The following is a 72,089-nucleotide window of genomic DNA, read 5'->3' as shown; positions in this document are numbered from 1 at the left end:
TTTGAGACAATTGAAAGATAGAAATTTACGTGGAGAAGTAAAAGGACTGAGCTGTCATAATTGCATTAAGTCTTAGTCACCCATCAGAGTAATCTTGCGAAGGACTAAGACCGAGAAGAGTCTAGTGTCAAAATGGAAAAATATTTTATGAAACTTGAAACCTAAAAAGGATAAACGAGCATTTAAGTCAACAGTTTGAGAAATATAAGAGTAAATGAGAAAAAAATACATAAAAATATAACTACAAATCCCTCAGAGAGATTTGTGACTCACTAGTTTGAATAAATGAAGCTGCACGACATTATCGCCACAAAGAAAAAAATGTAGATTAGTAAGACAAAATAATCTCATTTGTCTGTAAACATTAATGGTGAAAGAATGAAGTCTAGTCGCAGAGCTAAGTGGGATCTGTCTGAAATAAATGACCAAACAATCTGGCAGATGGGAAAGTCATTACGATCCAAACAAAACCTGCTAGTATAAGCTTGTGGCTATGGATATTTTGATATGCAAGACCCGCTAGTATAATAAGTTAGGGGCCATACTTTTTAAGATTGAACCTTACTATAAATATTAAATGAGAAGGGTTAAAAAATCCATAAAGATTTATTATGACGATATATATTGTTTAACATATCATTGTGGCGACAATCTTGAAAATGTATATATGTTGGAATAGCCTTCATATTAATTCTACCAAGGAATATAAGGACTATGTAAGCTGAATTAGATACACTAATAATTATAGTGAAGATATGATTTATGGTGGAATTGAAGAATTTATGGTGATTTTAAGAGCAACAATAATTTTGTAGGTCACCATTACAATTAAGTTTTGAAAAGCATAATGGGAAAGCATATGGGAATATATAAGTGTAAGTGAAATATAGTAAGAAAAACCTTGCCTTAAACTTAAGGTTTTAACTTGTATCCAAGCATTGTAAAAGAATAGTGGGCAATGATTAAGACTATGTCAAAATATTAAAATATAAAAAATGGGGATAATGTGTGAGAATGGTATCTAAATTAATTATATAAAAAAATAAGCAGGTTTAGCTAGGTATGTTACATTTTGATAGAAACAAGGACAATATTGAGGGGGGGTGAATCAGTATTGTAGGAAATTTAAAAAACTTTCTTTTCACTAGTAATAGTACTAGGACACCAATGAATACTTCAAAAATTAATTCGTATTAGCATCACAAGAATCAATCATTAGAAATACAAATGGAACAAATAATTTCTTCAAACTTTCTTCAAATTATTTCAAGAAGGCAAGCTTCTATTTGTTGTTACAAGTTTCTCTGGCTACAACTAAAAGGAAGCTACTACTCCCTAATTTATCAACTATAATTGAAAGGATCTATAACCCCTAAATTTATCAGTTACTACTGAAAGGAACTCCAACCCCTAATAGTTTACTTTAGTCAAATTTAATGCATCCTCGTTGAAGGAAGAATCCTTCTATAATATGGTAGTTTATGTCTAGTCCCCATTCAATCCCAAGGGGGAGGGGTCTATAGCAGCTCAATTTGACGAAAACCTTAAAAAGGTTAAAAAAGAAACTATTGAGTGGTTCACTCTAAAAAGACAAAGGGAAGAGGAAAATCTAAAGGTTGTCGAGGTGGAATTGGAGACCTTGGAGGATCTTAATCAAGGGGAGGGGGTTATGAGTTAGAAGAAACAAAGGAAAGGGTAATGCACCTTGAAATTACCAGAATGAGTATCTTGGATGAAAGGGAGGATATGTGGAGGCTAAAAAGTAATGATATCTGGTTGAAGAGTGGGGATGAAAAATTAAAGTTCTTTTAGCAATTTTCCAAAGGAATACGTGTACAAAATACTATATGGGATCAGAAAATATCGAAGGTAGTCAAGTTTCATCTTTTAAAGAGTTAGCTTCATTGGGTAAGAACCACTTCAGTAAATTGTATAGTGCACCTCCAGTGACAACTATCATTGAGGTCCTTTCTTTGGCTAGAGCTTTCCCTAGCTTCTCTAGTGTTGATGATAAACTTTATTTAATAGAACATGTTTTGGAGGTTGAATTACAAAAGGCTCTTCATAGCCTTCAAAAGGAAAAAATCCCTAGTACAGATGGATGGATGATCGAATGTTTCACAAGTCTTTATGATATTGTTTGATATGACCTCCTAAGAGTGGTGGAGTATTCTCGACATATGGGCAGAATGTATGACTCTTTTAACTCCTCATCCCCAAAACGAATAACCCCCACTCTTTCTATGAATTTATACCTATTTCACTATGTAATTGCATCTATAAGATTATAACCAAAATCATTGCCAACAAGTTGAAACCGGTCCTTTCTAAAATTATATCGAAGGAACAGTTCACTTTTCTGGAAGGTAGGAAGATAAATGAGGCAATTAGGGTTGCTCAAGAAGGGCTTCATAGTTTAAAGACAAAAAAGCTCAAAGCCCTGGTGATTAAGATTGATCTTTCTAAATCATATGATAGATTCAACTAGATATATATCAAATTACCAATGACTCATCTCGGCTTTGAGGTGCCATTTATAAGTTGGGTAATGAGTTGTATTACCACAATATCTTTCATTGTTTTGATAAATGGATCGACTACTACTTTATTTCATGCTCAGCGTGGTCTGTGTCAAGGATGTCCTTTATCTCCATTATTATTTTTGTTGGTTGTAGAAGGCATGTGCAAGTTGTTGGTTAAGGTTAAAATGGGAGGTGATTTAAAGGGTGTTGTGATAACAGAGGAACTTTATATAACAAATATTTTACTTGTGGATGATATATTATTATTATACTATGGGACTAGACAAGATTTCACTACTATCAAAGAGGCCTTATCCCTTTTTAAGAAAGCAACTTGTATGTTGGTAAATCAACAAAAATATACACTTTCCCCTCTTGGATTATCTAGGGATGAATCTATAAATTCCTAAATATTTTTCCCTTTCAATCAAACTTTATTTATGTTGGGATTAAGTACTTGGGATTCCACCTAAAACCCAATGACTACATAAAGGTTGAATGGCACTGAATTATTGCTAAAATTGAAAAAATATTAGAAGTGTGGAGTTTCAGGTGGCTTTCAAGAGCTAGGGAATCAATCCTCATTAAATTTGTCTTAGAAGCTATGCTAGTCTTTTGGATGTCGTTATCTTGGATTCCAAAGGGCATCTTGCATAAGTTTCACAAAATATGTTGTAGGTTTTTATGGTTGGGAAAGAAATATGGAAGGGTTTGTCCCATGGTTAAATGAGACATAATTTTTTTTCCCATGAAGTGGGGAGGTTGGGACCTTAAAAATATTCGACACTTTTTTAAGGCTTTAGCGACAAAGGTTGGGTGGAGGCTAATAACAATTGTTAGTGTGTGGATGGACATTTTCTATTGTAAATACGTCTATCCCTCCACTCTATAAGATTGGATTCACACCCCAAATAAGAGAAAACCAGATGTTTCCATCATATAGAAAGTTGTATTATCCTCATTTAGAGTGATAGAAAATAGATTGGCTTGGAAGGTTGGGAATGGTGAGACGATTGAGATTGGTATTGATCCATGGGTGGGTTGTAATGAGAATTTTTAATTGCCACAAGGTTTTAATTCCTACATGCAAGTGGGATGTACACACTAAATCAAGTGGTTGATGATACTCATACCTCAATCTGGGCACAAGGATGGTGTGATGCAAATAAACTAAACATGCCTATTAGTTTCATTGATCAATGACGACATTACATTACATATATTAACATATCACATGCTTGTCTTAGAGACAAGGATGTTTCATTATGTTGAACACTCTCCCCGTTTGGGAAATATACTCCAAAGGAGGGCTACCGTTATATCAATGAAGATAGAAGTTTGAGAGAACTATACTGGTGGTGGAAGAAGTTATGGAAGTTATCCTACCCAGCCAAAGCTCACCTTTTCCAATCGTGTATTCTGGTTAATAAAGTTCCTATTGGTGATAACTTGAAGAAACATATTATTACTGGGCCATGCTTATGTATCCTATGTAAAAAATCAAGACAAACTATGGATCACCTTTTCCTGTCTTGCCCCTTCATGATGGCAGCCTAGAAATCTATTAAGAATTCCTTGGTTATCAACGTTAATTGGTAGGGAACTTCATATCAAGATGGACAGAAGGATTGGTGGTCACAGGCTAGTCGAAAGAAGAATAGATGCCTTCCTCCTCTTATATGTTGGGGTATCTGGCTCACTTGAGACAATGAAATCTTTCAAGGAAAATACAACACCACTAATAGGATAGCACATGTTTTTGCCATTTTTCTCTCTTATCGTTTACGAAACCTACTCACAATCATTGAACTATCACAACATAGATTATTGATTATTCATATCCTTGGGAATTCTTTGACAAGGCATCCCTTTTTTGGAGCCAATGCAATGGGGGGCCAGTCTTGTATTTGCAGGAAGATCACTTCTTTAAGATCCAGAGTGGGTTGGGTCATGGTACTAATAACTACTTAGAAATAATGAACCTCAAGATCCTTCTACTATTTTCTACTGAAAAAGATGTTCATATGTTGTATATCTTTGGGGACTCTTAGATTATTATAAACTATTTTAATGGGACTCTCATTTAGAACATTTTTTTGATGGCATCTCATGTTGTCATATTTACAAGGAAAGAAACACACTTGCAGACTCCCTCTCTAAGGAAGGTGCTACACATGATATGGGAATTTGGAAGATCATGGAGTAGATACATGGACATGCTTCTAAATATTTTCATGGGCCTTTCATAGAATTCCATCATCTGATTGCATAACTGTTAGAAACATAAAATTTGTATTTATTTTTTGCTATGACTATAGTTATAGATCACTGTGAGTGATGTAAATGAATGGATGTTTTTTTTCCTCATGGATATTAGTCATGGACTGTACTATATGTTGGAAATTGTAAATGCCTTATCAATATATATATATTTTTTTACTCATGGGAAGTACATTAATGCAGTTTTCACTTATTAATGAAAGTTATGATTTTTTCTTTGAAAAAAAAAACTTGACTATTGGATTCATTGGATTTGAGTTTGTACTACAAGTTAAAGAGTGACAACGTCATTTCCTCTATATTACTCATATTTTAATGAAGGTTTGTCTCCACATTGTTAACTTCTATTACCAATCTCGGTGTAATGAAGATCAATTCATCATTTACATCCTTCATAAAAAAATCTTAGGAGGGCCTTATGTTCCCTTGTTATTAGTCTTTATACATACGTGAATAATATGTGAGTCAAATGTTTGAAACATGTTACCTATTATTATCAAGAAGTACAATACTAGTAAAAATTCAAAGAAAAACATCATGTTCATCACCTTTTGTTTGCAATATTCCCATAATGCTTTTATGCTCTTTTCTACTTAGATTACCAATTATCTTATTTATTTTTTCATTTTTTTTTGCTATAAATGGAAAATGTTAACCAATACATATCATTTAACTTAAGTATAATTCAAATATATTATTTTTATTTTAAACCTTCAAATAACTTGTTATGATTCTTCTAGTGGTATGCTTCTCTCGTGCTCATCATTATAAGTTTATTTATCCGATGCTTTACTAGCCATATTTTATGGATAAATGATTTACATAAAGAAACATACAAATTATTTTTTTATAAAGTAAATGGGGAATTGCATCCTCAAATTTATTTTGGATAACCAATGCAAATTATACACCAATATGTGCACCTTATACAATAATACAAACTAGTGTGTTGAATTCTATATGGAGCATTACATAGATCAATAAGAAAATACACATAATTACTGTGCACTAATATAATTATAAGTTTTTGTGCTAATTGGTGCATTCTATAGTAACAAAGCATCAATGTTGAATATTATAAAATGTGCATTGTGAAGCCCAAATTTAAAAATAAATATCCCAAGAACACGTGGCACACGATATAGTAACAATAATATCAAGACATATTACTATTTAATGTACATTACAACCTAAAATACTTTTTATTAAAACCTAATGGGGATAGTCTTTGGGATCTAATGCAATGAGGGGCTTCACTCCCTTAAATATCCTTTACATCAAAATAATCCTTGAGGCCAACAATACCCAAAACTCCCAAAACTTAAATCTCATTGTCAAAATGGTAAAGAAATTAAAACCCTATGATTAGGGTTTGTAGAAACATAAAACAAAATGGAAATAATAGAAGAGCTTACGTTTGTAGCGTTGAAGGTGAACATGAAACCCTTCTATTTTTCTGAAAAGTATTATAAAGGAATAGAAATATATAGAACATTGCTAGCAAATTTTGAGTCAATTAAGAGAAAAATAGTAGAGATGAAGAGAATGAAGTTAGATACCTAAAATGTCCCTTTGGTGAATTTATATATAACCAATAATAGCCCCATACAAATTGCACTATTTGAAAATATGTTCACTCGAATCTCTTCTCTAATAAATTTATCTTGCACAAATCTCCCCTCTAAGTTTTGGTATGACAATGGATTAGTGTTTAGGGTTTTGTTTAACTCACTTCTATAAAATGAAAACCCCACACCTTTTTTTCATTTCATGTTTTAGTGAATTGATGAAAATCCTTTATTTTCATTTTAAAAAGAACTTTTTGTGGGTATGTGGTGTACAATGAGTTATAGTACCTTAGTTCACATCATAGCAACAATTTTTAGGTAAAATTGAAGTGCAAACTTTTGTAATCAGTACATTGTAGAGGTTTTTCGTTGTTGTGATATCTCCTGACTTAGTTTTTATTTGTAAATATTCTATATGTTAAGTGTGTTGAATGGAACTGGTTATCTGTATTTTTTTACTAATATGTTACATTATGTAAATATGTTATATTAATTTTTTCATAAAAAAATATAGAAAATAATTTCGAGGTTACAAATGTCTAAAGAAAAACTATAGATTGCAAGCTACTAGTTGGACTTAATTACCCTTGATGTTGTAAGACCTAGGAATCTAATCCGAGAATTAGATTATTTAATTATGGAGAATTTATTAATGAATAACTCTACCAAGAGGACAAGATGTTGTCTTACGAAACTAGGGAGAGTGGAGCTCATTAATGAGATAGTAACTACTTGCCACCTAATGGATAAGGATGAGGTAGTTAGTAACTACCAATAGAATCTTTGAAAAGGGTATTTTCTTGTCCTATACTGCACTTAAACTCATGTAGTGTGGAGTTGAGGTGAGGAGGTATAGTGGATAAAAAATAGAACATAAGTTTTTGACTAGTTGGCAATCCATTGAGCTCGAGGGGACTCTTCTAGGAGGAAGAGTCAAGGTTGGGTGGAGCATTGCAACTCTAGACTTATTTTCCAGGAAAAACATTTATCAAGTAGATATATTAATAACTTGGTTCTTTTTTATGTTAAGTATTTTAATGATTGAATATATGTGAAATAGTAGTGATACTATAGTGAGAAGTTTATTCATATAAATGAGAAAGAAGACAAAAGTATTTTTCTCAAGTAATTTACATATACATAATATACTATAAAACATGATGTAAACAATTGAGTGGAATGTATTTTCTTATTCACTATAATGATTTAACTGTACAATTCCTAGAAAATCATTTATTGTCTCAATGCAAAAGTTTTAATATAGAGTATTTGAATACATGCAAACTTGAAAGGTTAAAATAAAAAAATGCTCATGGAAATAAAGTTTAATATAGTTGCTCATATTACATTATTAATGTCTCTTATGTGTATGGTATTCTAGTGAAAACAGGACTGTAAGTATCTATAGGGTTAAAACAAATTCACTGATAAAGCCATTCTGACTTAGTATTTAAAAAATATAGAATGGATTTTAGAGCCATCCTTTTGAGGCAAACAATCTAATAATGAAAATATAAAACATACACAGAGAAGACTTTATGAATATTAGAGAATAAAAAGAGTTATAGCTTATATAAAATAAGGAAACAAACCCTTTCGTAGTTAAAATAAAGCTATAACAAATTTATATTATTTATAAAGATAGTGATTGTTAACCATAATGGTTGAGAGATAAATGTTACAAATTGAGTAGTACAGTCCATGGACTAAAGGCATTCCAACCTTAGTCATTTTCAAAGAAATTACAAATAAGGCATATTACCTAAAGTGGTAAAATTTCCCTTAGAACGAAATCTCTGAACATCTTTTAAGATAAACAATTTCAGAATTCTTGTGACTTGGTCTTTGACGAGAGATTCATACGAGCATACACGGAGACCAGGGAGTTCAAGAGCATCCAACCTATAGGGTGGAAGACGAACTTGTTAGGGTTTAGAAGCAAGGAACATTTAAGGATGGAAAATTTTCTTGAAGTTTAAAAACATTGGCAAATCTCACTAATCCATAATATGAAAACTATAAAATGTTTATTGATATATTTCTAAAATTATTCAAATTTATAATGATTTTTGTTGGAAATAATACTGAGAGGGAGGTGAATCAGTATTATCAGATCAATATTTTAATTTCCCAAACAGATTTATATATGCTACTTCAGCTAAGTGAACTAGCATGTACATGCGATTGTACTTAAAGCAACCAACGTATATGCAGAGAACTTTTGATTTAGACAGTTTATCATGTATTCAACTTTAACTACTATATTAGAGATTTATTAGACAGTGCAGTAAAAGCAGAATAAAGCATCACACATAAGCAACACACATGAACACCAAGATATAAGGTGGAAACCCAATGTGGGTAAAAACCACCTGCTGCTGTCGTCTCTGTCTTCTTTTAATAATAAGAAAATCTGTTTACAATCTTGTACTGGTGCAGACTCATACCAATACACAGGCACCCACCTGCAGAAGGCTACAACCTTCTCTTGTTCTCTAGCTACTACTGGAAGGGAGCTACAACCCCCTAGCTCTTGTACTAGCCAATATGTTTACTAGTACGTAGGTGCCAGCCTACAGAAAACTCCACTCTTCTACTAGGGACCACGTTTCATGAATTTTCAGACTGGATACTCCTGGAACACAACACCACAATCTGAAGGCCACATTTCATTCAATTTTCATACTGGACCCATCAACAACATCATAACTGCAATACAATCATCAAGTACATCTGCATCAACCAATCACTGAAACTCAATCACCATAACCTGAATCTGATCATTCAGAACACTGTCACCAGAATACAGTCACCAGAACCCAAAACAGAACCCAGAACTCTGCAACAAAAAACAGAAACAACTGAAACATACTTCATAAGGTATACACTACTTCCATGTGTCGAACCAATGCGTATACGTGCTTTTATCAAAGCCAACCAGCGTACACATATATAAATATTAATTCATAATTTTGCAGCTATTCTAGACTTCAGTTATACCCAGATCATAACATTTACAGAATAACACATGCGTCAGTATTCAGATCTAGAATATACATGATCAAACCACATAATGATAATTCATTTCAAGTCTTAAGATCTCGATCCATCATTAGATCTTATCCCTCATCAACCACTAAGGTTCATCCTTGGTTCAGATCAAGCAAAGCACCATAAGCCAATAACCTGCATACTAGATCTCACACTTCATCAGATATTCGATACTTGCACACCTTGGCCTAATGATCTTCTCCTCCTTATATAGTTTTAGGCCTTTCTCAATACCATGGATAAAAATCACTTAGGACGAATACCTTGGACCAAATACCTAGGGTCAATACCTCGGACCAAATACCTTGGACCAATACCATGGATCAAAATACCTTGGACCAAATACCTCGGACCAAAATCTTAGTTTTCCAACATATACATGCTTTCCTTCTGTGAAAGTGCGTGTATGTATACGCTACTTGTGTTCAGTGAAACTGCGTGTATACGCAGCTTAGTCAAGGTGAACCTACTTATACCTCTCTTTCTTCATTCTTTGTAGTCTGATTTGTAATTCTTTGATGTTGACATGCTGCACCATGATCTTTCATCTCAGTGAGTTACCATCAAGGACAACACCTGTATCATAATGCCAACAATCTCCCCCTTTAGACTTGTTGGCAACAACAACACCAAGTCACTCTCCCCCTTTGACATCAAGGGCAAAGGGTGGACCAAGATAATTTCTCCCTTTGACATACATTATGTTGGTCATGCTCCCCCTAGTACATGCTGAAATCTCTTATTGAGCTTCCCTTTTGTACATGCTGAGATGTACTGAAACCGCCCATGCTCTTCTTGAGTACAAGTAAGGTCTGCAAAAAATATTTTCTAAAAGAATAACATGACTCTATAACTCAACTATGTGAGGATGACCTTCCTAAAACCAATGACTCATACATACATCCATCTCCCAACCGAGTGGGGATATACCAAATTTGACTCATCCACCCAACCAAGTGGGAATATACCAACAGAAACAAGAAATATTACATCATCCACCCAACCAAGTGGGAATATATCAACAGAAACAAGAAATATTACATCATCCATCCCATGTAAAGTGGGGATACAAATTACATCACTTGTCCAAGAGGACTCATATCACTTCCTAGACTTTTACATGACTTGAGTAACAAATGGTATAAATATCTGAAGCCATAGCTGGACTTAGCAACCATAATGCCAACAATGTTGAATGTACATGAAGGCTAATGCTCCCCCTGAACCTGTGCTACCTGTGCATTGTTAACAGGTCAATGATCAAGGCATCTTTGTTAGTCAAATAAAATTAATGAACATAACATATAGACATTAATCATAAATATCAGTTAGAGCACCCATATCAGATCCCGCCCCACTGTTTTCTTGTTTGAAACACATATACACTCCTTTACCCATAGAAACCCGCGTGTGTACATGACTATACTTCATGAAACATGCGTATAATAGCCTTTTTCTAAAAAAGTTGGATTTAACAGCAGGATGATGCAGCAACTACTCCCAACTTTTGTCTGAGATATTCAAATGTCTCTCTGGGCAGTGGTTTAGTGAATATATCAGCAACCTATTCTTTGGAGGGAACATACTCCAATTTGACCTTTTGTTCAAGCACTTGTTCATGTAGAAAATGGTATTTGATGGGTATGTTCTTAGTGTTGGAGTGCATGACTGGATTCTTTGAAATACTGATGGCACTTGTATTATCACATAGAATGGAGATGGGTGGAGTGCATGTGATCTGAATGTCTTGCAAGGTTTGCATCATCCAAAGAAGTTGTGTGCAGCAAGATGCAGCAACCACATATTCTGCTTTAGCTGTAGATAGCGCAATTGAACTTTGTTTCTTGCTGAACCAAGACACTAACCTGGAACCCATATAGAATGCACCACCACTAGTGCTTTTTCTGTCATCAACACTTCCTGCCCAATCTACATCTGTATATGCATGAAGAGTGAGATCTGTATCTCTAGGATACCATAAACCAAAGTTCTGTGTTCCTTGAAGATATTTGAAAATTCTTTTGACTACCTGAAGGTGTGATTCCTTTGGATTTGCTTGGAATCTTCCAACTATTCCTACTGCATGCATGATGTCAGGTTGGGTACTTGTTAGATAAAGCAGTCTGCTAATCATGGATCTGTAAGTTGGTTGATGTACTGCTACTGATTCATCATTTGAGCTAAGACTGCATCCTGTTACCATTGGGGTACATACAGGTTTAGAATCTTCCATGCCGTACCTTTTCAAGATCTGTTTGAGATATTTGGTTTGTGAAAGAAAAATACCATCTTTCTTTTGTTGAACTTGTAGACCAAGAAAATAGGTAAGCTCACCAAGCAAGGACATTTCAAATTCTTGTTGCATTACTGAAGCAAAATTCTGACTCATGGATTCTTCATTGCTACCAAAAATGATATCATCAACATAAACAACAATAATTAGCAATTTATCAGTGTCAATCTTTGTATATAGATTGTTATCTGCTGAACCTTTTGAAAAACCTTGTTGGTGTAGATATTTGTCAAGACGATAATACCAGGCCCTTGGAGCCTGTTTCAGACCATAGAGAGCCTTTTTGAGTCTACATACAAGTTTTGCATCATTTCCAAGAATGAATCCTTCTGGTTGTTCAATATAAACTTCTTCTTCTAAATCTCCATTAAGGAAGGCAGATTTTACATCCATTTGGTATACTTTGAATTTCTGAAAGCTAGAAAGAGAAAGAAACATCCTTATGGCTTCATGTCTAGCAACAAGTGCAAAATTTTCTTCAAAATCTATACCTTCTTGTTGAGCATACCCTTTACAAACAAGGCTAGCCTTGTTTCTAATGACTTCAACATTTTCATTCAACTTGTTTTTGAATATCCATTTAGTTCCTATAATATTTTTATCATGAGGTCTAGGAACTAATTTCCAAGTATTATTCTTTTCAATTTGCTCAAGTTCTTCATTCATGGCCTTGACCCAACATTCATCTTTGCATGCTTCATTTACATTTTGAGGTTCGGTGGAGGATAGTAATGCTAGATAGCTTGAGGTTTCAATAATAGTTCTTGTTGTCTATACACCTGCCTCTTTTTCCCCTAAAATTTGAGTTTCTAGATGATTTTTCTGAACATACCTAGACAAAGTCTTTTCTTCTACCGTTATCTCTTCTTCTGGTGCTTCATTGGTTTCTTCTTCAATATCATCGTGATTTGATGTGGGAAAATACTCCCCATCTTCTTCATTGTCATAATCTTTTGTTTTTGTTTGTTTTGGATTTTTGCATGCTTCATCAACTACAACATCAATACTTTCAACAATTTTCCCAAGTATTTTATTATAACATTTATATCCTTTACTTCAGGAAGAGTAACCAAGAATAATACCTTCATTTTCTCTGGGCTCAAAATTACCAAGTTTTTCATCAATCCTTTTGATATAACATTTGCTTCCAAAAAATTTAAAGTATTTTATAGTAGGAGTCTTACCATACCAAAGTTCATGTGGAGTTTGAGTGCTATTTACCCGAACATTTTCTTGGTTGAGAATAGTTACGGCGGCGAATGCAACTTCACCCCATAAGGTTGCAGGAGTTCCAGATTCATCTAGCATAGCTCGAGCCATTTGTTGAACAGTTCTGTTCATTCTTTCTACCACTCCATTTTGCCGAGGAGTCCTTGCAGTGGAGAATTTCCTTTTTATTCCATGTTGTTCACAAAAGTCAAAGAATTCATCCAAGGTAAATTCCCCTCCTCGATCAGATCTAAGGCATTTGATTTTTTGATCTGATTCATTTTCAAACAAAGCTTTGAAGGATTGGAAATTTTCAAATGCTTCATCTTTATGCTTTAGCATACCTATCCAACACATTTTGGAAAAATCATCAATGAACAAAATAAAGTATTCTTCTCCACGAGGTGACTTTTTCCTTGATGGTCCACATAAATCTGTATGAACAAGTTCAAGAGGCTTACTAGATGACCCTTCTTTTTCAATGAAGTGCGCTATGGTTTTCTTACCGAATTGACATGGTTTGCATATTGTATTTTTAGGGATGCTGATATCTGTAAGATCAGGAACATCCTTGAATCTGCATGCTTTTCTTATTTGAGAAAAGCTTAGATGTCCCAATCTTCTATGCCACAGCCAGTTTTCATCTTTTTTACGTAGATAACACTGTTGTTGTCCTCCCTTGAGTATGTGTAAGTTGTTAGGAGTTCTTGTACCTTTGATAATGGTTTCTCCTGTATGAAGTTCACGAACAACACATCTGTTTGATCAAAACACCACTTCATTTCCTTGATCACACATTTGACTGACACTCAACAGGTTATGCTTTAAACCGTCTACATACATAACATTTCCAGCTTTAACCTTTTCTTTCAAGAAAACAGATCCTTTACCTTTTATGACAGCAGGAGTGTCATTTCCAAATGAGACATTCTTTTCCTTTTCTAAGGCATTATATGAGTGAAGTTTTTCTTTGTCACCTGTCATGTGTTTTGAGAATCCACTGTCGATGTACCACTGATTTTCTTGTCCTTCTGCATACAAGGCTATACCACATCTTTCTATTTAAGATTCTTTCCTTTCCATATTTTGGGATTTAATGGAGTTTGCTCCTTTTGAGATGATTGCCGAAATTTGCTCCTACATTCAGATTCTTCATGACCAAAGTTGTTACAGATTGTGCATTCTATTTCATTTTCAAGAAGAGAAAAGTTATTATAGGAAGTTTTCTTGATCCCTGTTACATTCCTTTGATTTTGTGCTTCTCTAGTCATGACGGTTTTGTAAGAAACACATTGAGCAGCTTTGTGTCCAAAATTATGACATGAAAAACATTGCCCATTAAAGAAGTTCCTGCGACTATCGAATATATTGACCTGGTGATTGTAGTTTCTATTGATATTCATCTTTGGAGCAAATTGAGTATGATTTACCTGAGATTGGTTGTGGCTTATATTCATCCTTGGAATAAATTGAGTCTGATTTACCTGGTGATCTACTTTATGCCTTTGCTGACGATTGTTATACTGTTCACTGGTCTTTGCTGCATCAAGATAACTTTTAATGGAAGTTGACGACTTCTGTGATTGAGATGCTTCTTTAGTATATCCAAGTCCTGTATTTATCAGAGGAGAACGCTGTACTTTGATAATTTCATCTAAGGTTTCTAATCCTTTAGCAAATCTAAGATTGAGAGATTTCGTTTTCTCAAGATCCTTTCTTATACCCACAATTTCACATTCTAGTTTTTCATTGTGTTTTTCTTTTTCAACAAGTTGGTATGTCAAGGTATCTATAATCATATTCTTTGCTTCTAAACAGATTTTGAGTTTAGAAATTTCTTCATGAAGGTCGTCTTCTTCTAAAGCACCCCAAAAATTATCATCGTCCTAAACCATTAGAAGTCTATAGTCATTACTATTTTCATCTTCATCACTATTTGATAAACCATCGCTATCTCCATGAGTATAGTAACTTCTTTTATTTACAACTTGTTTTCTATTCCATTTTGCATGTTCCTTCCCCTTTTCATGTTTATCTTTATGAGGACATTTGGTAGCATAATGACTAACCCTGCCACAGGAAAAGAATTTGAAGGGTAGCTTACCTCTAAATCTTCCAGAACCCCATTGAAGCTTCTTGACAAAGTTTACCTCATCTTCTTCTTCTGAAATATGTCTTGATTCATTGTGTTCTTCCTTTCCTTTTGTTGAAGCTTTAAATGTGGCTTCTCTCATATCTAATGGACCTCCTTTTCTCATCTCAAAGGCAGTTAAGATTCCGTGAAGCTGTGTCATAGTGATAGTCTGCAGATCCTATTTTTCTTCTATGGCAGACACTTTTGATTCAAATTTAGCAGATAAGGATCTCAAAACTTTCTCAACTAAGGTAACTTCCTTTATATCTTCACCTAGATTCTTCATACAATTAACAACCTCATCTATACGTAAGAAGTAACTAGCTATACTTTCATCACTATGCATCTTAAGAGTTTCATACTGAATTCTGAGAGTTTGAAGTTTAGCACGTTTTACCTGAGAGTCTCCTTCATAGCTCAGAACGATTTTGTCCCATATTTCTTTGGTTGATTTGAGTTGCATGACTTTGACAAACTCTGATTGTGACAAACTTCCCAATAAGGTATTGACAGCTCTGGCATTGGTTTCATATTTCTTTTTACCTGCCGTATCTGTAGGAATTGCTGTTGGAAATGTATATCCTCCTTCCACAATTTCCTAGACATCCGTTCCAAGTGATTGTAGATAGGTAGTGGTTCTTATTTTCCAATAAACAAAGTTTCTCCCATCAAAGATTGGTGGTCTGATGGATCCCACGCTTTCTTGATTACTCATGATGATGGATCTCCCTTCAAGTGATCAAGCTTCTTCTGAAGGACCTGCTCTGATACCAATTGTTGGAAATAATACTGAGAGGGGGGTGAATCAGTATTATCAGATCAATATTTTAATTTCCCAAACAGATTTATATATGCTACTTCAGCTAAGTGAACTAGCATGTACACGTGACTGTAATTAAAGCAACCAACATATATGCAAAGGACTTTTGATTTAGATAGTTTATTAGGTATTGAACTTTAACCAGTATATCAGAGATTTATTAGACAGTGTAGCAAAAGCATAATAAAGCATCACACATAAGTAACACACATGAACACCAAGATATAAGGTGAAAACCCAATGTGGGTAAAAACCACCTGCTACTGTCGTCTCTGTCTTCTCTTAATAATAAGAAAAACTATTTACAATCTTGTACCGGTGCAGACTCATACTAGTATGCAGGCACCCACCTGCAGAAGGCTACAACCTTCTCTCGTTCTCCAGCTACTACTGGAAGGGAGCTACAACCCCCTAGCTCTTGTACTAGCCAATATGTTTACTAGTACGTAGGTGCCAGCCTATAGAAAACTCCACTCTTCTACCAGGGACCACGTTTCATGAATTTTTAGACTAGATACTCCTGGAACATAACACCACAATCTGAAGGCCACATTTCATTCAATTTTCATACTGGACCCATCAACAACATCATAACTGTAATACAATAATCAAGTACATCTGCATCAACCAATCACTGAAACTCAATCACCATAACCTGAATCTGATCATTCAGAACACTGTCACCAGAATACAGTCACCAGAACCCAAAACAGAACCTAGAACTCTGCAACAACAAACAGAAACAACTGAAACATACTTCATAAGGTATACGCTACTTCCATGTGTCGAACTAGCGTGTATACATGCTTTTATCAAAGCCAACTAGCGTACACATCTGTAAATATTAATTCATAATTTTGCAGCTATTCCAGACTTCAGTTATACCCAGATCATAACATTTACAGAATAACACATGCGTCAGTATTCAGATCTAGACTATACATGATCAAACCACATAATGATAATTCATTTCAAGTCTTAAGATCCTGATCCATCATTAGATCTTATCCCTCATCAACCACTAAGGTTCATCCTTCGTTTAGATCAAGCAAAGCACCATAAGCCAATAACCTGCATACTAGATCTCGCACTTCATCAGATATTCGATACTTGCACACCTTGGCCTAATGATCTTCTCCTCCTTATATAGTTTTAGGCCTTTCTCAATACCATGGATAAAAACCAGTTATGACCAATACCTTGGACCAAATACCTAGGGTCAATACCTTGGACCAATACCATGGATCGAAATACTTTGGACCAAATACCTCGAACCAAAAACTTAGTTTTCCAACATATACGTGCTTTTCCTTCTGTGAAAGTGCATGTGTACGTATACGCTACTTGTGTTTAGTGAACCTGCGTGTATACACAACTTGGTCAAGTTGAACTTGCGTATACCTCTCTTTCTTCATTCTTTATAGTCTAATTTGTAATTCTTTGGTGTTGACATGCTGCACCGTAATCTTTCATCTGAGTGAGTTGCCATCAAGGACAACACCTATATCATAATGCCAACAGATTTTATATATAGTCTCTATATAATGTTGGCAATTTTTAAGGTAAAACAATTTTATATTCTAAAATTTGGGCAAATTGTCTTTTATAAAATTGGAAATTGGCGAATCTTTTTTGTGGAAAAATCATGGAAAATTAGCCCACTGAGCGAACATTAGCCTTTAAAATTTTCCATGTTTAAAAGGTTTTGTGTTGAATAAGAGTCAAAATATGCATGTGATACCCCAAATAAATAGTATACTTCAAATTGTTAACAAAGAAAAAGTGTGAGTTGCAAGTCAACAAATTCAATAGAAAGGTTAAAAGAAAAACCATACAACGTTTTGGAAATAATTATACCTGAGAAATAGAATCCATTCAAAAACCCATATTCATCACTTGTAAATAGATATAAATCCAGTCAAAATGGTTTCAAAGAAAGGAAAAAATATTATATGTTCAAGGAAAGTAAAAACCTTATATGTTAAATAATTATTATAAAATTTTCCCACTGCATATCCAGTTCATAAGCAACCATGGCTAAATGAATTAAATCTATAAGAAGCCAGGGCATGGCTTGGTTACAAGCGGCCATGGTTAACAATTAAATTATTATTCAAAAAAATACCATACAAACGATATCATCCTAACTAATTGACTGAAAAATGGGAAAAAGAAAATGTAAGTAGAGAAATAAATGAGAGTTTGATCCTCTTCACAATAATATTGTAAATTACCTTCTAGAAACAAAGCTATGGCCGAGAGCAAACTCTTGCCAAGGAAAGCTCGAGAATTTCAGTATAGTTTCACTAGAAGCTTGCAAAAAAAAAATTGGAAGAGTTAGAATCCTTAACTGACCAAAAGAGAAACATATTTGAGACAATCGAAAGATAGAAATTTACGTGGAGAAGTAAAAGGACTGAGCTGTCATCATTGCATTAAGTCTTAGTCACCCATCAGAGTAATCTTGCGAAGGACTAAGATCGAGAAGAGTCTAGCGTCAAAATGGAAAAATATTTTATGAAACTTGAAACCTAAAAAGGATAAACGAGCATTTAAGTTAACAGTTTGAGAAATATAAGAGTAATTGAGAAAAAATACATAAAAATATAACTACAAATCCCTCAGAGAGATTTGAGACTCAATAGTTTGAATAAATGAAGCTGCATGACATTACCGCCACAAAGAAAAAAATGTAGATTAGCAAGAGAAAATAATCTTATTTGTCTCTAAACATTATTGGTGAAAGAATGAAGTCTAGTCGCAGAGTTGAGTGGGATCTGTCTGAAATAAATGACCACACAATCTGGCAAATGGGAAAGTCATTACGATCAAAACAAAACCTGCTAGTATAAGCTTGTGGCTATGGATATTTTGATATGCAAGACCCATTAGTATGATAAGTTAGGGGTCATACTTTTTAAGATTGAACATTAATATAAATATTAAATGAGAAGGGTTAAAAACTCCATAATTTTTTATTATGACGATATAGATTATTTAATATATCATTGTGGGGACAATCTTGAAAATGTATATATGTTGGAATAGCCTTCATATTAATTCTAATAGGGAATATAAGGACCATGTAATCTGAATTAGATACACTTATAATTATAGTGAAGATATGATTTATGGTGGAATTGAAGAATTTATGGTGATTTTAATAGCAACAATAATTTTGCATGTCACCACTTCAATCAATGATTGAAAAGCATAATGGGAAAGCATATGGGTCGTTTGAGTCCTGAATAGCGTTCGAGCTCGTTGTTGCTGCTGTTGGCGTTGGAGAGCGTTGAAGACGTTGGACGAGAATTTGCCGCAATTTCTCCTTCAGAAGAAGACCACAATTCTTCTCATCATTTTCTGCAAGACTTTTGATACGGGTATTTTTCTATTCTAAAATGGATGCTTCTAGACATGCTTCAGCTGAATCTTCTGATTCTATTTTTGGATCTAAGCACTTTAGAACTATGAAAGAGGAAGAAAAATCAAAATCTGCATTAGAAGGGTTATGTAGATCTGAATCCTCTTCTGGAAATTCTGCTATCATAGAACAAGAAGAAACAGATCCCTCTGTTAATTGGAAACTTCCCCCAGTATCTCCACATGATGTATACAGAAATTTATCTTCTTTTAATTTACGTGCCATGAGTCAGATCAAAATCAAAGAAAAATCTATCAAAGCAGATTTAACTTTGAATGCCATGTTAACTATATCTCTCCTGGAAGCTAAACATATCAAATCAGCCCTCAAAGCTGGTTACCAGTATGTCCATCTGGGGATGGTGAGGATAGGACTGAATGCATTACATAGAAAAGGACAAAAAGCTTATGTGTTCTCAGCCCTATTCGACAATCGATGGACCACATTCACCCAGGCTATGATAGGTGGCATTGAAACAAGCCTTGCTGAAGGCCCAGTACAGTATGATGTTTTTCCAGATTTCTCTGTTGCACTTGATGACCCAAATGTCCTGCAATGCCTAACCTTAGGTATCCAAACTGCTGGGTATCAAAATTTCAAAGCAAAATCAAAAAATTTGGCCATATTTTATATTACTTGTGTTAGGTTTTATAACACAACAATCCCTGCTGTTCTGCATACTCCTGATAAAGATGAAGGCCGAGTTACTCTTATCCAGTATGATTCATCTTGCAATCCAGTAGCCCCAGTCTATGTCTCCAGAAATGATTTATGTCCACCTGATGATTGGGTAACCAATTGGGGAAAGCCTACGAAGAAACCTGTTGCTGCTGCACAGTCAATAATAACAGAGATAGATGGGAAAGTTACCACAAGGTTCCCTAGAGTTCACAATGAAGGACCCTCTACTTCTATCTCTGCCATTCCTACTACAATCAGTCAGTTACATCCGGGTCAATCTCCTGCACCCCCACAGTTTGTAATAGACCAAGCAGTGTATGATTCTATCAGAAGAATGTTTTCACAGCCAAGCTCATCTCAGCCTTTTAGCTCAGTCTGTGACCATCCACACTGCTCCAAAACCTTCTGTCAATTTTCTTCAGAACCACCAACTCCACATGGTGAGTCATCAGATCGGCATAGAATAAATATGATCAGATTTACTCCTTCATCTGACTCATCTGAAGAAAATTACAAAAAGGTTGTATTTTTTAATCCACAAGAAGAACTACTTGTACATACTGTATCCAGTTCTTCTACTTATGGTTTAGGTTATATTGATTCTTCACCTATTCCTGAATACAGAAAAAATCCCATTGATAAGATTCCAAGACATGTTGAAATTCCTTCTGATTCAGAGATAATCGCCTTTTTAAAAATCTTTAAAGGAATCAGTCCATATGATCCTGATGATCAATGGAAAAAGAAAATGTTCAATTGGGATATGTTTACACATGAAAAAGAACACTTGTATTTTGAAGAAGTAATGCTTCTTCCAAAAAATGATCGTCCTGCCTTCAACAGACAGAATGTTGAAAAATGGAAAGAATGGATGAAGGTAGAAAATCAATGGATATCATTCTATGAATGGTATTACCCTTCTGCAAATATCATAGAACAATCCTTGATGAAGCAATTCAGGAACCAGGCTAAACAGAAAAAAATCAAGGATCCAGAAAAATTTGTAGAAGAAAAACTGAAAGAAAATCCAGTAGTAATTCCTCCTCCTTTGAAAGCACATGTTTTTCAGCCAAAGATTCAGAGTATGTTAAGCAAGTCAAACATTCCAAGATCTCTGATTGCTGTTCAAATAGAAGGAGAAAAATTACTAAGGAAAATATGTTCTCAGTTCCAAGTAAATATGATGCGGACTGGGACCCCAAATAAACACAAGTGGGAACTCCTTGATGGAAATCTTTTAGAAACAGACACAGAGTTCCCTCCTTGGAAAAATTTTGTGATTAGAAGTCAAGATGGGAAATTGTATAAATTACTCCCATCTCATGTAGATGATCCTAATCTAGTAGCAAGAGATGCTGTTGCTGCTACAAATTGGACAAATTTAGCTCTATCCAGTCTAGAGAAATTTGTCAGTTCTAAGTTTGAAAATATTGAAACTGCCAATTCTGAAATGAAGATTATGCTTGAAAGTATCTTGAGAAAACAAGACTATAATACAGTCTGTTTGAATAACAGTGTTAATACTTTGGCAGAAAATGATAAGGCTCTTGCTAAGAGTCTTGACAGATTATCTTTACAAACAGGGCAGATTGATAAGAAGACCCATGATGCTACCAATGCTCATGGAAAGGAAATAGTAAAGATCAGTAATTCCCTTGATATTGTAAAGAAACAAGTTTGGGAAGTAACTCAAGGGATAGAATCCTTGAAAAAGAAGCCTAAGGTTGAAACCTATAAATGAGCAACTATATTTTCAGAACCTAAGACTTCTGTCCCATATTCTATTACTCCTTCTGTGGAAAGCCTTATTAAAACTCCAAACTCTATAACCTTTCCACCACCCACCTCTTCTCATCCATATTCTCTGTTTGCAAACCCCAGTTTCTTTAGTCCACATCCTGTCATAAAACACTCTAAAGAGACTAGTGAATCCAGCAAACCAGAATCTTCTAATCTGGTGAATGAAGATTCCTATACTAGAGAAGAAGAAGAAAGTTTTGATACAAGTTTTCACAAAACAGAAACATCCTTTGGTGATATGACTCTTCACAAAATAGAGGCAAAACCACAAATGGAAGAGCTTGAAACCTGTGTCAATAACTTATCTTTGACAGATCAAGAACAAGATCAACTTGATAATGAAAATCAAGTCAATGCTACATCATCCAGGTCAAGATGGCAAACTACCTGGAATCCTGCTCCTGATAGAAGAGATCTTATGAAGTCTGAATACCATAAGGATTGGTCTGCAAATGCTACTTACTCATGGAATATTGATAATTGCACAGAGGCTGAGATCATGTCTGTTTTACATTCCATGCTTGTATGTTATAGGACTTATCTTGCAGATGACATAGGACCTATCAATGCTACAAGAAGAATAATAGGAGGGTTTGAAGGAACATTGGATTCTTGGCTAAAAGCTGAGACAGTTAAAGATCCTAATCTCCTTGCAGGATGGGAACAATCAGTTGTTGAAAATGAAGATGGATCTACCCACATAGATCCTGTCACTAGTTTGCCTGTCAATAATATGATAGGAAAACTTCTTTATGCTATCACAGTTAATTTCATTGGATTCCCCCAGATAACCAATGATATTACAACTATCACTCTGCTGGCCATGAGATTGCATAATATGCAACATTTTGATGAATATTTTAATGAATTCCTTCATAGATTGCATACTTTGACTCCAGATCTCATTCTTGAGCCAAAATGGAAGGAAATTTTTGTTGCATCCCTTCCCCAATGGGTCTCTTCAGCAATTGTAAATAAATTACCAGGCAAGATTGGAGACCATAAATTTGGCATAATCAGACAAGCAGTAAAAGCAATCATTGTTGAATTATGTTCACAAATGAAGATTGCAAGAGCTGCCACAAATCCTAAAAAGCCACATGGATATCAACAGCTTTGCAAACAATGGCATCTTGGTAAAGTTGGAAATTCTGAGGGGCATAAGAGGAGAAAACGACAATTCAAGAAGAATACCCAGACCTCCCAAGATAAGCCAAAAGGAAAACATTACAAAGCAAAACCTTACAAGCATACAAAGATGTTTTCTAAGGATAGAGAAATAATTTGTTACAACTGTAACAAAAAAGGTCACACAGCTCCAAATTGTCCAAATAAAAAGAAAGACTCTTCTAAAAAGAAAGTCCAGTATAGAAATAAGAAAGGAAAGATAAATTCATTCGATCTTCCTAGTAGCTGTGATGAATTGGTATCTTCTGATTCAGAATCTGAAAATGAACTTAATTTTGTTGATTCAGATGAATCATCTGATGAAGAATTCTGTAAAGATCCCCATTGTACAGAATGTAAATATTGTGATTGTGATGATCCTGATATTTGTACATGCAATGCAGTCAGGATGATGAAGACTGATTATGATGAAATCAGTAAGAACATTTTTGCACAAATGATGGCTGCTACAGATCCGCAAATGAAAGAAATGTACAGATCTTTGCTGACAGAACATTTGAAGAAATCACCCTCTACTTCAAAGAATTCTCCAAATAAAGGGTATGTGCCCCCTGCTACTCTTTTCTCTGTTGAAGCCTTAACCAGACAATTTAAGAATGAAGATTTTGGAGAAGACTTGCCACAGACTTTACCTGCAGTGCCTCAGGCAATAAAAGAACTGAGGAAAACAATCAAAGAGAATAGAAGATTGTGTGTTGAAATCCATAATGAGTTAAGCCTAAAGATGCTCAATGCACAAGCTCCTCCTGCTTCTTCATCACAAGGTCCCATTTCAGGAAAGACAGAAAATTGGACCTATCATATGGGGCCAGTTCAACAGCAGCATAACAAAGAAGAAGAAGAAGAAGAAGAAGTAGCAAGAACAGATTTTGGATGCAATAGCATGAATAGAGATGTCATGTATTGTGTAAAAATGAAAGTAAAGATTGGACACCAGTATGAATTTTGGAAGGTACTTATGGACACTGGTTCCAGATTAAACATCGTAAGTGATACAGTAGTTGGCATGCATCACAGAAGGCCAACAACATGTCCAAGGGTGATCACAGCAAGTGGAGACATTCCCACAAAACATGAAGCAGAAATTGATGTTCTGCTCACAGACAAAATAGGAGTTCATCTGGTTTGTCCTGTTGTTCCAGGACTGGATTGTGCAATGTACCTTGGGACACCATTTTTTCAGAATTTCAGCATGCATGGAGCAAAATTTGATGCAAGAACCCAGAGGTATGGATATTTTATTAATTTTGATGATAAGGAAGTCTTTTTCCCATTCATCAATTCTAATTCTCCAATAAGGATTAAGAGAGTTGAAAGAATGGAGAATCTTTTGGCAAAAATGGAAGTGAAAAGGGAAGTATTGAAAACAGAAGAACATCTAGATAATGGAAAGTATGCTTCTGAGATAGCAAATCTCACTTCCCAGTTTAAAGAATGTTGTTCAGATGATCCAAATGCCTTTTGGCATATTAAGAAACAAGAGGTAGAACTTCCTCTCAAGAAGGATTTCAGTGGAAAATTAAGAAGATCTAAAGCAGTAGCAATGAATGAAGAACAAATGAAACTCTGCAGAGAAGAAATTAAATATCTTTTGAAGAAAGGGCTTATCAGGAAAAGTAAAAGCCCCATAGCATGTTTTGCATTCTATGTAAATAAGCATGCTGAAGTTGCCAGAGGTAAACCAAGGTTAGTTGTGAATTATAAACCTCTGAATAAAATTCTGGATTACGATGCATATCCTTTGCCAAAGCCATCTTCCATACTTGCTCAGATATCAAAATCCAAGATATTTTCCAAGTTTGATCTCAAATCTGGTTTCTGGCAAGTAGGAATTAAAGAAGATGATAAATGGAAGACAGCATTCTCTGTACCAGAAGGGCATTATGAATGGAACATCATGCCATTTGGCCTGATTAATGCTCCTTCGGCTTTCCAGAGAATAATGGATGAAACTTTCGAAGGAATGGAAAGTTTCTTGAAGAAATATATTGATGATTTACTAATTCATTCTGATAATATTGCTGACCATATCAAACATTTGAAAATCTTTCTCCGCAGGGTTAAAGAAATGGGCATAGTATTATCAGAATCTAAGTTGAAATTATTCCGGCCAATGATAGACTTTTTGGGTTATAATATACAGTACGGATCCTATACTGTAATCCAAAGAAGTTTAAATTTTGTTGATCATTTCCCTGATGAAATCAAGGACAAAACTCAACTGCAAAGGTTTTTGGGAAGCCTGAATTACATTTCAAAATTTCTGAAGCATTGTGCACAAGAAAGGAAATTATTGAATAAAAGGCTTCAAAAGAATCCAATTCCATGGAATAATGCTTGCACACAAGCAGTCAGGGCAATAAAAGAAAAAGTCAGAAATATTCAACCACTCTCCCCTATCAGAGAAGAATGGGAGAAGATCATCATGACAGATGCCAGTTATGAAGGATGGGGAGCAGTTTTATGTCAGAAAAATCCCAGCAGTAAAAAAGAGATTGAAATTTGCCAATATGCATCTGGATTATGGGCAAAAAATCAATTGAATTGGTCAAGTTTGAAGAAAGAACTCAGAGCAGTTTGCCTAGGAATAGAAAAATTCAGAGATTTTGTTATCTACACCAAATTCACTGTTAAGACAGACTGCCAGGCATTGAAGTTTGCAATTCATAAATGTGATTTTGAGGATGCTGCTATGGTCAGGTGGATCATGCAGTTAAGCCAGTACAATTTTGATGTTGAATTTGTTAAAGGCGATAAGAACAATTTCGCAGATATGCTGAGTAGAGAATTTCTGTCAGAACATTCAATTTTGAGCTTGCATTGCAATTTTATCAGGAGAAGGGAAAGCACTGTTGAAATAGAAACACCAAATGGTTGGGTAAGTTATATGCTTGAAACTCCAGTACTTATCCATGATGTAGATTGGTACCCAATCAAAGAAATTAGACATAGGGAGGATATTCCTTACCTATGGACAGAAACAATGCAAGACGAAATGAACCAAGAAGCAGTAGATGCTCTGGACTATTTGGAATACATTGACAACATACACTATACTCTTGAGAGAGATGATGAGGATGATGAACTGATGACAAGCTGCCACATCACACTGAGAAGATTTGATAATCCTCTCCACAGAGAAAATTATGACCCTGACAGACAAAAAGAATGTTTCTATACAGCTATGAATCTTCAAAATTGCTCAGCTAATTTATTTTATTCTATACAGTCCTCATTTTTATTTGAAGGCATGACAGCAGAAGCTTTGGAACAAGAAGATCCTACACCAGAATGGTTCATTGAGTGGTGGCAGATATATGGTCTTTCAGCTCTAATCATCAAACCCTATACACTCCAAATGCTTAAAATCCCTGGTTTCAGTGAACCGTTTGCCCATATGAATGGAATTGTATACAAAGATATTGAAAATGTTGCCGACATCAGTGATTTATCTTTTCTACAAGCAATCAGACGCTGTGGTCACATCAGATGGTTTGTTACAAACCAGTACAAGGCAAGGATGATATCTCATAGTACTAATTATGAAGATTTCCACCATCAGGTTGATATCGCATCAAATCCTTTCCAACCTATCAACTTTTTGGAACCTCCCAACCAAAATATTTCACAGATGTGGGAATCAGAGAAAGAAATAAGAGTACAATACTTCAATAATTCTCTGATTGAAAGATTCAGATATCAGCATTATACACATCCGCAGATAGAATACTATACTATGGATTGAGTGACATCTTTCTGGCCGACTATGGTGCCGGACGAGCTTTCGTGGATTCCCTCGCTCTGGAATCTCCACTTTGTACAAATCATGGATTTTGCAAATCTAATCTTTTATGACATGATAAGTCTTTCGAGGGTTCACTAATGAATTTCCTCTGTGTAAATAGTACGTTTGGTACTAAGATTCGGTCCCCACATGCCTCAGGCTCTCTGATAAAGAGTAGGGACGAGATAACATAGGACGATAGTGTCTTATGCCCGAATCTTACTTTCGGCGATCTATTCAGATCTGTCTAAGTACTTGTGTCTTTGAGTCATCAGTCTGTACATAGCGCACTCATGAATGTTTGTTCCCTTCCAGCTTATAAATAAGAGCTAGCTGCGAAGTAAGACTCATTCGGGTCGAGAGAGTTTAGAGTCATAGACTTTTCCTGCTCTGCATCTGCGGACATTTGTGTCTGATCTGCTTGCATCACGAAGAGTTTTCTAAGTCTTAGAGTCTGGTTTGGAAGCCTGCGCATCAGTGTGTTCGGCACTGGTGAGAACCTAAAGTGGCTAAACCATTAGGAAAGTCTGAGAGTTTGTCTGTAATCTCTGAGGCAGAGCCTGTCTATTGCCAGGAGCTTCCGGTAATACTTGTTCCTTGAGAACGGTAGAAATTATATAAATGTAAGTGAAATAGAGTAAGAAAAACCTTGCGTTAAACTTGAGGTTTTAACTTGTATCCAAGCATTGTAAAAGAATAGTGGGCAATGATTAAGACTGTTATTAAAATGTTAGAAAGGGGGATAATGTGTGAGAACGATGTCTAAATTGATTATATAAAAAATAGGAATGTTTAGCTAGGTATGTTACATTTTGATAGAAACTAGGGCAATATTGAGAGGGGGGTGAATCAGTATTGTAGGAAATTTAAAAAACTTTCTTTTCACTAGTACCAGTACTAGGACACCAATAAATACTTCAAAAATTAATTTGTATTAGCATCACAAGAATCAATCATCAGAAACAAAAATGGAACAAATAATTTCTTCAAACTTCAAATTATTTCACGATGGCAAGCTTCTACTTGTTGTTACAAGGTTCTCTGGCTACAACCAAAAGGAAGCTACTACTCCCTAATTTATCAACTATAGTTGAAAGGATCTACAACCCCTAAGTTTATCAGTTACCACTGAAAGGGACTCCAACCCCTAATAGTTTACCAACAACTACTAGAAGGAGCTACAACCCCTGATCTACAAGCTACAACTTGCCTCACCTCAACGATTCATCTTTCATTCCAGTTTTAAACTCAAATCATGATGACCACTTCCTTAAATAAATACATAAATTTATGTAGTCAAACACTCATCACAACACACCTTCAATAGTATTTTATTACTAATAAATCCACCAACATACCAACTGCATTAATCCAACACATATACTCACTTTTCTACAACAACTACACATCTTGCAAATTCGATTATGCTTTTAAATAAATTTTTGATCGATATTTTTAATAATTTAACTTGTAGTTAAGTTTAGCTCAATATCATGCATAATTTGTTATTTTTTCCTTTGTCCTGCTTCAAACATTTCTTTTGAATGTGTTATTTAAGTCTTCAAACGCTGCTAACCTATTACTATAAGAAAATCTGAGTTTAACTACTCAAATTTTCTATTATGGAATTTTTTTCAAGATTTAGCAGAGCCTTTCTAAATTTAGCTGATTCCAAATTTGGCCAAACTACCAAATAAAGTACTGAATATTTCCATTGCCACTAAACTTGCTGCCAACTTGTTCATGTCGGATATCCAAATTTTAGTACATCACTTGATATGGCATAAATGCCATCTTTAAATGTTGTCAACTCATTCATGCATAAGCCAAAAGGCCTTAACCTTTTACAAAAATCAAGACAATAGATCCTCTTCGGGTCCGAGCTATTTATTAATAAAACCTTCATACATAACCTTCTATGGGCCCCTTCTTTACTATATCTCTAAGGGATTAATAAACACTATAAATTTTCTGTGCTCGTGGCCATGTGACCACTTGAACCATGTCTTGGTGCTTTAGCTGAAGCCCCCAACTTTTATGTTCTCAACAGAAACTTTCTTGAAAAATATTCTACGACATGCCCCTGCATTTCCGCCGAGCTCATTTCCATTGAGGGTGTATTCTTGCGGGTCCGCCAAATGTTTTTGCAATTAATGAAATTTTATTAGGTATTGCATGCATGCCATGTCATTCTTGGAATGTAAATATTTGTAGTTAGCTACCATCACATTTCTCATATTCTATCTTCTCAAAGGTTTCCTTCTAGTGCTCCCTTCAGTTTCTTCTAAGGAGGGTTCTTCCGGGATGAGTTTCATCCAGGGTTATATGTCCCATGGGGATCACCACTACACTTGTGGACCAATCACGTACCAGGCAGGATGAGATATCACCCCAAGTTATTTGCCACCTCTGCCATGGTTCCACATGTCACCCACTTAGTAGTGCCATGTGTCACTCATTTTTTCCCACTTGGCCACCCAAAAACATTGTATCTTCATGCCACCTGTCACATCTCGATTGGGACACATCATGCTAATGTCATATTGCTAACTATGCCTTCACATCATCAACTTGAGCCAATCAAACTATGCCACACATCATCCATTGTACAAATATAGAGGGGTCTTGGGCTTTCATTTTTCTTTGAATGTCTTCCTTAATATAAAAACTTCCAGGTTCAAGCCTATTGTGTCTCACATTACAAATCTCAGCAAGAATCTAAAGGTGCCTCTTAGAGAAATCTCTAAGGAGTTTCTTCCGAGATCACCCTTCCAGGATCCCTTTTCTCCAAGGATTGCGGATATTGCATTATCACTGAGAACCATTTCTCACCGAGAACCATTCTCGAGAGAAACCCACCATGCACATATCCATTTCTTTTGAGGTCAATTTTATCCGAGATTGCAAGGTGATTTGTCCCGTGGGGTCCTCTGTGGTAGAGCTTCCACCAATCGTTTCCTTTCCCACCTACTGATGTCCTCCTGAAACTTTCCTTCATAATATTTTATTGGTTCATAGGGTCCATGCATGCACCTACATGGCTTCCATATGTGTGCTGACTATGTTGTGGAGCCTCTAACTTTGAATTTTGAACATCATAACTTTGACTTTCAATAAATTTCAATCTAGGAGGTGTTTTTGGACTTCACTAAACCATTGGAAGGATCTTTCTGAGCTCCAACCATTTTATTAGGTCCTAAGTGCACTTAAGTTGACTTGTATAACTAAAAATGGCTTTAAATTCACTGCACATTTATTATTCTTCTTGCACACATTAATGCATTTGCAATGAACTTCTTTGCTTTTGACATCAACTGCTTCACCTTTTCCATTAATGACAACATATTTCTAACATTCTCCCCCTTTGGCATTGATGGCAATACAGAAATAAAAAAAACAACATCACATAACTCGAGCATAGAAGTAGAAACAAGTGTATTGCATACTTCTTTTCTTCTCCTCTTGTGAATGATGCTTCCCATATGATGCACTTCTCCTTGGGTGTAATTCTTGCTTCTCACTCTTTCTTTCTTGAGGTACTTCTCCCTTTTTGTTTGAGTTCCTTCTCTCCCCTTTTTTTGTTTGAGGTACTTCTCCCCCTTTGACATTAATAACAAAGAAACTAATGTGCCCCCCTGAGACTTTGCTTCCTGTATCAAGAATCTCCCCATGTCTTGTTGATCACTTATACTTGACAACTTTCTTTTGATATGGTGATTGTTTTTTATCCTTTGTTGGTTTCCTTTCTTCCTATTAAGGAAGATATAGTGAACGGAGGCAAGAGAAACTACTCCCAATATTTTCCTTAAATACTCAAATGATCTCTTGGCAGAGATTCGGTGAATATATATGCTACCTACTCTTTTGTAGGTACATACTCCAACTTGACAATCTGATTTGCAAATTTCTCTCTTAAGGAATGGTACTTTATTGGAATATACTTTTTCTTTGAATGAAGAACATGATTCTTAGACATGTTTATGACACGTGTATTGTCACATATGATAGGAATAGGTTGATTATAGAATACTTGTACATCTTATAGAGTCTACTTCATCCATAAAATATGGATGCAACAAGAGGTTGATGTTATATATTTTGCTTCAACAATAGAGAGAGATATATATTCAAGCTTTCTTCTTAATCATCCATGAAACAAGGGATTCTCCAAGAAATAAAACACCACCACTAGTTCTCTTTTGATCATCTACATCACCTTCCCAATCAACATCATTATAAATAGTTAGTGAAAAATATTTACCTATTACGTGACAAAATCCATAGTCCATTGTGGCTTTGAGATATGCGGGAATCCTCTTCACTACAAGTGGATGACTTTGTCTAGGGGCTTCTTGTAATTACTATTAGTTGCACCTCTTTTAAAACCACACTTGGGCAAGTAACTATCCAACTTGGAATACCAAGCCCGTGGGGCTTGCTTAAGACCATATAAGGCCTTTTTCAACTTGAAAACATAATCAAGATTTTCTGATAGCTGAAAACCATTAGACATCTCAATGTAGACTTATTCCTACAACTGTCCATTTAGGAAAATGAATTTGACAACCATATGGTATATCTTGAATTTATTGAAACTGTTAAAGGCTAAGAACTTATGAATTTCCTCTAATCGAGCAATATGAGAAAATGTTTCATCAAAGTCTAACCCTTCAATTTGTGCATAGCCTTCGCAAACTAATTTTTCCTTATTTATTGCCACTTCACCACGATTATTCAATTTATTCCTAAAGACTCACTTCATACCAATACCATTCTTGTTTGCTATTCTAGGAACAAGCTCCCATGTCTGTTTTTTCTCTATTTAATCAAGATCTTCATGCATAGATTTTAACAAATTATCATCTTTTCTGGTTCGTGCAACATCCCTTGGTTCCATCATTGATAACATGGCTACCTCCGCTTGAACAAGGGGATTTAATAGTCTTCTTCTTGTTTTTACACATGTTTTCAAGTCACCAACAATTTGGTCAAATGGTTTGTGTTTTTGCACGTATATTGCAGGTTACTTGGTTTGAGGAATGAGACATTATTCATTTTCTTCGTCTGAAAGTGGCTCATCAACCTTCTCAGCATTGTTGACAGAATCATTGGTACTGGTATTTATTGGTTGATTAAATTCATATTCGATGTGCTCATCCACTTTGACATCAATACAATAAACTATCCTCTTTGTATTATGATTGTAGCATCTATAGCCCTTGTTATGCTATGCATATCCTAGAAAGATTCATCATCCCTTGCATCAAAATTACCGATCTTGTCATAATTCCTTTTGATGTAGCACTTTCTTCTGAACACTCTAAAATGCTTGACAATTGTTGGCCTGTAATACTAAATCTCTTAGGGAGTCTTATCATTGTTTGGTTTGAAGTGAGATTTTTTTAAAATCACCACTATTGTGTGAATGGCTTCAACCCAAAATCTCTATTGAACATTTCTTTCTCCCATAATGGCTCTGGCTAACTACTGAACTAATCTATTGGCTCTCTCTGCTACAATATTCTATTGTGGAGTTTCTACTACAATCAACTTCCTTTTCATGCCATGTTGCTTACAAAAATCATCAAATTATTTTGAAGTAAACTCACCTCCATTATCAGACCTTATGCTCTTGATTTTATAGTCTATCTCATTTTCAGCCATGGATTTAAAGTCTTTAAAATTCTCAAAAGCTTAAGATTTTTCCCTAAGGAAAGTGACCCACATCATTTTGCTGAAATCATCAATAGTTAGCATGAAATACAATTTACCTGTGGGTGTCTGCGTTCTTGAAGGTCCACATAAATTCATTTATACTAACTGTAATGGCTTGGTTGATGAGATCTCCTTTGAATTGAATGATAGTCAGACTTGCTTACCCAAATGACAAGATTTGCAAATAGTATTCTCAGGATTTGTAAGTTTTGGAAGATCTTTAACAACATTCTTCTTGCCTAGGGTGACAATCTAATCAAAATTTAGATGTCCAAGTCTTCTATGCCACAACTAGATCTCATCAATATTTGACAATCAACACCTCTCAGTCTTTTCTTTCACGGCATAGATATTATTATTTGTTCTTATAGAATCAACTACTATTTCTCTAGTGCTTGAAGACTTGATTTGACAACTTTTAGCCTTGAAAAACACATCACAACCTTGGTCACACATATACGACACACTAAGTAAGTTATGCTTCAACCCATCAACATACAACACATTCTTGGCTTTAACTCTTCTATTTGATAGAGTGACAACTCCTTTACCAAGAATTTTTCTAGGTTCATTATTTTCAAAAGTCACATTACCTTTCTCAACTGGTTTCCATAATAAAAACTTACTTTTGTCTCCAGACATGTACCTGAAACAACCACTATCAACATACTAATGACTTCCTTCATTTTGAGAATATAAAACAATATTACATTGCTATCTGCTTTCCTTTTCTTTCCAGAATATGGACTCCTAACTTATTTTATCAATAATTGGATCAAGCCTATTATTCTCAAGTCTACAATCAATTGCTCTATGCCTAAAATTCTGACAGTTATATCATTGGATCAAATTATTAAAAGGATTGAATGGATTTTTGTACTTGGGTTTGCTCATCCTCTATTTGATTGAATGATTATTTGGATGACAATTTCTTATCCTTGGCTTGAGTTATTTGTATGATAAAATTCACCCTGCAATTTGCTACCATGTGCCCATAATTTGTGCATGTAAAACAATAGCATGGAAAAATTCCTTCATACCTGGGCAAAAATCAATTTGTGATTTGATTCTCCTCTCGAGTGTTGTTTAAATTTTACTGAGTGAAATTCCTCCTTTTGATTTGCTATTGCTGATCAATCTTTGACAACATATTGGGTTGTATGCTTCCTTTGTCTCTTTTTTGCTGCATTGGATCTCCTTTTGCTACACTATCTCCATTTTTGGCTACTTGTACAAAGGTAATAAACTTCTTTCCCTTAAAATCAACTACTGATCTTGACTTGACCTCAAATCCAAGTCCATTTATGTTGCTTGAGACTCTCTATGCTTCAAGAAGCTCATTTAAACTTTTAGAATTTTTTCCAAATTTTTCATTAAAACCTAGTTGGGGTTTTGCCTTCTCTAGCTCTTTCCTCAGCAAAATAATTTTTCCTTTAAGCCTTTCACATGTTTTATTTTTCTCACTAAGTTGTTGATTCAAGATTTCTTGAATATTCTTTCCTTTCAATTTGCAGGAGCAAAGGTTAAATGGATTCAACTTTGTCTTTTATCAAAACTTCCTTTTAAGCCTTATTTTTCTTCCTTGTCCTTTCAATCTCTTCATGAGAATTGACCAACTCTCCTTCTAAATCAGCCACAACCTCTTTCCCATCATAATTAACATCTTCGACTTCCAAATTGTCTATGGCCATAAGCATAAATTATTTTGGACTTTCTTCATATTTTTCCTAATCAAAATATTGGCTCCCTTGACTTTTAGAGGACTTGGCATCTTGGGTGTAGGAGCTCTTCTTCTTAGCCTTATTTTTTTCCTTTTGAATTTTCCTAAACTTCTATCTAGGATCATATTCATTCTTCTTCTTTTCAGGAAACTTGGAATCATAGTGACCAACTTTACCACAATTAAAACACTTAAACAATAGCTTACCTTTTTACTTTCCCGCGCCTCTCTTGTTCTTCCTCGCAAACTTAGCTTCCTCTTATTCTAATTACACAACATGAATAATCATTCTCTTCCTTAGGCTTCTTGTTTTCTTTGAAGGTTGACTCCTTTGTTGTAGGTTTTCCATTAGAAATTCTCATCTCATAAGTAGTAACAGTGCCATAGTAGATGGTCCAAAGTGAGAGTCTTCAGCTTGGTCATCTCCTCAAGGATGAAACCTTGGGATTAAATATCTCAAGGAGAGATCTCAACACTTTATAAACTACTACTAGCTCTTCTAAATTCTCATCAAGACCTCTTATATTGTTCACAACTTCATCAACTCTAAGAGAGTACTTTGTGATATATTCATCATCATGCATCTTCAAGGACTCAAATTGTATTATAAATCCTTGAAGCTTATCTTGCTTTACCTTATTTTCACTTTCATAGCAGTTGCTCATCTTGTCCCAAATAGATTTTGTAGTAAAGCAGTACACGACCTTGACTAGTTTTGATTTAGATAGGCCAAAAATAAGGGAATTTATAGCTTTAACATTGCATGTAAATTACATATTCTGGTCTCTATTCATCAAGGATTTTTCATATTCTTCTTCCACTGCATCCCATACATCAACACCAAGTGACTGAATATAGGTCTTCATCCTTACTTTCCAAGACACATAGTTTGTTCCATTGAACATAAGTTCCCTATTGATGTTTCCTCCTTCCTATTTTGTTATGGTCCTTGATCTTTTTCCACCTATTAAACTGATTTGAAGTAACTTGGTTTTACTCTGATACCAATTGTTAGAAACCAGAACAATACTGAGAGGGGAGGTGAATCATTATTGTAGGAAATTAAAATAAAAATATTTTCACCACTGAAAGTACTAGGACACAAATAAATACTTCAAAAATTAATTCATATGAGTATCACAAGAATCAATCATTAGACACACAAATGGAACACATAGTTTCTTCAAACTTTCTTCAATTTATTTCACAAAGGCAAGCTTCTACTAGTTGCTACAAGATTATCTGGCTATAACCAGAAGGAAGATACTACTCCCTGATTTATTAGCTATTACTGAAAGGAGCTACAACCCCTAATTTTTATCACCTACCACTAAAAGGAGCTCCAACCCCTAATAATTTACCAACAACTACTGGAAGGAGCTACAACTTACGATATGAAAACTACAACTTGTCTAGCCTTAATGAGTCATCTTTCATTCCATTTTCAAACTCAAATCTTGAAGGTCACTTCCTTACATAAACAAATAAATTTCTCTATTCAAACACTCACCAAAACACACCTTCAACAATCTTTGATTACTGATAAATCCACCAACATACCAACAACATCAATCCAACACACATACTCACACAACAACTATGCATCTTGCAAATTCGATTATGCTTTTAAAGAACTTTTGGACTGATATTTTTAGTCATTGAACTTGTAGTTAAGTTTAGCTCAATATCATGCATAATTATTTATTTTTTCCTTTTTCCTACTTCAGAAATGGCTTATGAATGTGTTTTTTAATTCTCCAAACACTGCTCACTTGTTACTACAACAAAATATGAGTTTAACAACTCAATTTTGTTAATATGGAATTTTTATCAGGCTTTAGCGAAGCTTTTCTAAATTTAGTTGATTTCAGATTTGGGAAAACTACTAAATATTTCCAGTGCCACTAAAATTGCTGCCAACTCGTTCCTTCCCAACATCCAAACTTTAGTGCACCGCTTGATATAGCATAAATGTCATCTTTAAATGTTGCCAACCTATTCATGCATAAGCCCAAAGGCCTTAACCTTTTAACAAAAATCAAGACTGTAGATCCACTTCGGGTCCAAGTTCTTTATTAATAAAACCTTCATATATATCCTTTTGTGGTCCCCTTCTTTGATATAGCCTTGAGGGCTTAATAAACACTACAACCTTTTCTATTCTCGTGGTCACATTGCCACATGAACCATGTCTTGGTGCTTTAGCTTAAGCCCTTGCCTTTATTTTCTCACTGAAAACTTTCCTCACAAAAACTATATGATGCGCCCTTGCATTTATGCCAAGATCATTTCCTCTGAGGGCGTATTCCTATGGGTCCACCAAGCTTTCGCTACGACCAATGAAATTTTAGTTGGTATTGGGTGTTTGCCACGTCATTCTCGAAACGTAAATTTTTCCATTAGCTACCATCAATACTCATGTTTCTTGGCTTCTATCTTTTGGTAGGTTCCCTACTATTGATCCCTTTAGTTTCTTCAAAGGATTTTTCTTTTGGGATGAGTTTTCTTAAGGGTTACATATCCCACGAGGATCGTCGCTGCACTTGTGGACCAATCACATACCAAGCAAGATGAGATGTAACTCCATGCTATATACAACCTTTTCCATGGTGCCACATGTCACTCACTTACTTGTTTCACATGTCACTCATTTTTTGCCCACTTCGCCACCCAAAAATGTTGAATCTGCATGCCACATGTCATGTCTCAATTTGGCCATGTCATGCTAACATCATACAGCTGACTATTGCTTCACATCATCACCTTGAGCTAATAAAAATTTTCCACATTTAATCAAGAGTAAAGAGGCAGAGTGGTCTTGGACCTTGGCTTTTCTCTAAATTTCTTCCTTAATATAAAAGCTTTCGAGTTCAAGCTTGTTGCGTCTCACACTGTAAATCTTGGTGAGAACCCAAAGGTGCCTCTCGGAGAAATATTTGAGGAGTTTCTTTCGATACCACCCTTTTTGGGTCCCTTTTCTCTGAGGACTTGGGTTACTCCTTTGAATTATCATCAAGAATCTTTTCTTGTTGAGAATCATTCTCGATAGAAACTCAACATGCACATATCCAATTCTTCTAAGGTCCATTTTATCCGAGATTACGAAGTGAGTTGTCCTGTGGGGTCCTTTGCTGCAAAGCTTCCACCAATTGTTTCCTCTCCTGCCCATTTATGTCGTCCTGAAACATTCCCTCTTAAGATTTTATTAGCCCATGGGGTCCATGCACATGCCAACATGGCTGCCACCTATGCGTTAACTATGTTGTGGAGCCTCTAACTTTGAATTTTGAATGTCATAACTTTGACTATCAATAAATTTCTATCCAAGAGGTTTTTTTCAAAAATCAATATACCGTTGGAGAGCTCCTTCCAAACTCTATTCATCTGAGTGGCATGGTAAATTTTAGGGGCGAATTTTAGCCCAAAGGCGAAATTTAAGGGGTTTTGCATTTTAGAGGGGAGAATTTTTTATAAAACACATGTTTCATATAGTTAGCCCAAGTTTTATTTACAAAATAATTATTTTTTTGATTTTAGCCCAAAATAAAAAAGGGCGGATAAACCCAACAAATCTTCATTTGGCTCGATTCGCCTGGTTTGGGAGATTGTATTCGGTAAAAGTTCCCAGATTTTCAGATTTGCACCTGGTTTGGGAGATTGTATTCCCTTAAAATCACTAGATTTTTTGAGTTATAGTGTTAAATTCATTTTTAATCACTCCATTTTTGTTTTTTCTGGTTTGGGAGTGGTTTGTGAGGTTCGATTTGGTCCTGGGAGGTGGTTTGGGAGGTTCGATTTGGTCCTAATCACCCTGATTTTTTTGTTTTCAAATGGAGGGCGGCTCCCTGTTTTCACGATATTCATGGTGTATAAAATTGTTTTCAAATCATGTTTTCATGGTGTATAGTTTTGTTCCTCGGATTTCTCAGTTCACAAATCCAACTCTTTCCAGTGAATTTGCTAGTTTCGGTCCTCGGATTTCTTAGTTCACAAATCTGACTCTTTCCAGCGGGGCTGAGGGCTAGTTAGAGGGCATCCATGAAGTCTGAACAGAGCTAAGATATGGCAATCCATTCTTGTGAAGAACATTAGCCTAAGGAAGGAGCAACAGAATCTCAAGGAGAAGCCGAGCTCAAAGAGGACAAAAGGAAGTCTGTTCTATGCATGTGAAGAGGCCGAAGTCTGTCCAGAAGCAAGGCCAAAGTTTTGTTTCTTTTCCGAGCTCTAGAAGGATTTGTTTATAGGCAGAAATAAGCCCACTGAAATTCTGCCTGAGGTGTATTTTGTTCTGAGTCAAAAGGGGTGGGCCGAAGCCCTAGAAAGTGGCCTAACAACCTCATATCTGCCCACTGTAGGAAGCCAAAAGGCCTCAGGACTTGCACAAGAGTTTGTGGGGGGGACGAAGCCCTAGAGGAGGCCAAAAAGACCTCAGACCTTAACCAGTAGCAGGTGAAGTTCCTTAAACAGAGAGTAGGCCAGAGAGAAATAAGCCTCATAGGGATGAGGGTGTACATTTTGTGTGGAATCCTCCATTTCTTGGCGACTCGTTGCAACCAGTGCTAGGGCATACATTTTGTGCGGAATGCTGCATTTCTTGGTGATTTGTGAACTGGAATTTGAAGGGGTTTGGCATTCAAGGTAAGCCACAACCTTGTTCTTGTTCTTGTTCTTGTTTGTTTGCAAGTGCCATTCATTTCATAGATCGATATTAGTGTTCCATTCTTCTGTTCTAGAAATATATATGAACAGAGAGACGCCATTGATGGATTGATCATGGGTTGAAACCAATTACAATGCCAATTTCCTAAATTAAAAGCTTGTCTTAAATATTAATTCACGTTGTCAACTTAACTTCTTTTTGCTCAGTTTTAGTCCACTTTTTCCGCTCTCACCTGAGAGACCCTGGTTTGGTTCTCTATGTCCCAACAGTGGGATTTCATTGTCAAACAAAAAATCTATGACTCAGAACTCTAGCTATCTACATTCTAATGCCAAACTAGGATGACCATTCAAAGTGTATGAATCTAGCTATCTAAAATTTTTCAGGGACACCCAATTCGTGTCAAAGGAAAGGCACACACAGTTTCACAATCGCTAAGTAAAATGTATAGACTGCGTTTTTTCTATTTTCAATACTGCATCATTGTTCAATTTTAATCAACATGACCGCCAAAGGCTGATCCTCTAGGTGTTCAAACATTCAACACTGTTAGATCAAGGAGATAACGTCTAGTTCACACGAATGCACTATTATTGGGTTATTGAATGTGAGGTAAATGAATGAATATAAGATGGAGGAGGCACATGCAGAGTTGTCCTCCTCTATTCTGCATCTCTTTATTTCAAAACCCTCGATTTCATGTTAAAAATATATTAGATTGTTGTAAGGGTCTTGTTTTGTTGGATATAAGAAAAATGATTCAGGGTATAAGAGCCATGGAGTCTAGAAAGAATTGCAGGAAACTCCAAGTTTTAAGTTATATCTTAGGATACGAAGAGTTGGTCTCTGGTTCTGCGTTTGTTTGTGGATTTATTCAGGTTTAGGGAGTCAAGCCATAACATATTGCAGGAAGAGGATTGTAAAAACCAAAATTCCCATCTATGATTTCGTGTGAAGTGCCTATTATAAGGATTCAGAACTTTAACAAGCCGTCCAAGGCTTACAAAATGATTGTAAAATAAAAATAAAAAAAATTCAAATATTCTCCTGTGGATAGATGAGAAGCAGACATTCACAATAATGCTGGATTTTAGTGTTTGCCATGCCCAAATTGTTGTTGCTCTTCACTGTGACCTTGTTCATCCACGATATCCTACCTTATTCATTGTTTGGGTATACATATGAGCCAACTAGAGGACATCTTGAGGCTTGCTGATACAGAGTGGCAAATTAGTAGGATGAGGGAAAAGTGTGATGGCAAGATAACTTGTTGTGCAAAGATCAAAATGTTTATATGGCAACAATGTAGAATTTGGAATTGGTGAGAAGGTAGTGATCACTTTTGTTCAAATAGACCTTGGTCACTATGATGATACAAATGGTCAACAAAGAATACAACAAAGAATATCAACATGTAGAGCATTCCAAAGTGAGGATATTTGTCAAAAATTTGCAAATTATTTTGCTATTACATAACCTTTGGGAGCTAGTATAGTAAGATTAACTTTATCTACCAAATAAAGATTGTTGTAGTATACTTTTTGGATCATATATGAAGTAAGAGTTGTGGCAACAATTTAGGTGACAAGTCCAGAAATTGATGTGATAAATGTTTCTAGGCATTAGTTTAACAATTATTTATTCCCATATTTTAAAGCAACTGTTTAATCATCCAAACCCATTGATGACAGAGCATTTCAGGAGAAATCAATAGGTAAAAATTTACTCCAAATTTTGTGGACTAATGTGACAATCACATCCCATATTACTTGGCACTAAATTATAAATTCCATATTTGCAAGACATAGTTGGTAGTATTAAAGACAAGTGGTAGCTTTGAGGTCCTTTGCAAATATTTCCAGCCAACAATTTCCAACAACCTTCCAACCATTCAAGACTTTGCAACTGATTTTAGATTTGATTCTATTGACAGTGGTAAAACTATTTTTAACTGGTTATTTTATTATTGCAAAAGACATTTTAATTTTTTTATTAAAAATAGGTTGATGTAATTTGGCTTATTTATTCTAGCAGTTTGTAAGTGTGGGGGTCGGATTATGAAACAAAAATACTACTGGCCAATTTTGGAAGGGGAAGGCTTAACCTTTTGGGTTAAAAACCTAAAATGAAAAGTGTTGGAGCAATGCTTGATATCTTTGAAATCGAAATCATGAACATCATCAAACTCGGAGAAGGAAAAGTGATTTTTGAAAAGTGGATAATACATAATTAGTTGGAATGCCAAAGAAAAAGGACAATACCCCCATGTTGGCTAGCGAAATCCCCGCGCAACGGGTATGGGGCACGAAGCCCGTAATTTTGGGTAAGAGCAGGGTAAAGACTCCGCGAGATGCGCGTAGCGTGATTTGTAATAAGTCAAAGTCAAAAGGGTAGTCCACCCAAAAATAATGTAAAGAAATGTAAGTTGAGTCAGCCCGCCTATGGATCGCGGTCCATGGAAAGGTATAAATAGAGCGAGGCTCTATGGGTAGGGTAGCTAAGTTTTGGTATGATTTTGAGATTTGACATGTAATGGGTGTCTAAGAAGAGCATTCTGAAAGCATCTGTGAGTCCAGTCGGGGGATGGGTAGAGGATAGAGGCTCTGCAGCTGTGTGCACAGAGGCCTGGAAGAGTTTGCAGCTGTGTGCGCAGACCCTTGCAGCTGAGTGAGTAGGGAAAATCTGGATGTAAGGGCGATAAGTGGAAATAAAGATAAGTTTCTTCTGAATTCTGTGTTAATTCTAAACTATCACAACCCTGTTCTTTTATGGTTAATGAAACTATTTTGATCGGCGTGCGTATGCTTATTGAATACTTGTGAATTGGGTTTAATATTAATACGAGAACTGAATAAAAGTAATAAATGTTTGCTTAAAGACCCCAGTAAAAATAGATTTGAGTTGAATTACTTCATTCACTAGATTAGATCCATAGATTCGTGCAAATTAAAGTGCAGCGCTAAGCTGCAGAATGGAGCGAAAAGCCTCCAAACCACATCCAGACATCCCAAGGGTGCGGAAACCTGGTTCTAGCACCCTCCCCTGCTACCTCGGGTGAGACCTCAGTCCGCGCTTAACGGGCTATTGCCGAAAGGGCCGGTAGCTGTGGGATTTGCTTGGCTAAAATTTCTTCCGAACCTGGTTCAGGCCCATATAAGCCAACAAATGGTTCCATTGCCGGGACCGGGATTTGCCTAAGGGGTGTCTAATGTGGGAACACTGGAACCCTACAAAGAAAGAGATTGAAGAGTGGTGGGATCTGAAATTCCACGAGTTTGCAGTTCAGGAAAACAGAAACCCGTGAATATCAGAAGAAGATTGGCTGGACCGGTATATATTCACAGACATTCACGAGATCTTCTTTGCGTCATTCCCAGTAGAGTTGTACGAGTGGATTGCAAGGCTAGCTGACAGCGTGGGAAGGTGCAGATTGGACCAACCTATTGTGTGGACCTCGGAACTGGTGCACCGAATAGAAGCCACCAAGGATAAGATTGCATGCGCAGTAGATCATTGGCTGGATTGGGTAATAGGAGGATTTATCACTGAGTTTGCGATAGATACCACCATGAGCTATAGTGAAGCGGAAAGGCGATTTCTTCAAGGACCGCGAGGTAGGTATATCAAATCATTGAATACGTGGATTAAGATGTTGTTATGTGAAAAATAGATTATGCGCATTGATTAATGTCTGGAGTAACACGGAGCGGAAGAGGTTACCGCAGAGTGGGAGGAATAGAGAGTAGTCCTTTAGCTTCCATTTCTTGGGAAAGAAAGGAGGAGCTCACGAGGTTCTCACCGAGAAGTGTGGTCTGGTTGATCAAAGAGTGCTTCCCCCTAATACCACCTTTGTCCATGCCACCCCCCACTTCACCTACATCAAATCCATCCACTTCAACACCAACCCCACCCCCAACTCCAACAGCCTCAAAGATCGGGATGGCAAGTTCAGTTAAGTTGCCGATATTTAAAGGTGCGAGGAATGAGGAACCAGGATGATTCTGGTTTGTGATAAAATCTGTATGGGACACTCAGGGTATCACAGATGATAACATCAAGAAGGCTACCCTAGTTAGTGCGCTTCAGGACCACGCACTGACTTGGTACATGAAGTATTCAAGTGATCATCCAACTGAAGGTATTACTGCAATCCATGAGGCACTAAATAAGGAATTTGGGCACCCAAAGTCAGGGGCCCAGTCGGTTATTGGGTTCAAAGAGATTGTAATGATGCCTGGTGAAACTTCGTGGGATTTGGATCAGAGGTTGAAAAGTGCTATCCACGAGGCCAACATGACACTGACAGATGAGCAACACTACACGTGGATTGTGGCACCATTGACACAACATCTGAGGATGGCTCTGGCACAACAAAAGATCTCAACCCAAGCCAAGGCACTGGAGACAACAATGAGGTTACACGAGACTCCAATACAGGACCCAGGGTTGGGAGTACAACAAATCCAAGTGCAAATACAAAACTTATGTCTGGAGATGCGAAGCTTAAAACAGGGACAGGCACCTAGGATCGAGATATGAGAAGAAGTATGGTGTATCAAATGCAAGGGACCAGGCCATGAAAAAGACCACTGTCCAATTCTTACGAATCATGTGATAGGAGGGGGGCCCATAACATTGCGACTAGAGGTACAGGTTGGGCCAAGCATAGCACCCGCACTCTGGTGCGCAATCTGTGAAGTTGGAGGAAAGCATGCCACGGACAATTGTCACCTATTGCCAAGTCTACAAAAACCCCCTCTCAATATTTGTTTTGTAATTTCTGCTGAACGGTGGGCCACGAGGAAAGAAATTGCTGCAGTTACCAAATGTTGATGGATCGAACATCGGCGTATAGGATGCAAACCAAGGCGTGAGCGCAGGACTCCACCGCACCATTCGTATGGGGAGGGTACCAAGGGCGCAGATGGGGCCGTGGAGGCATGGGACCTGGACGGGGCTGAGGGAAATTAATTTGTTACAATTGTGGAGGGCTGGGGCACTACGCACAGGATTGCACGAACCCAACCAAAGCCTGTTGTCCTTACTACTACCAATTTGACCACGAAGCAGTCGATCTCCCCACATTGATTACTCAGATGTGTGAAAAGGGGGTGCTCCCGGCCAGCCCCACTCAGAACGTCCAGATGATGAAGGCTAAACCCCATGCAGAGGAATCGACCATAAATATGATGCTCCAGAGTGGCACGACCATTGGAGAAGATAAGGGGAACTAGCCAGAGACGGATGCATGGGTCCGTAAGGTCCCCCCAAAACAGCCAAACTTTGATTTAGAATGTGCAAAGGAAACCTTTATGGAAGCCAAGAAGAGCTTAGCAGAGGCTTCTACATCGGGGAGTAAGGATCAATTCGGATCAGAGAAGGATACATCTGTGTTAACTACCTTCTTGGAAACATGCATGCACTTACTAAGGGATGCCAAAGTGGTAAGGGGGTTGTAGGAATTGATAACTCGGTGTGTGGGAGAAGATGAACCACGAATGATCTGAAAATTAGGAAAACATGCTTTGCGCACTGGGCGGGAAATGCGACTAACAGTCCAGATCGGGGACTATGAGATGGATCAGGTTGTTTTAGATTTGGGGTCCGATGCAAATGTCTTACCAAAGCAGACTTGGGAACACATGGGTAGGCCTCCACTGCAATGGTCACCGATTCAACTAAGGATGGCTAACTAGCAAAAGATTCTGCCTATGGGATGCATGCACGGAGTTATAGTAGACATAGATGGAGCCAGCACCCAAATCAATTTTGAGGTTATCGAAATTTTGGATGATAGTAACCCTTATCCTGCACTCTTAGGGATAGATTGGGCGACAGATATGAATGGAGTCATCAATCTCAAAAAATTCAAAATGATCTTCGAAAAGAAATATCTCCGTGTGGTGGTCGCGTTGGACCTAATAGAAGGGGCGTGATATATCGAGCCTGTGCGTGACGCAAAAATCGACCGAACTGGACTGTATATACCAAATCACTACGTAGGATTAGGATAGGGTCAATCGGACAATGGATGGTCGACTCTCATGGGACCACGATAGTTCTTGCACATTAAACTCAGATGAAGAGGTTGAATGATGGCAGAACCGACTACATGAAGTAACCATGCTCAATTGTAATCAGATGGTGACAGTGGGGGTAGAGGAACCACCGAAGAGATTCACGAAAACGCTCCATGCAGCTGCTGCTCCCAGACAGAGGGTCACTCCAAAGATGCGAACGACAGGGCGCAGATGTCGAAGGAAGGTGCATGCACGGTTGGAAGCACGAAACAAAGTACGCATTCCTCACCAGCCGAGGCTACCAGTATATGAGGTGCGGGCACCTACCCAGCTTGAAAGTAGTAGCTTGAAGCCCCCTCAACAGACCAACGCCAAGGTTAGTAGAGGTTCAAGGAAGTTGCGGATACCACAGGTACACTTGGCTTGCAATAGACGACAGAAGGAAGCTCGGGAAAGACTGCATGGCCGTGGATCCTCCAACACTGATAAACAGGGGTTACGACGAAAGAAGCAAGGTACACTGCGAAGCAGAGGGGCCCCGGAACGCGCTACGACAATGCTACCGTGGCTGCACCCGCACTCACAAAAAAGCATAAACCCTAGACCAATTACCCAAGTGCTTTAGAAGTGCTCGCAGCCCGGGCTAGCAGGGACCAACCAACCTCGCACAAAAGGTGCGAACACCTAACTAGTAGTACAAACTACAGTCTCAGTACCTTGGGCAGTTGAGAGAAGGTGCGGGACTATAAACCAGCCTGCAGAAAACCCACGCGGAAAAAAGAATTGTCACCAAGCTAAGCAGTTCCCAAGTCCACAGCTGTGCCTCAAGGATAGCGCTACCGCGGGGAAAAATCAAAAGATAATCGTTAGCCACATGGGCCTTAACAGGCTAGTCAAATCACGTCAGTCAGGAGCGGGCGGTGGGATGTTAAGGCGAAAGATTCAGATGAGATACGTAGAGATTTACCGACTTGAATGGAAAATGGGTGGAAGAGATTTTTTCAAATCTCATAGCGTGTGGCCGGTACTGGATTTTTGGCGCTTTGAACTAACAAAAAATAGCAAGTATGTGGCTACCAGGCACTCCATGAGCACTATGGCAAGAACCCGAGCGCGAGTCGCCGAAGAAATGTAGTTGAATCAGGAGGAGCCCTCTCGAGTTCCTGAAGTTCCTAAATCCCCACGCACCCCACAGCCCAGGAAGAATAAGCAAAAGATGGGTCCAGTCCGGGCCTCCCCAAGATTCAATAAATGTTCAGCAAGTGACAAAGGAAAAACAGTGATCGATGAAATCGTTGAGGAAGAGGACGACCTGCAAGACCTGATCGATCAAATTGATGCACAGGCGGAGGAAGAAGAACTTGCGTTCCAGTTCCCGTCGTTACCCCCGTATCTTTCTCCATGGACTGGGATGACCAAGCTAGCAAAGGATGTAGATGCTGCAAAAACTACGCTCTAGAGCCCGCTCCTTCCAGATAATATAAGGTTCGAAGGGTTACCCATGGGGCGCATTCCAAGCACCAAGTTTAAAGATTGGGACCTGGCAGACAACTACAAGTTCCCCAAACTAGTCGTAGGCACCCTATTGTCGCATAAATGGTTACTAGGCGTTGAGAGGGCCAGACTGCTAAACCTCAGATGGATCACCCACTATCACCGCGTGACCATCACCATATTCATCATTCGATAGCTTCTAGGTCTCATTCATGATGGATATCTTTGGTTGGAAGAACCGATCCTGATCACAACCGACCTAATCCACCAGATTACGAACCTGCCATATAAATGGAATAACCTCGCAGACATAACTAGAACCAGTAGCGGGGGAGGCATCGCCGAAATAGTCAAGGCAAAGTATCATCTAGAAGAAGGGAAGTGGGAGTATGTCATAGAAAGCATTAGCGACCGTGCAGTATTAGTCGCCACTCAGATCCTACCAAGTAAAGTTATGAGAAAATTTCGCACCGATGAAGTGCCCGCCACTGTTATCGCATTGGTAGGACAGTGTGCCGAAGGGGTTAAGTTCAATTGGGCATAGTTCTTATGCGACGAATTTCTGACCAATTGTTAAGAAGCACAGGACATAGGTAAGACCTTTCATTATGCTTGGTTGCTCTTATCAATCCTTCTACTTACAGGTGACTTGCCGTCGGAGAGCTAGTTTCGTAGCATTGAGGATAGCCTATCTGAGGCAGTACGGTATACTTCACTTTGGGCTACAAAGGATGCAGCAAGGGTTCTCGCAATCCAGGCATTTTGGACCTCCATGGAAGGAAAGATATGGATACGGATTACTCGAAGACCGCGCATCTCCCCCACAATATACAACAACTTTCAAAGCATGGCCGAGTTCAAGGTAGACATGCATCACGTGTATATCCGTGCATGAAAGGACCCAGAGCGATCTTGGGTTACACTACCGTTCCTTGCAATGGATGATGCCATTTACGCAGTATTAGCAGCATGGCCTTTGGAATGGCGCACCCCAGATAAGACCATTCTTGACCGAGTGGCCGCACAACAGTAGAAGAAGGAACGCCAACAGAGACTCATCCAACTAGCAAAAAAACATGACAGGACCACCAGGCCGCTTTGTAGCAAGGAGCTACCATGAGCCCAATAGCAACAGAGAACTAGACGGATCAAGGAACAGGTTTGGAACAGGACCCACAACACGACACAGAGATGCATGACCACCTCAAGTGATCACGCATCGAGGAATCATCGGCCGCACGGAAAGAGTCCAAAACAGCGAAGGCACTGGAAAAAGACTTCATGGAGAGCATCCAACCCGTCAGCAATGTTACCACCAGTGCATTTCTCAACCTGGGTTTGGACAATATCAAGCTTACTAAGGTCCTCGTCAATAAGGCTTTGCAGGTTATGGACAACCACAAATTCAACCTAGTTATCAACAACCACCTTATGTTGGATTTGTTCAACAACAACCTTACCAAGGTTACCAAATGCAGATGCCCTATGTTGGTATGCAAAGACCTATTTCTCAGGAAATTCCATCATATCCTGGGCATAATCAACCTGACCTGAATCGACAGTTTCCATTTGTAGCAACTTTAGAAGTACCAAATTTAAATCGGGTCACTAATGATCCAATATTATATGCACCTTGGTGGCCGATGATTCCGCATAAGTTACCTTCTGACATTCCGAAATTCAATGGAAATCCCAGAGAAGACCCATCAAATCATGTCATGACCTTTCATTTGTGGTGTTCATCAAACTCCTTAAATGATGATTCGGTTAGACTCCGTCTTTTCCAAAGAAGACTTACTAGTCTGGTGGCTAAATGGTAAATTGAGTTACCAAGAGCTTCTTTCGACAACTTTACGACTTTAGCCACCACATTTCTGACCCACTTCCAATTACCTATCAGATACGAGACTAGAACGAAACTCCTAACCAACTTTAAACAGATTACTGCTACCCATATATCAGATCATATTCATGAGTGGTGGCATCATCATCGAATGGTTAAGACATATGTTCCCGATCAGCTTTTGGTAGAGTGGTTCATGAAATCCTTGCTACCATCAATCACCAAGGATGTGGCAAAAGGTGGAGTTGTCACAGAAGAGCAAGTAATTTCTTGTGCCCAATACTTGGATTTGATTTACACACAATCTGACATGCTCTACGACAAAATTACCAATGCACCCCGACCAGCTTTCACTGTTCCTCCTCCTCCACAATCAAGTAAGGACTCTCATGCCGGCAATGGTGTGATCGGTTCTTCGCGCACGCAAAAGGCAGGAATACCATCTGGTCAAACTCTTGCTATTACAAATCAAACTACTAATGCATCAGAAAACACTCTTGCTTCTGAAGTTGATGTCATGTCATCTGACAAAGGCAAAAATCAAAAGCAACCAGGAGGCAAGAAAAAGGGGAAAAACAAGAAGAAACAAGATAATTCCCTCAAGAGAAATCATTTGATTCCTCTACTTCAACAAAGAAACCTCGTTATCCATGTCTAATATGTAATGACGAGAATTTTACAAGAAATTGTCCACACTGCTCAGAGGTCTCTAAACTTTTAAAGACTTCAAACACATCTGCAGTGTTGACTGATCCGTTCCCAAACCTGGAGACACATTTGGTTGCGACAGACCATGCTTCCACATCCCGAGTACTCATGTTATCCATCAAAAAGCCACAAAACAAAGTTTTGGTGTCAACAAGAAATAAAGATTATGGAAATCCATCGTCATTGTCAAATAATCAGGCCACTGATCAACCTAATCCTTTGACTTCGACTTCATCTGAAAATATCCCACCTATTGTACCAGAATTGACAATAAAACCACCAAAGTTAGTTGTGCATAAATCAACATTTAACCCTCAGGATCGAGCAGCTTAGAACTATAACATAGTGGAAGCTCTTGCTCAATCACCTTTTGCTATGTCGACACTCGAACTATAACAAAACTGTCCCTCGCAGAAGCAAGCTTTACCGTCAGCAATTGGCGGAATAGACCCTATTGAGTCCAATCTTGTGGTTTTTAACCATGCAGGATATACACCACAGTTACCAGCGCAGTTAGCTTTCCTAATTCAAGTAAATGCTCTCAATAAGAATGTTCACCGAACTATTATTGATGAGGGGGATTCTACTTGCATTATGTAAATGAGCTTCTAGAAAACACTTGGTTCACCGTCATTGTCATGATCACCAACTATGTTAAAAGCTTTTGATGGAAGAACATATACTCCTTGTGAGATAGTGAGTAACCTGCAAATCGAACTAGCGGTGAAACAGTTACTGTTGAAGTTGAGGTAGTTGACAGAGCCCTTGATTACAACATTTTACTGGGAAGGCCATGGGTATATGCTATGGCTGCTGTGGTTTCCATGTACTTTCGTACTATTTCATTCCCTCATAAGGGTGGAATCACAATTATCGATCAACTAGCCTTCTTTACCAATAGTTCACAGGCTACGGGAAGCATTTCATTGGTACACGAACCCTCGCTGTCACTTCAAAGTGTTGGAGTAGTTCTCTTTAAATATTCTTCCCTAATGGGTACTTTTACGCTACCGTCACCATATGATTTGGCGGAAGTAGCAAGAGTAGAGACTTGCAACATGATTTCCTCCACCTCATCTGATTTAAGGAGGATTACCAACAGTTTCGAAGTTGATAGTAATATTGAGGTAATGTCGCTAAGTGCCATTGAACTAGCATAGCAATCAATTTTTCGGGCTTGTGTGGAAAACCCAAATCCGCATTCACCAATTGTATGGGTAGACTGTTCGTTAGAATATGGTACTTCTTCGAATCATTTCTCACGTTTACATTCTATGGATGAAGGAATCATCTAATCAATGATGATAGGAGAAGAACCTTGGGAAGATTATCATCATTGTTCCCATCTTCCAGATGACATCGAAGATTATTCAAACGAACTAAACCACCTTTTAGTTGTTGATTTCCTTTCCAATTCAGTTTTCATAGACACAGTAGAATCTGAGCGAAACCTATCAAATATTAAAGAAACAATTTCTATAATATTTCGACCAAGCCTAATGTTGTAGAGAACATTCATGTTGGAAAATCTTGTTCTCCATTAGAACTTGATAGTTACCGTGCTCTCTTTCATGAATTTAGAGATATCCTTGCATGGTCTTACGAGGAGATGCCGGGCATTGACTCAGTATTGTTGAACACGAAATCAAAATGTACCCTGATGTCAAGCTAGTTCGACACCGGCTTCGACCTGTTCATCCAAAGAAAGCCACTGCAATTAAAGTAGAAGTTGAAAAACTTTTGCAGGCTGGTTTCATTTACCTCGTACCTGTTACTAACTGGGTTTCCAACCTTGTTCCTGTCATGAAGAAAGAAGGGAAAATTTGAGTGTGTGTCGATTATAGGGATGGAAATCAGGCATGTCCAAAGGACAATTATCCTACTCCTTTTATCGACTAGATTATTGACGAAGGTGCCGGATGCGAAATATTCTCATTTATGGATGGTTTTTCCGGATACAATCAAATCAATATCCGTCCACATGACCAATCGAAAATAGATTTTATTTGTCCATGGGGCACATTCACCTATAGGAAAATCACTTTCGGTTTGAAGAATGCAGGGGTCACATTTCAGAGGGAAATGAATTATGCCTTCCATGACATCAAGCACATTGTTCAACCTTACCTTGACGATTTACCTGCTCATTCACAAAAGCAGACTGATCACCCGCAACATTTGAGAGCGATATTTTTACGGTGCTGATTTGTAGTGTCTAGAGATGAGATTCGACTCGATCCATTAAAGGTTTAGGAAATTATTGATTTGCCTCCACCTTCAAATATTTTACAGTTATAGAGACTTCAAGGGAAGGAAAACTTCTGAGGAGGTTCATTCCTAATTACGCTGAGATGGCTAAAGGTTTTACACGTCTTTTGAAAAAGAAGATACCCTTCCATTGGGATCAGGTTGCGCAAGCTTCCTTTGATGCTCTTAAAGATACCTTGATTAGAGCTTCATTAATGTATTCTCCAAATTACCAAAACGACTATTACCTGTATCTCGCCGCTGTAGATACAACCATTGGCATGGTTTTAGTCCAGGAAGAAAATGGGATTGAACATTCGATTTATTATTTGAGCCGTAATCTTAACGATATAGAAAGTAATTACTCTTATGTCGAAAAACTAGCTTTGACAGCTGTGCAAGCTGTTCAAAGATTTCGCCATTACATCCTACTACGTAAAAAAATTGTCATTTCGGATTGCAACCCTATGACATGCATTTTGTCACGTCAATTGATGGGGGGAAAATACTCAAAATGGATAGTTATTTTATAGGAATTTGATTTGGAATTCATCAAGTCTAAATAAAAAAAAAATCTCTATTTTTCGCATAGTTACTTTGCGACCTTCCCTCAACCTCCATTGATTCAACATCTGAACCATCGATTTTGGATGAGTCTATGTTTCTAATATCATCATCTGATGCATGGTATGGAGATATACTGATCTATCTCTAGACCCAAACTTTCCGGCCTGATACCTCTCACTCACAACAACGACGTATTCGATACCAAGCCAAAGATTATCTGATCATTGGTGACACTCTTTACCATCGTGGTATCGATATGGTTTTACGGAGGTGCCTCATGCATGAGGAAGCTGAGAAAGCATTGAATGATTTCCATTTAGGTGCCTGTGGTGGACACTTATTTGGATATGCAACTGCACAGAGAATTCTCCGTGTTGGTTACTTCTGGCCAACTATATTCAAAGATTGTATTATTGTTGTCAGAAGCTGTCACGCATGCCAGATATATGACCAAAAAACTAGATTACCACCTGCACCATTGCATCTAGTCATTGTTGTTGGCCCATTCGCCAAATGGGGCATTAACTTTATGACATGTAACCCCACCTCAGCCGGGGGGCATGGGTATATTATAGTCGTCGTTGACTATTTTACCAAATGGGTTGAGGTGATGCCAACATTGAACAACAGTGGTGAAACGGCTGCTCTTTTCTTTTTTAACCATGTGGTTGCCCAGTTTGGTGTACCACAAGCCATAGTTACAGATCATGAGTTGCATTTTCGCAATCACATGATGGCTAAGTTGACTGCTAAGTTAGGGTTGTCACATGATAGTTCTTCCCCTTATTACCCACAAGCGAATGGACAAGTTGAGGCCATCAAAAAAGTCCTAAAGTGGATGTTGCAGAGAATGATAGGGGTTCATAAGTGAAACTAGCAATTAATCCTGTACTCTGCCTTGTGGGCATATAAAACCTTGGTGAGAAATGAAACTGGATTCAGACACTTTCAATTGGTGTATGGTTTGGAAGCAATCTTATCGATGCAATGCGAAATTTCATCGCTCAAACTCATGATTGACTGTTACCCGACACTTCTGAAGAAGAAGCGCGTTTCTTGGAATTAATCCATCTGGATGAAACCTATCGCGATGCCACATTGGCTAACAAAGCGCATAAGAAATGTATTAAGATGCAATATGATAGAAATGGAAAGCCTCGTATCTTCTTAGAAGGAGACCTGGTCTTGCTTTACGATTAGGAAGCTGATGAACTTGGAGCAAGGAAATTCGAACCAATGTGGATGGGTCCTTATATTGTCAAGCGAGTTCTAGAAAAAGGTGTCTACGAGTTAGTAGATTATGATGGGATTCCATTGTCACGGCCCTGAAACGGGTTATACCTCAAACGTTACTATTCTTGATTAAGTGTAGTAAAACTCACCGTATATATGCTTTCATTGCATGTGTGTGTATGCATCTTTTAGAGATTTTTATCTGGTTAGTAATCCACTTTGAATTTGTTGTAGATGTCGAAGTCTTCGGAACCTTTTTTTGGTTACGCCGATGGTGCTAGTCGTAGTACACAAAACTTATCTTCTGCATCATGGGCTATTTTTGCTCCAAGTGGCGAGTTAGTGAGTTTCCAAGGGATTTGTATCAGCTGATCGATGAACAACATTGCTGAGTATAGCGCATTGATTGAACTACTCTCTGATGCCATTTCACTTGGCATTCGCCGAATCATCATTAAGCTGGACTCGCAACTCGTTGTACTACAACTAACAAACATTGGTACTGTCCGAAATCCAACAAGTTTTTGTATGTTCCTTAGAGTTTGTATTTTGAAAAGACATTTTGAACATGTTCAATATCAAAATATTTCCAGAAATATTAACACATTAACTGATTCTCTAGCGAATTATGTGTTAAATAGACATTTACGACACATGTAAAAGTAATAATTTCAATTCACATCATTAGCTGAATAGGATTGCATATAACCATAGAAAGCTCTGAAAATAAAATAGATAGGTGTTTTGAAAGTTTTTACAAAATTTGTGTCCAAGACATGTTTGGTCAGCTGACCCAAAAAACTCAAAATTCATGGAAAATATCCTAATTAGATCTAGTAGTGCTCATGGTAACAAGTCATAGCCTGTGCTATCATGCATAAAAGGCTTGCACAGCAGCTAGGAACACCAATAGTGTGGCGTTGCAGCCTCATAGGTAACTCCTCAATCTGGACATCCGAAATACCAAGGGTTAATCCCTCTATGTGATCTTACAACTCTGCTAAGGTCTTGGCCAAATCCAAGTCCTGGAGAACTGATCTCCCAATGTTTCTCCGCGTTGGCCCACCTGCAACCTGTTGGTGTCCCATAGGTCCAAAAGCACCCACATCTGCATGCATAAGAGTAATTTTCGTTTAGTCTTGGAAACATTAAAAACACAAAAAACATGTAGAAACTTGAAAAATAAAAAAACACTTTGGTCAAACAACTTACCCATAGCACCCCATTGTGCTCCAACTGGTAGAATCAAATCTGGATCTCCATGGAAATCCATCCCTAAGTATGGATGCTCCTCGATGACAAGATGTTTTCGCTCGAGCCAACTCAAAAATGCAGTGGAAAAAATTATTGTTGATTGACCTGCATGTCGAGCCATCAATTCGACCCACCTTTGCATATGTGGATCTCTAGGACCAGCTACACCCAGCGATACATGTTGTGGTTGCATCAATGGGATTCTCTCTAAGGTAAAAGCGATTAAGATCGAACCATATCATAAATTATTTGTCTTACCACTTTTTACCTTGGTCAATTGTTCTTTTAGTGAGGAAAGCACAACCTGGCACCAGTTGAAAACTTTTGGCTCTAGACACTCCATTGCATATTGCATATAAGATCTGTTTGCCAGATGTAGTGTCACACTGTCAGCCAATTTTGTGATTGTGAAGAGGATCATTCTGAAAGGAAAATCACCTACATCCTTGATGTTTATTTTCTCATCCTTGCTAGGCTGTGTACCTAGCTGACAAACTATCTAATGTAATCTCTCACCGATTCACCTCCATGGGCAAATCTAGAAAGTGAGATGGGGGCACCTCGCCTCGACTGTCCGGTAAGAAAGTAAATGTCATCAATGGTAATAGGGACCGTATTTTCCCTAATGTGAAAATTCTGATCTGTTGGATCCCATGCATGAATAAGGAACTATAGTAGTTCTATTTGTTGCCTCATTCCGGACAACTTGAAGTATTTTAGTAACCCGCAGTTTTTGAGGGTCTCAACTGTACCTGGATTGTTTAGGGAAACCATATCTTATTCTTCATGCTATCTTTCTCACCATGTAATCAACATTTTTATCTGATAAAAGCCTGAAACACAATAATAAGCTTAATTAGGATCCTTTCCATGCAAAAAACAGGACAAATTTTGGAGAAAACAACTAAATTAAACTTGGGAAGCTCACCCAGCGTAGCCTAGGCATAGAGATAGTGTGTTGTAGAGCATGCAGGCTTCTATCTGGGTGCTCTTCAGTTCATTTTTCGATGTGAAAGCTTGCACTAATCCCAGGGAAAAAAATGAAACCCCAGGGGCCCCCAAAAACCATAAAATTTGCATGTAATGACAAAAGAATGACCTAAAAAGAAAGAAGAGAGGTTTAGCTCCTACCTGGTCCGGATGGCTCGAGAAATGGTCTGGAGAATCTCTCGCAATCAGCTGGTGAAGATCGAGGTAAAAAACTAGCTCAGAGCACAAAACTGAATGGTAAGTTCCAAATGGTTAAAATGTCATGGTAAAAACTTGTTTTATGCTTATTTTATGTTCATTAATCGAATAAACATTAGTATTTAACTATTTTTGCCTATGAAACAAGTATTTTTAATCCATTTGGTGGTGTTTTGAGCAGGTTTTGAAACTGACTTACAAAATTCAAAGTGCTCGATTGTAAATTGTACCTTTGACCACAGAGCAAAATGTGATCTCTTTTTTCAGCTCTGTTAAAAACGAAAAAGGAACCCCCCCAGAGTCCTCTTTAAGATCTTTTCATACTCTCTAAACATGAAAAGATTGTTGAGTGCTTGGCCTTTCCAGCTCGTTAACGGATTCGAAATGATATCTCTCTTGTATTATTTTACACTTTTTTGGGCTTGAGAGATTAATTTACGAAAAAAAACTTGTGGATTTTTCTTTTTGTACCTTTTAAAACTCTCTAAACATGAAAAGGACCAAGTTATCTTTGTCATTAAACTTGTTAAAACATCAAATAACGACAAACTTTTCCATCTAGACAAGACCGAGTTTCACCTTTGCTAGAATCGTTAAAACATCAAATAGCGATGGATTCACTCGAAGGGTGAAATTATACAACAAGCATATGTTATCCTCCTCAAGCTTGATAAAAATGAAGAGGTATTGGTCAGCAATGACTGGGGAAAATGGGAAAAATGGGACACCACTTTATGGTAGCAGGTCGCTCTTGAACATGACACTTTCACTCCATCACCGTGACTATTTGGGTTGGGTTATCAGCTTGATGGTTATCATACCATTGGTCTATCATACCATCCATCACGTTGTTTTGGGTCAATGCTACCAATTCATTTCAGTGTCGCTGACATGTTCAAGAGAAGTCATCCAGTCAAAATTCATCCTTTGCAATACCATAAACCTTCATTTTCATGAATGTCATTCCCGAACCTTGTGTTTCCAGTGAAATTCCATCTCTAAAATCACTACACTCATTTTGTGTCGTTGATGTGGGATACATCAAGGCCCTCCTGCAACGAGTTGCTTCTTGTCGACATCAGCACATTATCCAAGAAGTTGACTTAGAAACACCCTTGCAGTACCTTGAGGCTTGCATGCATCAATGGTAGGTTTCTCGCTTCCGGCTATAGGCATACATCAATGGCCTTCGACCGAAAGACTTTGTATGGTGTTCGATATCAAATCATCCATTCACACCATGCAGAATGTACTGCAGTACCTTGAGGATCAATATCATTATCAGTGATTTATCTCGCATCTGTTAACAACTTACATCATTGGTTGGTAATCAGATGGTGTCTTCCCATGTTTGAATTCAGATCACATATTCACATGGTTAGACTCATACTTGAGCAAACTATTGAATGAGATAGAAGACCCTGGATCTAGTTTCATCCATCTGGGCTGCGATTTCAGGAGAAATAAATCAGATGTACAAAGGCTTTACATTGATGGTCATTCCAATCATGGGTCTATATCTGTAGACGACTGTTTATGTACATGTAATGAAAGTTTATAAGCTGAGCATGGGTATGCCTTCCCTCAACGATTCATGTAAAAATAAAAAATCATGATATATGTATTGTAATTGATGCAGCTCACCTTCCACTTCGATACCTTCTCATCACATCGTAAAGCATTTCATTCGACATTGGCATTTTTTCGACTTCATGCTTTAGAGGGCAGATGTTACAGATCCATTTGGGCACATCAATCCCATCATCCAGATCAGTGTTTTAGGGCTCATCAAACCCTAATTTTAGTTGCTACATGCCCTAAAAAAGTCACCCCTTTGAATGCCTCCTTCCGAGACAGTTTCATGACTTGAAGACATCCAGAAATAGCCTCTAGAGGGACCAACGCAGGTAAGCCCTTATAAAGGTGCGCTGCAGAGTAGTTGAGTCCACTACTAGGGTGCTATGCAGAGCACTTAGGTTTCCTTTCACCTATGCTGGGCGAGAATGAGTGAAATTCACATAGGGTTTGGGGAATATTCTTATCTTTTGGAGTCATCTAGAAGGTTCCCTCACTTATCAACTCCTATGAGCTCGAAAATGGATGAGGAATGACTTAAGGTGCATCCTATCCTCTCATCCCTTCCTCCATGGAAATAATTCTAAGTATGGAAGGCCATTCAATGCCACCATTTATGACAAAACCTCCTTCATATTCCTATAAATTGACCACTCATCTAAGTGATCAAGGGTTGGATTATGTTGAATTGTAAGGAGATAATGTTGCTATGAGATTTGGATTTGGAGCAAGTATTGTAATGCTACAAGTTTGTCATGCTTTTGATATGATGTGGATGGGATCCAAGCTGAAGGAATGGATTTGAATCAAACACCAATGGTTGTAATTCCTTATTCTATCTAATAAAGTGTTTGAACTTTCCTCCCATATGTTTCTATTGTTTCATAATGCTTATATGTGTGAACTGTATCTGATTCCTTTCACTTATATTCAATAGATCGTGTGCTTTGATCGATTCTTTGTTTTCTGTTGTGTTTACAGGCACTTCTTAAGCATATTAAGTATGGGAAGGAGCGACAAGATCGATACAAGGAAGATGAGAGGAAAGCGGAACTACAAGTAGGTCTTCTCATCTTCTCATCTTATCTATTTCTTATAGGAAAAGTCTAAAACACTTTAAACTGTTGTTCTAGATACAACTACTTATCTAGGGAATTAGTATTTATCCGTAGATACTAAATTCTCCAAAACATTTTCAGGCATAGATGTATGTATCTTAATTTTTTCCATTATGTGGTGAATTTAAATGAATAAAGAAACCTGGTAGTTAAGAAAAGGTTCGATTGACAAAATGATGAAGAAGTATTTATATTTTCAGGCTCACATTTTGTATGTATCTTAATTTTTTCCGTTATGTGGTGAATTTCGAACTTCAATCTTGAAATTCATCCAACCTGGTGACTTAGTCATGCATAATTTCCATTTACAACATTTGATAGGAAAGTTTGAGAAAATAAAAGAGCATGTAAGTCTTGAAATTTATAAAGGCCAATATCTTGCATGCCTTCATTATCATGTATTTGAAACTATAAATCAACACAACTATAGTGTGTGGAAGTTCAAATATAAAACATAATATTAATATTTTTTAATAAGTTAATGCAATAAGTTATAGTTCATTTAAGGTCATTGTATTTTAGACTCTTTATATGAAAGTATTAAAGAGGAAAATAAAACTAACACTAATTGCACTTGTATTCTTGTTCTATTACAATATCATTTTCATCTAAGGTTATAAATTTTAATATCGTAACAAAGAGACTTAAAGTTGGGATGGGTAGATCATTTTCAAAAGGAGGGAGAACAAGGAACATGTGCAAGCCTATGAAAGACTAATACACTTTTTAAGAATGTTTACGAATTTTTACTTAAAAGTTTAACTAAAATAATTTAATAGTCTATTTGTGGAAGACCTTATTTTTGTGGAAATTTCATACAAAATGAACCTTCCATATCATGAAAGCTAAAAGCATGTTGCCTCTAAAGCTCAAGAGAAGGTGAGAATTGCAACACAAAAGTGCATTCTCACCACACCTGTGTTCACCTTTTTGGGTGGTGAGGGTGTTTTTCGACAACTAGATGCCAAATAAAGGAATGGGAACTGATGGAAAAATTGTATTCTTTAAGGACCAAGTGTCAGGATGGGTTAGGTATACATGCTCATTTTATTAAAAAATATAAAATGGAATGGTAGTAATGTCATTACTTTTATTAAGTGAAGTATTTTCTTAATGGTATCGAAGTGGGAAATAATATTGTTCTAGATGAATCACAATGCAATTTAAAGCTTAGACAAAAAGGCCAAGAGAGGAAATATTAAAATGGGTTAAAAAATAGAGTGAATCAGGGCATCAATGATTTATAGTGGATGTATATAAGTCTTTTTTTAATTTGGAATTGGATATATATTTGATTTTGTTTTGAGGAAATTCACATGAACATATCCAAGTGAAACCACCATATTTGTGGACAAGACAACTAATAAACTTGTAACATTGATTAATGTGTTTCATCTAGGAAGATTTGATTTTGGTACCTATTGGCATAGAACTAGCCAAATGTCCAACAATATTGGAAACAACTAGTTGAGTTAATGTCTTGGACTTGTATATATTTGAAATATATTTTTATATGCTTGCACATTAGTCATACATACCACATTTGAATTACTAGGCAACAATGGAAATACCTTTTTAAGTCACACATTAGTCCTGTTGTGAATTAGATGGCCACCTTGGGCAATTAGAAAGAAAGAAGCACAAAAGAAAGGTAAAGTCGCAATGCTGATTATTGAGTTAGTTGGTAAACATTTGCACACTTAATGAGATAGACACCTATTGATCTATAAAGATGGGGAACCTATCATCCTTCCTTATTAAGTGCTCCCCACTTCCTTAGTGGGAATTGCAATATGATTTTTTGTTTAAAACTAAGATCAATCGATCAAAATTTTATCATCAATGTCATAAAGATCTTACATAAGGATTGTCAATTGACATGAATTATTAAACGATTGCTTAACTAGGCAGTCCATGCACCTAGTATAAATAAAACAAGTAATAGTTAATCCCTTGTGCACTTTACAAAATCATTTTTTCTTGCTTAATTTTTGAATTATAATCTAGTGCATTAAAAGTTAATTGGAAAGAAATGCATAAATAGGGATTGCATGTATGTGAGAAAAAAAAAGTTTTTTGGTTGAATAACTAGTTACATAGTCAACATTGATATCTAGTGTTGGTTGGAAAATATAAAATGTTTAGAATGGTTAGAGAGAGAGGAATTCATATGACCCCAGGGAGACGATCCTTGCAAAAGAAATAATAAGAGGATGAGTTTGTTTTGCTACTTTCCTCTAGTCTCTAGAATGAAGGTCCCATAACAATATTACTTCTGCCAACCATGATAACATCTAGATTTACATGTTTCAGTTTTTCATGAGTGCCATTACATGGAAATTTTTTCCTAATTAACTCTTCTTCACTTGAGGTAGAGAGTGATCAAGAATGAAAACTACGTAAGCAATATATAAAAGCATGGAGCAAGAATATGTAACAAGCACATAACAAATTTTTTATTCATGAATGATATGATGAAAATGAAAAAGAAGTTTAATACTCAAGGCTTTATTATTTTATGAAAAACAAGTTTAATACTCAACGCTTTTTTTTTTTTATTATTTTATTTTATATTATTTGTTAGAAGATTAAAAATGTGAAAGAATAAAATTAATAGATGAGATATTTTAAAGCTAAAGTGAATTGGTTTGTACCTATCCAATTCTATTGAATTCATTCATTGTTTAGAAATAATAGCAATGTGATGATATACCAACATGAAAAAACAAATAAACAAACCCCATCCTTATTCTTCTATTACTAGTATTATGGAAACCTAAAACCCTTCTATTGCTAGGGTTTTGACCTAGGAATATACTTGTTTTGGTTTTTTATGGATTTCTTAACAATGCTTGAAGTCATTACAAGAAATACTCATTATAAATTTTGTTAGCCCTTTACAAAGTCTTTATTATTTAGTGAGATTCGTCGAGTTCTTACAAAATTTTATAATTCTGTGAAATATTCACCTTGATTTTACAAGATAATATAATATGGTGAGAGATTCGCCAAAAAAATTATATATACATATTATATTATTGATAAAATCGCCTTCCATTTTTCCTATGTATCATGGGGATTCACCCATTTATTATACATATAAATTTAGGACGGTTATTAAAATTTTCCCTCCTGAGTGGGTCCCAAGTACACTTGAGATGATCTAATGAATTGAAAATGGCTTCAAAGTTACTACACCTTTAGTATTCTTCTTGCACCCATTAATTCCTTTGCAATGAACTTCTTTGCTTTTGACATCAAGACTTCACCATTTCCAATGACAACATATTTCTAACACATTTGTTATGGTTTTAGCATAAGTATTTTTAGTGTATGTCAAAATATAGTGCACCGATGAAAATAGTATAAACAAACACATTGGTATGTAAATGTAAACTAGATGTATCATTTACTTAGAAAAGAACTTCAAAACTCTGTTTAAATTTGGAATGCTACATTCTTCCCAAAATAAAATTTTAAAAATGTTGACACACATTGATTGTGGTTTTGGATAACATGCAGTGGGGAAAATGTGATGCTATCAATTGGAAAATTCTTCAAATCCATCATTCCATATCACTCCAAGTTCACCCACTTCTCCCTTGTTGTTTGTAGTAAGTCTAGATACTATTTTACATTTTGATTATATATTTGGAATTAGGCTACCTTGACACATGCATTTGAATAATTGTGCATTGAATTTTGCATGCTCTTCATTTAGGTTGAGATTATATATGTAGGATGTTCCACCAATAATTAAATATTTCAAACTCTTATCCAAATAAACATAGCATAAGTAGATGCTAGATGAAAATGAATACAATTTCCATCTTCTAGCCATCATGGGCCAATGGTAGTTCATTGTGAATTAGATCTATTTTATGAAACCCTAGTGGTAAGTGGTTTTTCAAAATTAAAAGGTTTGAAGGTGAACCCTTGCCATGCACCATCTCATTATGTTAATTATCACTACAGAACTTTGATGATTTGAAACCCCTTGTTGACCCATTTTTTGGTCAACATAGATTCAACCACAAATCATTGAGACAAGCCTTATGCCTAATATGAAGCTTATAATAAATCACCCGAATTAGCAAAATCTCTTAACCTCATCAAGGTTTCAAATTGAATAGTCAATGTTCTCCTAAAAGGATATTGTAGGGTCCACTTCGTAGTGTGCACATAAGTGATTGAGTATATTTTGGGGATTGCTCTTTTTCCATTATGATGTTATCCTCATATTTAGTATATTTTTATTATGAAATTGTCATTGATTTTAAGATAGCTTAGTGTTGACGATCATGTTACGGTATGCTTATGTTTATGGTTATATACAATAGTAATTGTTTATTACATTGACTATAAGGCACCTACACAAAGAAAACGCATGTCTATATGGATATATAGATAGTGGTAATGTACTGGCACACCTCATGAATAAGACATATCGTTGGTCCTCAATGTTGGTTTAAAAAAGCCACTTAAACTAGTATCATTTTTGTCATTTTTACCCGATCTTCCTTCACAATTGCTTGGTTTTGCATATATTTCCTAATAAAACTAAATAAATCCTTAAAAGGTATTTGCATTGTTTTATTTTATTTCCTAATTTTTAAATGTTTAAAATTTGCTTTTACCAGTTTTTTTTATAGGAATAATTTGATTTGGTAAGTTATCCTTTGTTAAGATATTTGCAAGGAGCTTAGAGAAAACTAGGGAAGAGGTTTTGTTCCTAGCCTTCACGAGATGGACACCTTCTTCCTAGATCAACAAGATTTCACAAGGAGAGGGATAATCAAGGTGATGGTCATCATTGCACTATAAGGGAAATCATTATAAACTAGTAAGAAAATATACACTAGTTTCTAGAACCCGTGATTTGACATGATTCGACTACCACATAGGTCAAATTTGTTGAGTGTGGATGCTAAATCAGGAATATAGTTAGCTTATGGATAATTTATAGTTTGTTAGTTTCATTTTTGTTTTGTATAAATAATCATAGAGAGTGGAGACATGGGGATAAAGTTCCTTTATATCGATAAAATCTTAATTAAGTGATGTACATGTTGCCATCATTATATACAAGTGGCTCTATGGTTATACAATCAGTAAATTCCTTTGCGTGTGCGCTTCAAATCTTGGAGGGACCCCAATTTCTTGGTATGTGCACCTATAGTTCATGTGTACATACTTTAGTTTCCTGTCTATTATTTTGTTGGTAAATATATCTCAATATTCTATTTAATTTTATATTATATATGTGTAAATTAGCCTCTATTTATAATGTAATAAAAATTTCCTTTTATTAAGTGTGGAATTTGCTTTAAAATCAAGCCTAATCTTGCTTGTGGGTAATATTAGAGTGGTCTACAGAGTATTGTTGCAAGCCTCTTTCACCCATGGGAGTAGAATAGAGACACTACAACTTGATTTTCTACCCATTGAGACCCCAATGTATGATTGATAAGCTAGTTAGACTTGACTCAATCGTTTTTTTTTGATTTGATTTAGAGTAGTCTTTCCATTTAATGCATGAGTGTTTAGTGTTCTTTCCAAATCAATAATCTCCACAAGTGAACAAAGTATTTTTATGTGATCCATCTGAGGTATGATATCTCACAACCTAGTTTTCTACCTATGTAAGCTTTGGTAGCCTAGAACTTTTTTTTTTCATTGCAATAGTTCAAGTGAAGATAGTATTTATTTTGATATTAAGTTAGAACTATTAGTTTTTCCACTACAATTACTTTCTACATTTATACTCACCTTAATAATAGTTAAATTGAATTCCGTTCTTAGTAAAAGTTTATATAGTGACTTAATTAGCTTTCATATTTTTTTTGATTATAAATTTTATTTTGAATTCCATCCTTTACTGAAGACATTGATTAACATCCATAGTTAGTCCTTTGAATCTCATTCGTAAACTTCATTTAGAATTTATATTCGTTGTTAGTTAATCTTATTATTTATTAAAGTGACATATTAGGTAACTAAGCTAATTCATTCACATATAATGAGTGTGTTTCATTAGTTTATGAATCCCTAATTGATATAATAAGTTTATTAATTTATGCAAATAAATTAAAGCTAGCACATATATGCAATAAGAGTTAGTATACAAGCGAAATAATAGTGTTGTAAATGCCTATTTCAAAGTGATGCTACAATGTTTTAAAGAGCTAAAATCCTAGGCCATTCCTATGCTTGTACATTTAAAGCCTTATCCCTAATGCTACAAGCTAGCATAAATAGTAATAGTGACTAGCATATGCATTGGAATTAGATGCTTGTATGGTAATATATTTCATTTCATTTGCAATGAAATGGCACAATGATTTTGAAATTGAGAAAACATGTGACATGTTCATCCGTATAATTGGAAAGAACTTTGTAATATGTTTCACAAGTGAGAAAAATATCCATGGGCATTGAGCTTCATGTTTTCGCAAATAGAATACACATCGAAAATAAATTAAACAACAGGTTCTTACACCTTACATTATCTCACGTTAAGACATTATGTAAATGGCACCCATGCATGGCTTAAATTTAAGTTTCTCAACCCTTGGTCTCTATCTAATAATGGAAAGATATTATCCTTATTCAATATCTTTTTCCCTCATGTTTTCACCTCATTCCTTCTTTGGCATGATCTCTACAAAAAAAAATTGGAGGCTTTATTGTGCCTTGGTAATAGAGGATTTATCATTTGCATGAACCTAGCCCCTTTCTCTTCATATTGCGAATGAGGGGAGTTTTCTAATAAATGGACATACATTACAAGCAAAGTGAAACCCATTGAAGGTAGTCTTTGACTTGAATTTTTTTGGGATATTCGTTTTTTCATGGCAGATAAATACACCACAAATCAAGTATCAACTTTCAACTATGAGAAATAATTAAGCCTCAACCAAGAGTCACCTTGACATGTTTTTATTTTGTGAACTACATGGAGATGGTAAAGAGTAGCTAGTTTTTTTTTTCCATATCTATGTTTCCCTTCCCATTTCTTATTAATTATCAACTAATTAATCTTTGCAAGTGCATTCTTGTAAATCCAAGGCCACAATGTGTTTTCATAGATTCCCTTGTTAACTCATAATGAATTTAATGACGCACAAGTCATGTGGCTTCAATCCAAAATCCTTGCTAATTCATACCTATAAAGTTAAAAATATTGCATTTGGTTAAATCCACTAGCTTTGCACTATCGTGGGTAATAATTTATAAGCCTCAAGTCTCATTTTGATAAATTTTCCATATCATTACACTTACAAACCATGATTGATTTTATTGAACACTATTAGTAGCTTCTTCTCATTTTGAATATGCCCTAGATATTAAGATAGGTGGTGATGGGTATTGATTTTTTCTCAATAAAGTGGGTAGAAACATGTTAGTCTTTTTTAATCAAGATCATATGCTAGCATAGGGTATCATGGTAGAATTCTACTCTTAATACCATGGGCTAGGAGGTCATGATAATGATTTTACAAGAAATTGTATGTGCATAATAGTTGTCCCATTGTCTTATAAATTTGAATATTTGCACTCTATTCAAGATCTTATAGTCATGCACATATTTGTTGATGAATGTGTGGATTATTGTTATATTTGTTTTGTCTTATTTTCATTAAATGATCAAAATCATCACAAGAAAAGATTAGTTGGTAGCTATATGCGTAGGGTCTTTTTGGCTACATATATCCATATCTATAGTAGTTTGAAGGGTGTTTAATGAGTCAAAAATTGTGTTAGGATGGAGTTATATTTTCATAAGTTATTAGTGATTTAACTCAAGCATTATATAAGATGTTGGAAGGTTATTACAAAATTTTGGAAATGAAAAAAAATATCATGATATTTTCTTGAAGAACCAAATACCACTTGAGATTTATACCTGTGTATTCATTTGGTTGATGAGTATATGCCAATTGCCGACATAAGTTCTTTATTTGTTTTCCATTTGGAAGCCATAAGAATAACTAGCTTGGTTTGGTTTACATGCATATACAAATTTTGTTGGTGAATTCACATACATGCAATGTATAATGGTAAACAATGTGCACATGTGCTAATATTTGTGGATTTGAATTTGAATCATGTGTTGTTAGGGAATTGAACATGGTAGTTAATTGCTAGTCTATATAATTTGGAACATATTTATTAGTGTTGAAAAATGTAACTAGGATCGGTCTTCATAACGACATGTGTAACTATGACTTTATGTATTTAATGTAAAGAATAAAAATGCAATTATTATTGTAATTCTTGTCTCATGGGTTTCATGAGCAAGGAATTTTATTTTTAGTTATGCCTCCCATTATGAGCCCTTAGAATTGATCATAAATCAAATTTAGTCAATGTCATGTATGAAGGACCCTTATTGGGCATGTTACATATTTGTATGAGTTATTAAAAGAGTAAAAAGGTCCTCCAAGGCCAAGCTAAAGCACCTTCAACTAGTCAGATTAAAAATGAAACAATGGAACTACACCAAAGGACATGTCGAATCACCCACAACTCAAGTCAACTTATGTGATGGATGAAACACTATAAATAGGCATCTTGGCTCTCATTTGAACACAAAAGAATTCAATCAAGCAAGTCTGCAAGAAGGAGTGTGGAAAACACTTGGAAAGGACCCTCATGACCAGTGAAGAGAAGGGAAAGAAGAGCAAAGTATTTGGTGTTACTTCAGATCTATTTTAGAGCTATTTCTTGTCACATGTGCGAAGAAGAGAGGCATCATCTGCTACAACAAAGGCCGACAATATTACTGTCTACTGCAAGGAAGGACCGAGGTTGGGAAGTTGACTCTAGAACTCGAGTCAAGGAGAAGAAATTGCAACCATCAAGCTGAAGTGTAGAAGGAAGTCTCCCCATTCAAGTGAAGTGGTTACAAGGTGTTGCAACTAGGGTTTCTAAAATAAGTTCGAGAATCATAGTGTGAAAGTAAGGAACCAAAACACTTCAAGATAGTCGATAAGAAGGAAGAAATAAGGAGTTTGACAATTGTTGACTCAAGGAAGAAGAATAATATTTGTGTCTTGGTATTGTAGAGGAAAATAGGCCAAATGTCTTGGTATTCATCAATTGTAGTCTCTTTAAGAAGAACAATTCGTTTGGGTTTTCCTCTCAAGTGGGAGAGGTTTTGGCCCTGGATGATCGCCTACATTTTGTGTCTCTTGTATCTTTATTGTTTATGTATTGGTAGTTATTTGATGAATAATAACACTATAATAATCTAATTAAAGAAAATATCCTAAGTTAAAGAAGTAAAAATCATTCACAAGCAGTTATCACTAGAAGAGAAATCTCATATTTTCTATGCCCTAGATTTATCGACATGGTATCAGAGCTAAGGTGACAAATCAAGGAAAGGGAATCTCATCAAGGGAAGCACAAGCACTCAAGGATCAAATATCAAAGGATATAAAATTGAAGTCAAGATCTATAAAGAAGTATTAAAAACCCTAGATTGAAGAAGAAGTCTTGAAATCCCAAGAAGACCACAAAGAGCCCACTCAAGTTGAAGGGACTTACAAATCAAATTTTCTTGAAGATTATTCATCCTAGAGAATCAATATCAAGGAAGTTGTCATCATCTTCAAAAGATTCTAAGGAAACCTCTCATTTAAGCAAGCTCCTTAGCATTGAATAAGATAATTCAAGAAGTCATCATTGATCATCATCAACAAGGAGATAACCAACAAAGGATATAAAGTGATCTCCCTCTTTGTGGGGACAAGGATAATTCTTGAAGAGAACTACTTCATTAAGAACAAGTTTTCTATTAAATGATCATCAAATTCAAGAAGGCAGCAAGTGGAAGAAACATCTTCACAAGTAAGTATATTTATGTCTGAATCTGTCAAAATGTCTTTTTGCAAGGAAATAAATAAATTGGTTGGGGCTTCAAACTATATTGCATGGAAGAAGAGGACAAATTTGAATCTCATTGAAAATGAGGTTATGGATCATGTCAAAGGATTTATCACCAAACCAATGAAAGAATATGCTCAAACACTTGAAAAGTTTATGAAATGGGAAGTGAGGGCTCAAAGGATTCTCATAGAATCCATCAAGGATCCCCTCATTCCATATGTATCTAAACATGACACCTCAAAATAAATATATGAAAAATTGGTAGAGTTTTTTTTTTTTTTTTCCTGTAAGCACTACAGGAGAAGTTATCTCTCTAAGGAAAGAAGTATACAAGCTAAGGATATGAAAAGAATAAGGAATAGCCACATACTTTATGAGGATATATGAAATAAAAGATCAACTACAAGACTTGGGATAAATAATGTCCTACAAGGGGATGACCATCGTAGTACTAAATGCACTACCAGAGGAGTGGGGTAACTTTACTTCAAGCATTTATGGGAAGAAAGAAGCTACTCCATTCCAATATCTATGGTCATTATGAAAGATTGAAGAAACTAGGCTGAAGACTAAAATGAATGTGGGATCAAGTGAGAAAAATCAAGCATATGCTTCTATGACAAAGAGAAGAGGAAATTTTGGGAAATTTAGTCCTTAGAAAAAGAAAAGGAACATGGCTAAGATTTGAAGCTATGGATGTAAAGAATATGGGTATCATAAAAGATATTGTACTAAGCTCAAGAAGGACAATAACAAAATAGGTAGAGAAGAAGCCCATATCACCGAAGAAGTGGAGGAATTTGAAAAGAAGAAGTTCAAGAAATAGGAAGTAAAAGATCTCTACTATGATTGAGATAGTCTTCCTCACCTAGTCCTTTTCAAATTCCCGTTTTCAAGTTTTCTATTGTAATATATGGATATCATGAATCACTAAGGAAAATAATAGGATGCATCATGGCATCATAGAAGCATTAAAAGAAAGAACTCGTGAAATCATTATAGAGAAGCATGAAAGATAGTTGAAGTCTATGGCAGTCACCCATGGAAGGATATAGCTCATGAAACCTCATTAGTAACATAAGTGGTACTTATGGGAAAAGGAAGAAAAAGTCATCTAGTACAAATCTCATCATACATTAGTCAAAAGGAATCATTTTTTTGGCTGAGGATACTCAAGATCCTCTATTGAAATCTTCATCGAAAGGTTCACCAATCAAAAGGAAGCAAGTGTTTCGTTAAGAATTCTAACTTGTGGGAACTCATCGGATGATTGTATGATGACAAAAAAGGTAAAGCAGATCAAGGGATTAGAGTTCTTTCAATCAAGGAAGTTGTTGAAGGAAGACTAGATGACCTAAAGGAAAATGAGGTATGTATGCTTGTATTCGATATTGTAAAGTCATGTCATATGGTTGTAGGTAACATTGATAAATTTTCTATCATGAGAGCATGATCAAAAGAAAATATCTCCTCCCTTGAAAGGATGCATGAAGGCATGGGTCACACATTGTCTAGATGAAATCAACATAATATGTTCTCATATGACATATGAGGTGGCTGACAGTGATTGGAGGAACTTTGATTAAAACTTCCCAGGAAGAAAAATGTGTGATGAAAGAAAGGAAGAGATCATGAAATGTGAAACTACGGAAAATGAAATCAACATTCGAGGACTGAGAGATTTGACTATGATATCTCCTTGAAAGATATGAAGACTTTGATGAAGTCTGAAAAAGAAAGAGGCCCTTGAAAAAATATATATATATATTTTATAGATGTGTCAACATGTATGCAGGATGCTAATGCAAGCTAAAATATGTCACGATGAAAGACCATCACACTGAGGTAATTTTTTATTTAATGTTCATTCCTTTATTTTTGAATGATATTTGGATGAGATTATGTAGGGCTACCAAGGGAATATCTATGGATGTATTCCACCCCTGATATCCATGTAGTGGGGTGAAAGATACTTAAGGAATAATAGAATGAAGAAAGTAACATGCCATGAAGGTAGGCCATATATGAATTGATGGATCACTCTCCGATGAAAGGAATAATGACATCGATAACGTATGGATGAAAGTGATGGATGGTCTGTTCCCTACAAAGAAGTCCCAAAACATGAAGACTCCTAAATAAAGAAAAGAATTTCATGGCATCGTGAGGAGAAGTTCTACAAGCAATTGGTTATCCCATGATCTACACATAGAGAGCTGCTCGAAGCAAGTCCCTGGTCAAGAGGGAGCTTGGTCAAGTCACTATTTGAGAGGGAGCTTGGGTACATTCATTTGTGGAATTGGTTGGTCATCCCTGATTAAGATGGAGTGACAATTGTGGTTCTCTATCTCATGTGTCATGTAGTAGAACATGACTAACAATCGTAAGTCTTAGTGAAGGCCATGAGGACAGAGATAGACACATCATTCTTATCTTCACTTGGGAATATAGAATGGAGGATTAGGTAAACATGTGGCATCTGATACTCTTTGTGGATGAGTTAGGTAATCCAATATAAGAGTAGTCATAGAGAACTGATATTCTTTGATTACTGGGAATCCAAGATAAGAATAGTCCTGGTGGAACACACCTTGAGAACTTGGGTGGGGTATGTTTCGAGAGAGACAATGATGAAAGTGACTATACATCATTGGTCTCACCAACATTGTGATCTGATCTTGTGGAGAGATAAAGTTGTTAGTCAAGGCTTTTCCATGTGACAATTCTAGTTGATATGATTCTAAACAGATGGGTTACTAATTTGACTCTTCTTATGATAATTCTTCATATTGAGAATGAACAAGTACCTCGTATGGATTATGAATACCTCCCTAGTTAAGAGGGAGCATTGAAAAATGTAACTAGGATCGATCTTCATAATGAAATTTGTAACTGTGATTTTATGTATTTAATGTAAGGAAGAAAAATAAAATTATTATTGTAATGCTTGTGTCATGGGTTTCATGAGCAAGGAATGTTATTTTTAATTATGACTTCCATTGGGAGCCCTTAGGATTTCTCATAAAGTCAAATTTAGTCAATGTCATGTATGAAGGACCCTTCTTGGGCATGTTACATATTTGTATGAGTTATTAAAAGAGTAAAAAGGCCCTCCAAGACCAAGTTAAAGCACCTCCAACAAGTCAGCTTCAAAATGAAATAATGGAACTACACCAAAGGACATGTCAGCTCACCCACAACTTAAGTTGTCTTATTTGATGGATGAAACACTATAAATAGGCAACTTGAATCTCATTTGAACACAGAATAATTCGGTCAAGCAAGTCTGCAATAAGGAGTTTGGAAAACACTTGGAAAGGATCCTCATGAACAACGAAGAGAAGGGGAGGAAGAGCGAAGTATTTTGTGTTACTTTGGATCCGTTTTGGGGCTATTTCTTGTCACACATGTGAAGAAGAGAGGCATCATCTACTGTAGGAAAGGCTGAGAGTATTACTGTCTACTGCAAGGAAGGGTCGAGGTTGGTAAGTTCACTCTAGAAGTTGAGTCAAGGAGAAGACATTGCAACCATCAAGCCGAAGTGTAGAAGGAAGTCTCCCCATTCAAGCAAAGTGGTAACAAGGTGCTGCAACTAGGGTTTCTGAAATAAGGTTGAGAATTGCAGTGCTGAAGCAAGGAACAGAAACACTTCAAGATAGCCAAGAAGGAAGAAGTAACAAGGAGTTTGACTATTGTTGACTCAAGGAAGAAGAAGAAGCTTTGTGTCTTGGTCTTGGAGAGGAAAATAGGTCAAGGGTATTGGTCTCAGTATTTTTCAGTTGAAGTCTCTTTAAGAAGAATAATTTGTTTTGGTTTTCCTCTCAAGTCGGAGAGGTTTTGGCCTTGGCTGATCACCTACATTTTGTGTCTCTTGTATATTTATTGTTTATACATTGGTAGATATTTGATGAAAAAGAACACTATAATAATCTAAGTAAATAAAATATCGTAAGTTAAAGAAGTAAAAAAGCATTCACAAGTAGTTATCGTTAGAAGAGAAATCTCCTATTTTCTATGCCCTAGATTTCTCAACACTTGGGTCATTAGCATATATCAACAATGTTTTTAAAAGGATTACATGAATACACAACTTTTTATA

Source organism: Pinus tabuliformis, chromosome 4_2 (genome assembly GCF_031772625.1).
Source record: "Pinus tabuliformis cultivar Carrire ecotype Pingquan chromosome 4_2, CPIR1, whole genome shotgun sequence".
Taxonomy (NCBI): Eukaryota; Viridiplantae; Streptophyta; class Pinopsida; order Pinales; family Pinaceae; genus Pinus; species Pinus tabuliformis.
This window is presented reverse-complemented; position numbering follows the sequence as displayed.